Genomic DNA, 72,089 nt, shown 5'->3' on the forward strand with positions numbered 1-72,089 from the left:
GGGTGTGAAAGAAACAATGATCACAGGCAATTGAAGAGGCAGAAAAACTGTTGTTGATTTGGCTAAATGATAAGCAGTTAGCGGGTGACAGCATTTCAGAGGCAGTGATATGTGAAAAAGCAAAGATGCTAAATGCTGACCTGAAAGACACCTCTGGTATGAGTGCTGAAAGTGATTCATTGAAGGCCAGTAGGGGGTGGTTCAATATGTTTAAGAAAATAAGTTTTTATTTATAGATTAAACAGTACATTAGACATGAACTGTATATAAGAAAGGTTAAAACAGAATCATTTGTGGGTCTGGAACAGATTAATTTACATTATTTCTAATGGGAAAAAATGATTTGGTTTTCAAACAAATTGCTTCTCCAACAGCCTTCTGGAATGAATGAAGTTTGAGAACCGAGGTTCCACTGAATAGAAATTCCTGACTGTCGAAAATTTGTTATTGGAGAACTTGGTCAACGTGTGTCCAACTGCATTTGTACTTACAGGAAGACTAAGTGTGTATGTACTATAATGCTCAGACGGACTAGGCCTAATTCGCCTTCTCTAACTTACAGACAGACTTTGAAAACTTCTTCAGAAGCCCAGTTACTTGTGTGCCTTTGAACAAAGACTTGGCCTCCTCTTCTTAGAAGAGACAGCCTATGAAACTTATTTCTGTAATCAAGGATGCTGCAGAATATGAAGATTATTATTTTACAACATCCTCAGGATAGCTATTGGATTGGTTTCAGTCCTAAGAATGACTATGCTGCTTTCCTGAAAAACTGGTTTATTTTTACTTTACAGACATTAAATCCCATGACCTTTCATATTTTCCTCTTTTTGGTGGCTGCTAGGAAGCTCAGAGCCAAATGTCTGACCCACCTGTAGTCCCACCTTGAATCCTTGATGGCAGATATTTAGTGCACAATCCTACCTCTTGACCTACTTTCTAGACATTATTTCTCCTTGTCTCAAATTTTAAAATCTACATAAGAGTTATATAATCTTGGAATACCACCTAAATCATTGTAAGCTACCATAAATCCTTTTTTTTCTTTTAAGATTAAGGTCAAATAATTATGTTTGACCTTGGGCTCAGAGGTTCTGAAGCCTCTTTCGGGCAGAAACCATCTGGGTAGAGTGTGGTAGTGAGTATTTCGGTGCCACACCTTCTGGGAGCCAGCTGTCTCAGGAGCATCCTTGGTATGTTGTCCCCTTGCAGGGGTTTCTAAACTCACCTGCCCACCTTTTGGTTACAAACTACCCTGTGAATTTATTGATCTTTCTTTCTAACATTTTTGGCCCTGGAAACAGAATGTGAGGTAATTTTGTGTTCCTTCCCAAGACTTAGGAGTTAAATTCACTTCCTCATGGTAATGAAGTCCTAAAGAGAATTCCATTTCATCCTATACAATGTAATTCCATGTTAAAAATATTTTCAAGCTTTCACAAACCTGTAATTGCTGAGAGATTTGTAGTTAACAACAAATCTCAGGTATTTAGCCTTAGGCATTTACAATTCCAACAATAATGATAACACAGATAAAACAATTATTTCCTGAAATAAATGATCCCTACCAATGACTTTTAGAAAAAATAACCTGATGAGTGACTTTCCTTTCCATGACAGGGCGGGGGGCGGAGGGGAGGTGCGGGGAAAGGGTATAAGGTTGAGAGTCTGAAGAATCCAGCCAGATGTAAGGGTGGAAAAGCAGATAATCTAAATGAGCCATTCATTTCTCAGCTCGAAAACAGGGAACAAATTCCTCCAGGAGACTGGCGCCTCTTTCTTGTCACTTGCTACAGGGGGGATTTCTCTTCCAGACTCTTAAAGCTCACATCCAAGGCGTCCCTCTGCACAGGCCCTATTTTTCTGAAGTTTATCCATGACCCAGTAAGCGAGGCGAACATTTTCAATGTGATCTGCATCATGTTCTTTCTTGTGCAAGTTCAGATTTTGGTTGAAATGATAACCATAAATATTTAACATTGTAAAAGCTGTGGCTTCTAGCCCCAACTGTCCGATGGGAGACAATGTTGCATGCATTAATTTACAACCCATTTTCATTTCAAACTGGTCAATAATATTTCATAAGGTAGGAAAAGAGACGCATGATTTTGGTGGAGAGAGGAAAAGAGAGAGGGCAGCTTATAGACTTAAAGACCAAATTCTGAGAGGAAAGATAGTAATGGCTTTGTGTTTGGGTCTCTGTTTTTGTTTTTTTTCTTCTTAGCCTTGACATTTTCTTTTTTTCAAACTGAAGCAATTAACAATATTATTTTAAGAAGATGTGCAATGTCCCTCCCCACCTCTCACCCCCACTGCCTGTGCACGGGCAAACACACACACACACACACACACACACACACACACACACACACACACACAGCAGAGGTGTTGCTGCTCAAGAATAAAGTAAGGAGGACTCTGCCCAGCAAAGCTGGACACAATGTGTCTTTGCATTTGACCCGGTTGAGCAGAGGTGGTGAAAAATGACCCCCAGTTGGCATTTACATGATACCAAATGATCTATTTGAATGTCATTATATAAGGGATTGCTTTTCGAACTCGCACAGTCTAATTCTCATCAATTTCACCTTTAATTTAGAAGAGAAATGGTAACCACTGGGAGGGAAGGAAGAGAAGGAAAAACAACCCACAACAGAGCCGTGGGTCCTTATGTTCCAGAGCGGTTTTTCATTCGGCGTTTTCTGTAAATGTGTTTTTTTGTTTGTTTGTTTTTCATTTTTAATAAACCCCAAACTGACAAGTAAAGGGTTAAGTAGAAATGAATTCTTTTTTTTTAAAAGGTGGGACTGTAGAAAAATGGGTGACTAATAAAATATTCTAGTTCTAAAAGCCCTACAATGGGATCTGTTAAAATACATGAATTTAAATGTAGTCCCATGAAAGTAATTGTTGTAGATCTATATGCTGATGTGTGAGCCAACTTTTACTCTGGATAATTCAGTGGCTATTGATTTTTTATTTTATATATGTAATAACATGCTCCTAAGTTCAAAAGAATCAAAATACTGATGTTCAGCGATCTTCACCTTCAAAGGCCTTTCCCAGTGTAACTAATTAAAGCTGGGGCATTAGGGCCCAGTGCCCCATGAGGTCCAGGTACTGACAGCAGAGCTCAAGGCTGGCGGCCCAGAGCACACCGCCTTGTGGGATTGTCTCTTTTCCACTTTCTTTTGTCCTGAAATGAAAGGCTTGCTCAAGAGTAATGGCAGCAGAAACACCAAAGGAACAAAGCCATGCCATGTGCCCACAGTTGGGGCACATATGGACTCCAGGCTGGGCCTCCAGTCTGGACCACTGGTGTTTCTGACAGATTCTGGGGCCAAATCCCCTGAATCTCCAGTTTCCCTTCAAAGAACTGATAGTTAGGACTCATTTGATGGCAAGTGGCTAAAAAACTAATGAAGAAACGTGGAACCGAAGAGTCTAGTGATAAGGCTGATGCTAGGTCGAACTTCATCCAGTGGCCCAGATGATGTCTCCCAGGGCCTGGCCCCTCTCCTTCTCACTGGTTTGCCCGTGCTGCATTGGCTCCATCTTCAGCCTGCTTGCAGTGGCTTCCTTAGCAGCTGCGCTTTCTTGTCTTGGGGTAACCCACTTACTCTAGCCGTTGCCAATTTCACACCCTCACACCTCTCCTCAAGAAGGAGAGAGAGGGTCTTCTCTAGCCCCCACAAGTCCTGGCAGTTTTTCTCTGATTCCCATTCTTGGGGGGACAAAATATGCTGCTTGGCTTGAGCCAATCAGGGCCCACCCTGGGTCATTGCCACCCACATCAAAGGGGACTAAAGGGGAGGGTACATTCAGAAAGGGAAATCAAGGCACCAGTGAGAGTATGGATGTAAACAACAAATCCCTAGGACAGCTTGTCATTTCTTGTTTAGTTATGCCTTTTACTAGACATCTTGATTTTATTTTTTTTTTTTTTGCCACAAAGTCACCTGAGGAAGTCAACGGGTGATGTCAGTTCTGGTTGCAGGGTGAATGAAGACTCACGTGATCCTTTGATCTCCATCTCCAAGTCCTTGTTCTGTGTCTCCAGAAGTAGGCGCTGGCAGTGATGGCAGACACCTGGTCTGCAGGCTGCCACGTTCTCTTCTTGGTCCTACAGCAGACATCATCCATCAATCACAGGATTTTTTCCTGTGCGGTCCAGATGTGGCCTCAGAGACCTACTTAAAACAGCCCTCTGGACAGCCCCCATGAAAGTATTGGTGTTGACAAGTGAGATAAAATGTACTTGCCATCGCTAGAAAGGCTTGCACGCCAATGACCCAAACTACCAATGCATTTCACTCATACACTAAGAGCACTCACAAACACATACGCACACATCCATATACCTCAGTGTTTCTCGAAATGTGGTTTGCAGATCTCTTGCAGCAGAATCCCCTTGTGTTCTTATAAAAATGTGGATTCCAGAAACCTACTCTAGAGCTATAAAATCAGAATATTCTCAGAATCTCAATGTTAAATACTCAGTGGGCTAGTACACACAATAGAATGATAAGCATCTTTCCTACTAGGTCTCTGATATGTTGATTCACTTTTTGTGCATTCTTCCAGCAATTTATTGAGCTACTGTGTGTAGGCACTGGGCTAGTTTCTATGAATTAGACCAGAACGGTGCAAATACAGGGTTCTTAGACCCACCTAACCACTAGCACTATGATTACAGGCAAAGGGTTAGTGGTGTGCTTTGGAGCTGATTGATTCTGCCTTAGGGTTTTAGGAGTCTTGGGAGTTAGGCAAAGGAGTCCCTGACTATGATTATCCACAGTAGTGAACACAACTCACCTGAGACAAATAAACCCAGTTCATGTGCCTGGGTGCACACGCACATACATGCATGTGTACACATGCACATACACACCTAGGTTTTAATGAATACATTTTTGTGTAAAACAATAAGTCCCCAAAAGCAAATCTCTTTATCTTCCTCAATTACCTCAGAGGTCTTTTGAAATACAAATATTTTCATGGAGTGAAAGAAGGCTCCTGAGAACCCACCTAATAACCGTTTTCTCTGAAAACACTCTAAGACAAAAAGTCTTCTTCCTGAGGCTGGATCACATTTCTCTCCAAAAGAGGCATGGCTATTGTCAATCAGACACATTCATAAAGGCAACACACGCTTACTCTGTGCCCACCAAGTCCAGGGATTGTTCCAGACCCTCAGGGATGCCACCTTCCTGGGGCTTACATTCAACTGGGAGAGATACAGCTAGTCAGTGCATGGCTGGATCTTGAACTAGGACTTCATACTCCCAGTCCTTCCACAAACATCTCATGCTGCAAGCTAGCTTGTTCTCTGAGCCAATCTTCCCGCTTTCTGTCACTGCCACCCTGGAAGCACCAGCTCCCCTCCAGTCCTCATTGAAAACCACTGATCAGCCGGAACTCACTGAGCAGCATGCCGGGCTGTGGTGCTGGGGGTGATGAAGATGCCTGAGGCTCTCCCTCTGCCTTCCAAGGGGCTTCTGGTCTATGTCTTAGATGCCTATCTCTTTTTCTCTGATGTGGCCCCTGAATTCCCCATTACTGGTCTTGGTTTGAACCTCAGTTCAGGGCAATGCAAAATCAGACACATTCATAAAGGCAATACATATTTCCTGAGCACCATGACTGCACCATGGCCAGGAGAGAGAAGGCCCGTTTTGCCCACACTTAGGAGGGTAGGGAAGTGGTTGGGGACAGGATGCGGGTGCTTTCCACCCCCGCACTCCGAACAGAAGCATGCTGCTCATCTAATAAATGTGCTTCCAGGGCAAATCCAAAGCCACCTTCCTTTTGCTCCGGGGACAGCAGCTCAGCCAGAAAATACTTGGAATCGCTGGGGAAGAAAAGAGAAGGCTGTCTGGGAAGCGGGTGCTCAAATCCCACTCCTTTTATGACCCAGGAGAAGAAAAGAGGCCCATTGGAAACCCTTCCTGGGGCTTCCCAACCAGTTGAACACGAGGGACAGAGAGAAAAAGGGGAGAAATTCTAAATAAAAGCAAAGTCTTTGAAAAACTTCAAAGAAACATTTCTCCTATTCAGAAGTCAAGAGCACATCTGGCTGGCGGTGAAAAGAGAAGTGGTGTCATCTGGGCAGAAATGTTCTCTTCAAATATGTCCTTTAAGAAAAGCAAGAAAGGAGCGCAAGCCATCGCGAGAGAAATAATGCAGAGAGCGAAGGGAAGTTAAAGGGAAAAAGAAAAAAGGGGGGGGAAAACCCTCCTAAATCTTGTAATGTTTTAGGAGGGCTTATTAGAGCAAAAATTAAGTGTCATGCAGAGCTCTGCTCCAGTATTGATGGCCTTTATTCAAAGAGCCATCACCCTGTAAACTCACTTTAACAACTCCCTTCAGATGAAATATAAAAATTAAAGACATTTACAACACAGCTTAGTAGCAGATGTAGTCGTCCTGTTGGGGCTTAGATCAAATAGTGATGCAAACCCCAGCAGGATAACAGGTCTTATGAAAAAGTCCTTAACAACAGCCCCCAAAAATCTTGGAAATTTTACAAAACATGTTTCCCATTCTCTCCCAACCTCCAGGGTCCCCCTCTTCCCCCAGCCCCTCCCGTGATCTGCTAGACTCCTTTTCCATTGTCATCCTTGTCTGGAGTCCTTATGAGTCACTCTACACCTAGCAACTGGACCCCCAGAAAACCTGTTTGGGCTTCTGGTTATCTTCTCCATCTAGTCACCTTCCCCCATCATTACCTAGGGGAGCCCAGGGTGAGGGACGTGCTGAACAGTCTGGGCAAAGGACTACAATATACATATAACTCAAATGAGGATTGCAGTCTGACCCTCACCTTGGTCAGTTCTTCCCCATTTTTCTCTCCTCCTCTTCCAACTCTCATTTATCCACCCAGAGGAGCCTGAAAGGATGTTTGCAGTTTGCTTGGAAAGCTGGCTCACTCAACAGAGTGGGGAACATTTGCATCTGTGTGACAAATGCAGGTGAAGGGCTCAACCCCTCTCCACCCTTTCCAAAGATTTTCTTGAGGATTTACTCACCATCTTCATCCACCCCATCCTACCCCACCCATTTGCATTCTTTTTTTTTTTTTTTTTTTAAAGTGTGTTTATGCTCCTATCACATGCCAGGCACCAGGCAAAGTGCTGGAGGCACGGGCATGACTGTCCTGTTGGTTACGGTTGGCTTTGTCCTTGAGTTCACCTGCCCGTGGAATGGCTTCGGAAAGTGGAAACGTTTAGATCAGGGGTGGGCAAACTTTTTGACTTGAGGGCCACAATGGGTTCTTAAACTGGACCGGAGGGCCGGAACAAAAGCATGGATGGAGTGTTTGTGTGAACTAATATAAATTCAAAGTAAAGGAGCCGAGGGGAGAGCAAGAGAACCGGATAGAACAGCTGTATCCGGCCCGCGGGCCGTAGTTTGCCCAAGGCTGGTTTAGACAATGGAAGTGCAGAGGGGCATAAGTAAGCTCTAGCTGAGAATTTCTAGTTGTTAGGTCCAGTTTTTCTGTCACCCCAACTATTAAAAATGAAGCCAGTGACCTCTCTTGCCTCCACCACAATGTAGTGGAAAGGAGTCAAGTTTCCCCGGAGCCCAAGGTCTTGTCCCTGAACTCCTCTTTCCTAGCAGATGATCATTTGGTCAGTAATCTGGGAGTGGCAGTGTTAGATACTTGATCAAATCTTGGACCAGATAGAGGCCAAGAGGCTGGGGAAAAAAGGAAGGCTCTAAAGGGACTTCATGAACAAGGGAGCAAGTTCTGCCCCTGTGATGATCTCCCCTCTGGGGGCAGGTCAGGCCCTGCTTCATTGGGCCCAACCTGAGAAGAAAACCAAAATAAAATGTTATCACCGCAGCTGGCTACCCAAGGCCAGTGCAAACGTTGTCCCAGGAAGCCCTGAAAGCAGTACATGAGAGGCTTGCCTGGATGTCCCATGGAGCTTAAGGAGGTTGGAGACATTCCAGGGCTAAGTGGGGGCCTCCTAAGGTCATGCAGTCTAGAGTTTTCCAACACCCAAGCCAGCATTTACAGCTCGAGCTCATGCCCTCCCTGCCCTCTTCTCCTTTGCTTTACCCGAGAGATCTACAATGTGATTGGGTTGCAAATAGCGTGGGGCCATCCCATACCTCCCTGCAGGCTTGGCTGGGTTTGCTTTCACACTTGCTCTAATCTGAAAACAAACACTGGGAGTCAGTGCTAGGGTGGAAGGCCATGCTGGTGTGACCAGAGATCAGGGAAGATCCTCTCACTGGATCCCTGCACGAAATTGCTTCAAAAGTAATTTCCTCACTCACCCTCACACTTACATCCTCCTACTCACACCCAGCCTCACACATGTACACGCACCCATGCACACAGATACAGATGGCCACAATCCCAGGGGGTCACTTCACTGTGCTCTGGGCCATTTGGTCAGGGGAGGCAGCCTTTATCTCTACTAAATGCAAGGTCTAATCTGTGAAGAAAATGTGTGCTTATGTAAAGAATCAAAGAAGATAATAGTTACAGCCCATGTCACAGGCGTGGACTAATCTTCGATTAAATAATGATATTCAGATGACATTTCTTGGCAAGTGGCAGACCAGCTGGAAAAATAAGTCAAAATTTCCACAGAGAATAGACTGTTTTGCCACCGCAAGCTGGCCAAGTACAAACAGCAAAGGTTCTAAATTCACAGGAATAAAAGGTCCCAGCACTCTGGCTGGCAAAGGAATTCCCTTTTCTTTACTCACAGAACTGCACACACTAGTTTGCAGATGTGTGTAAAGTGCACATGAAAATTTCACATGTGCTGTGCACACTTGCCTGTTTTCTTTCTCCTGGGATATCTGACCTTTGAAACCTTCTAGTCCACCTTCTCATTTTTCAGATGAGGAAGCTGAAGTTGAGAGAGTCAGAGAGGTTGAGAGATTTGCCAAAGGTCACACAGCAAGCCAGGCGTCTTGACTCTCATTCCAGTGCTCTTTTGAGTCATTGCAACCTCTGCAGAGCTAGTTGGTGGAATCCAAAGTGCCCATCATGAAATGCATGCATGTGCACGAGAGCCAGAGTTAGTGGGGATGCTGTGTGAAACAGGGGTGTGTGTAACATGACACAATGGAGAAACATGCACTTTGGCTCCGGTCAGATCAGGTGTATTGTCAGTATCCCAACAGGAAAGCGATGGAGACCCTAACATGGGAACTATTTACAAAGAGGCGGCCAGGGTCCAGGGAAATCCACAAGAGATCTTACAGAAACCCGTGTGATCAACTGCAGAGAGCAGTTCTGGTCCCTAGACCTGAAGGAGGCTAGTGGAGGGAGAAGTGTTCAAAGCAGCGAGAGTAAACTTGATCTGGTGGGGGACTCAGCCAACCAGCACAGCCTGCAAGGAGGAAGCTGGGAATCAGTACTGTGACCTTGCCCTTCTCCATTTTCTCACCTCCAGCTGTGCCTCTCTGGGTGAAGCCAAGGGGAGCTGAAGGCATGGGGCCATGAAGGGGGCCACAGACTGCGCCTCCTCATGGAAGAGAGTGGGGATTGGGTGTAGAGGGACAAATAGGATATCCCCCACATCTGGGTTCAAATCTCTAGCAGCTTTGAGACTTGGGACACATTGCACCACTCTCTGCCTTTGGATTTCTCACCTGGGAGATGGTTGGGGTACCACCCACCTTGAGAAGTGCAACAACTCTTAGAGCTGCTGTATGTATAGCTCCAAGCTTAAGGCCCAGCACATTTGGTCCAATTTCTTTCTCTGAGCAACACGAGGCCCCTGGACAATTTGGCAATAGAAACCTTAAGCCGCACACTTTTGCAGACCTTTTGATCTGGCAGTTCTACTTCTAGGAATTAGTCTCAGGGAACTAATCCAGCAAATGCACAAAATTATAACGTTTTTGCCACACCACTACTTATAATGTGAAAACCGGGAGCAGCTTTCCTCCCTGTATCCAGCAGGATTCTTAGATGCGAACAACAGAAATGGACTGAGTGAGGTAAGCAGAAGAGCATTGACCTGAACAAACACAGATGCTTCACAGTTGCCAGAAGAGGCCAGGCTGCCTGGGTGGGTGAGAACGATTGGCCTCCTCCGCCTGCACACTTGAATTTGCGGCTGATAATTTGTGGGCGATGATGTATAAACTATGGCCCCCAGACACCCAGGGTGTTCCTACCAAATTGTGTGGGGCAAACCAGCTTGTCTCCTACCACTCCAAGTCGTGTTTTGTAGCCACAGACAGGCACACCCAGGGGGAGGGAGACATGATTTGCAGCAGCATTTGTGGAAAAGACTTGGTGCTCCACACCGAGCACAGGTTCTTTGACGAGCCCGTGGTCCACAAGATGTATCCTTAAGAGGTCACAGAGGCCCAGAGTGATCTCGGGGAAAGTGGACTCCATGCTGGTCCACTGCCTGGCAATGTTGATTTCTGCCCAGGTCTCCTTTACCAGGCCAGTGTGCCCAGCCAGGTGCTGTGAACCATGGCTGTTGACAGCTCACAGCTGCTGGGCTTCTCAGCTAAGCTGACTGATGGAGTGTCTTACTGGGCAAAGTATCTTCATCCCCTGACTCTGAGGATCCTGCAAAGACTAGACTTTGCCTGAGCCCACAGTTTTGTTCTGCTCTTTATCCTTCCCCAATTTTCTTTCCTCCCTCCCTTATCAGCTTTCTCTTAATAAATCAGGCGCACTTAATCCTTATCTCAAGCTCTATTCTAGGGAAATGGACTTATGCCACCTTCTGACTTACCTTTGTGCCTGGCCTTGAATTCTTTTTTTTTAAAGATATTTTTATTCATTTCAGAGAGGAAGGGAGAGGGAGAGAGAGGTAGAAACATCAATAATGAGAATCATTAATTGGCTGCCTCCTGCACGCAAAAGAAATGGCCCCATTTTCTTCTCCTGGGTCTGCCATTGAGCCCGCAAACTGGGCTTGTGCCCTTGACTGGAATTGAACCTGGGGCCTTTCAGTCCGCAGGTCGACACTCTATCCACTGATCCAAAGCAGCTAGGACTTGAATTCTTTTCTGCACGTGTGCCTGGGCCTTTGCCTCATTATTGTCCCAGCCTTTCCTCTGACTGTTGTTGCTGAGTCCAGTTCGATAGTGAAAGGGACAATGTGTAAAGCGCTGGGGGCAGCACTGGCGTTTAGTCAGGGCTGCCAGTTTATTTTGATCCTCTCATGGAAGGATCAGACTGGGGTTCCTCTCTCTCCTCTGAGCCACCCCCCCACCCCGCTCCCGCAGCACCCTGTGTCACCTCTGTTGTCACATGTCTTGCTCACACTACATAACTATTGCCTGTTTTTTTGTTGTTGTTACTGTGTTTGGTTTTTTTGTTGTTGTTGTTTGTCTTCTTCCCTGACAGAGGAGCTCTAGAGCAAGCTGGAACTCAGCTTGATGCCTCGAGAAATGAAGGTGATTGTCATTATTACTGATGGGCACACAGGTCATCTTTGTCAAGTGGATCTTCAGATGGACAGGTCTCCTTGGGCTCAGCAGTAACACCCTTTGGGGAGAGTTGATTTTTCCAACAGCAAGGCTGAGCAGCCCATAGATGAGCTTAGGTTGACAAAAGCATGAGCCACGGTGGTCATTACCTACAAGTCATCAAGTCTTGTTTAGAAAATGGGAGAGCAGAAGGGACCAGCATTTGTGAAGGGATAAGACATTTCCCATAGGCTAGATCAGTGGTCGGCAAACTGCGGCTCGCAAGCTGCGGTTTGCTGCTCTGTTGACTAATGAGTTTGCCGACCACTGACCTAGACTCTTGATTCCAATAATTACAGGATGTTGTTGTTCCTTGTGATTAAGCCCCTATCCCAGTGGTCAGCAAACTCATTAGTCAACAAAGCGGCAAACCGCGGCTCACGAGCCGCATGTGGCTCGCGAGTCGCAGTTTGCCGACCACTGGGCTAGATGATGTGCTAAGTGGTTGTTTTGCATAGTCTCACTTAATCCTCCCAATAACCCCATAAATGTAATGCCGTTATTATTCCCCTTTCCTATGTGGGAAAACCGAGGTGCAGCAAGATGAAGGAACTGCTCCAAGGTTCCCCAGATAGGAAATGGTGGAACTGTGGTTTCAACCCACCTGCCACTCAGAGGAAGGGCTGAGGGACTGTGAGGGACTGGAGGTGAAGGAAAATCTGAGAATGAATGCACTGTTCTGCCATTAGTGACTATGGGAAACCTAGTATGAGCTTACACTGTTGGCTACCTGACATACATTTTCTCTTATCCTCGGCTATTGCTAAAAATAGGTACTAATGTCAGAGAGACTCAGAGAGAATGAGAGGTTCAGAGGCAGAAGGGGTAGATCTGAGGTTCCAACATCATTGCCTGAATGTTCCCTGGTACCTGCTCTACCTCCCAGAGGCCTCGGAAGGATTTCTGTCTCGTGAATTCAAGAACGTTGCCCCACATCTGTCATCATCTTGGAAAGACAAGGAGCAGCGTGGGTGGGAGGAATGAGAACATGCCCTGTGTCTGTCCTGAAACTCATCCTTCTCATGGCTCCTTCATTTCCTGGTCATTTCCAGACTCTTCAAGAATGGGAACAGAGAGAGAGGGAGAAAAGAGTGAGTCAGCAGCTCAAGTCCTGTCCTTGCCTCCTCCCTCCCCCCGAGGGAGTGGATACCTCAGTTCCCAAACTCTCTGAGTCAGGGAGGTCGCCTCCAGGACATCTGCCTGTTTATCTGAACCATGCCAGCAAAGCAACAGCTGCTGAAATGAGCCCAGGAGGCATCACTTCCTGTGGCCTGGAGAACAGACCAGGTGGACTCTGGCACCCTCCCCTAACATGCCTGCCACCAGCCCAGGTGGCCTTAGGACAGGGAGGGCATTGGCTGCCCAGTACTTTTCCAGAGACTCAGCCTAGTGCCCAGGAGAGCTCCTGCCATCATCTTTTTGGGATGATGAGCTTCAGGGTTATCTAAGGGTGAGAGCCACCCTGGGTACAAACCTGACTCTGGAGACACAGACGAGGCGCTGGCCGGAGTGTCTGGAGTCTTGTGGTCTCTCTTGGATGTCCTCACTGATCTAGGCAAAAAAACAGACAAAGAAACCAAAAATCTTTTCCCCTTGATACTCTCCAGGCCTCAGTTTTCTCATCCGTAAAGAGGGAAATCTCCTTTGCCCCTCCCCTCGGCAGAATGAACTGGCCCCTTTCTGGTTGCCCAAAGCACATGATACATGACTTGATCAGGGCACTTAACCCATTGTGATCTGGTTGGTTAATTATATTGCTGACTCTCCCACTAGGGCAGGGGTGAGGAACCTTTTTTCTGCTATTTGGACATTTATAACATCATTTGCAAGCCATACAAAATTATCAAAATTAAAAATTAGCCTGCCATATTTGTCAAATATTTCATTAATTCACCCATAATGCCGTGGCAGGGCCAGACCAAAGGATTTCTCGGGCCTTATAGGACCAGTCTGCTGGACATTCCCCACCCCTGCTCTAGGGGATCAGCTCCTTAAGGGCAGGAGACAACTTTTCATTTTTTCTGGTGTTGCTTTCAGCCCTAACACTCCATCCATCTGTGTCTTAGATGCTTGAATTTTGGCTTCTATCATCTGACTGCATCCTGTGGACATATGTCAGCCATCTAAGTCACATAATCGTACAAGAAGAGTGACACCACTCTCTGGGGAGAGTTTAGGGTCTTTCCCGCATGGCATGGTGATCTAATTCCTGGTACTGGTCATTGGAGAATATGTGTGAACTGCTCTCCTTGGGGCCCTGTCTGAGGACCAGAAGGAGGTGAGAAAATTCTGAAATTCCTGGTCCTTCCCCCAGGCTTCAAGAATGGGAACAGAGAGACAGGGAGGAGCCAGAGCTGGTGGGGCAGGAGCCAGAGATGATGAGAACAGGCCTGCCAGCCTTCAGGAAGCACATCCCAGGTGGGCTCTGGATGGTTCTCTCAGCTCATTCCCTGTCACTCTCCCCTGGAGGGTGAGGAACCCCATAGAGAGTTACAGCCATGGGAACCAAGAAAAGGCTGGTATTATTGATCAAATGGAGTCCCTCCCAAATTTATACGTTGTAGCCCTAACTCCCAATGTGAGAGTATTTGGAAATAAGACCTTTAAGGAGGTAATTAAGGTTAAATGAGGTCACCAGAGTGGGGTTAATTCTGTACACTGGTGTCCTCATAAGACACGACACCAGAGATCTATCTTTCTTCACACAGCAGAGGAGAGGCCATGTGAGGACGCACTAGAAGGTGGCTGTCTGCAAGCCAGGAAGAGAGGCCTCACCAGAAACCAGCCTTCTGGCACGCTGAACTCAGACTGCTACGCTCTAGAGCTGTAAGAAAAGAAACTTCTCTTGTTATGGCAGCTCAAGCTGACTAAGACAGTTGGCATTAGGGTGGGGACAGATGTCACAGTGCATGGGCTAAGGAACAGGTTTAATGGAGAAAGGGAACTGATAAAGAGTCAGTGAGTGAAACTGTGGGTCCCATTCTCCCATTATGCCTGTCAGGGGGTGTTCCTGGGCTGGTGAGCCTGTTCACTCTCACATAGGGATTCTGTGCTTCCTGAGGACTTCCCTTCCAACAGGACAAGTAGGAGGAGAACCAGGTCCCTGGAGCAGCAATCAGACCACTTCAGTACCATGCAGGCTGGCGTCAGGGCAGCAGCTACCAGAGTTGTCTGGGGACACCAGCTCCCAGCACCTGGAGCCTTTGAGACCAATGTGGGCATGGATAGCTGAGCTCAGCCACAGCAACACCCTCCCCCTGGAGATTCAGGGCCTGTAGTGCCTGCAAGGTCATTGTCCAGGCAGCCTGCAGTGAGTGTGAGGATCATTCCAGACAGCCCAGGTATTTTTGTCTAGAGCAATCAGGGAAACAATATTCCCCCGGGATTGGTATGCTGGTGGAACAGGAAGTGAATCCAAGAGAAGGTCAGATTCAGGGCTCTCCTTCCCAGAACTGACTTTGGAGATTTTACAGTTTGTTCTTTTTAAGAGAGCAGCCTTTCTTCCACAGGGTGGACAGATGAGGGGCCAAGATGTCCAGGGAAGGACCCTGTGGAACTCAGGGGGCAGCTGAGCACCTCCAGGCCAATGAGACCTCGCCCCTCCCAATGCTCCTGAGCTGGCACAGCCTCCTCTGTGAGGGAAGAGAGTGCTGGTGGGGCAGGAAGTTATAGTGCTCCCCTGCTCCAGGGACTGTGCCCAAGCCTTCCAGTTGGGTGGCATGTGCCCCGGCTATTTTCCTCCCTGTCACTGGCTGCCTTTGTCAAAATGGATATGTCTGGTGAGTGAGAGCCTAGGATGTGAAACATGTTTGTCTGTACTTGGCTTTGCTTCTTCCCAAAGGCCTTGGCAGCTGAAAGGATTACCACCTACAGTGTGCACGCACCTGCTTGTATACATACATGCATGTGTGTATGCATGTACATGTGTATGTCTGTGCATGTGCTGGCTCTGGAGCCAAGAAGAATGGAGACAGAGTGGACCTGGCAGAGCAGGCTGCTTGGTAGGTCCCAAACCCCCACCTGTGGCCCCAGCTCAGGGCCATCTCAGAGCCGGAGCCCAGTGGCTGCAGGAAAGGCTCACGCCTGGGGCCCCAGATGGCACAGCTGCTTCTCTGCTGGTTGCAGCGCTATCTGGGCCCCATGTGAGGTGGCTGGGCCTGCGGTGCTGTGGGGCCTTGCCCGGGGCTCAGCATGCCTGCCTCCTCCTGCATAAACTTCTTCAGCATCTTCAGCTTCCCATCTCTCAAAGCCCAACTCAGAGAGGCCCCCTGATCAATCATCTCAGCTGCGGGTGAACTCTCTCTCTTTCCAATTCTTTCAAGAAGTTATACCACATCCTGGCACAGGCCACAGACAGTCCCCTGAGACTTATGGTTACTCCCCCGCTAAACTGGAGGATGCTTGAGGGCAGGGACATGGTCAGAGGAAGTTCTTGCTCCCCTTGGTCCTGACTCCCTGCGCTGTTCGGTAAACGATGGTGCTCTGCTGGCGACGCCCTCTCTGCCACGCCATCCTTTCCTCCAGAGCTCCCAGCAGGCCTGCTCCTCTGGTTGAGGTCACCACGGCGCTGTCTCCATGGTGCTTCTCTGGAGCCCAAACATGAGCAGCCAGGCTCTGACCTGCCCCCTCTGGCTGCCTTGTAAGGTCCGATTCCACGTGGAGCTAACGGACAAAGCAATGATTAAAACATTAAGTCTGTACAGTTTCATCACTGCCTGTCCTTCCTCTGCCCTGGGAAATGCCTCAGCTTGGGTAGATTTCATCATCACTTTCCAGTACTAGGAACTTCAAAATGTGTACTAAAAAGTCCAGTCTAGTGTAATCTCACAGCTTCACTTTCTCACCCAGCTGAAGGCCTCTCCCTGTTCCCAGCTCACCCCAACTCAGGGGAACGGGCTGTGGTTGGGGTTTTCACTGGGTCTCCTTTGCTCTCCTTCTCTAATCACTGCAGCTCTGGCTCCTCGGGGTTGGATCAGGGGGAGAGGTGTGACAAAGAGCAGGGAAGGTCTTTCTTGCCTGGTCTGTTGTCATCTGGCACTGGGGACCCCAATTGTGGTACCCATACAAACACTGGCTCATTTTCTTGTGATGAGCATTTGTGGGTTCTCCTTGGGGTCCCCTGCTATGCATAGGAGAAGCAATCTCTAGCTGACAGCTTATGACCTGCCCCTCTCAACCTCTGCATTCTGTGGGCCACCTCCACCCTCCTTCAGCCTGGGTGCTTTGGCCCTGGAAGGAAGCCTGCATGGCTGGAGACCTTTTGGAGACAAAATCCAATGCGTTGCCTTCTGTAGATCCACTGGTCCACAGAAAACGGCCTGCCTTCCATGGAACACAGCTTGTCCTCATTGTCACCTTCTCATGCTGTCCTTATCCAGCCCTTCACCTCCAGACTTCTCAGACAAGCTTCAGGCGTGAGCCCGGTGTCCCCGCCCCAGTGTTTCCTGTCGGGCTCTCTCGAGGCTCCCTTCCTGAGACGCTCCAGTTATTGGAGTCACCAGGGCTCACAATTCTGTAGCTCCACAAGCATCTGGCCAGAAGGGCGAGGTCACTCTCTCCTCTCAGGCAACATGTGTGTTGTATATGCGCGGTGCTCTCCAGGTCCCCTGGTCTGCCTGGAGCTGGGGAGCCCTCTCCCTGCCCCAGGAGTGAGCAGATCAGAGAGACATGCTGACGCATCCAAGGGCGTTTTCCCTCAGTCTATACTGATCACCACCCCTCCCCCGCTTCTGTGTCCAGAGGAGTAGGTGAACTAAGAGGGTGGTTTTCAGACTTCTTTGTTTGACTACCTCCTGAAAAATTATGAGCATTTTAAAGCATTTTAAGTGCTTTTAATACGAAGCATTTCAGATTGACATGTCAAATTTTTCATTGCAAGTTTAAGTAGTTATGAGGGGTGTAATTTCTGATGTCTTGAAAATGGTCTATGTGCTTTAAACAGTTTTCATCAAAACCCTGAAGCTGGAGATTTGGGTCACTCAATTTATGAAAAACAGCCACCATACAATGTAATTTGGCAAATCAGGACTTTGTGTAAAAAAGAAAGAAAGGAAGGAAGGAAGGAAGGAAGGAAGGAAGGAAGGAAGGAAGGAAGGGAAAGAAAGATATTATGCTTTATTTTTTTAAGTCAAATATATAAGTTAGTATATTCTGGAAACATCTACTTTCTTATCTCAAGAAAGGTAGGTAGGTGGGTGGGGGAGGTGCAGTTTTGGGCAGCTTGCCACTTGTGCAAACGACCCCTGGCTGTGTCTGCACTGGACTCTCTCGGTGCACTGCTGCATCTCTCTTGATGCCTGCGGACTCTACACCCAGGAGATGCACCACAGCCAGATTCTGGCTGGGCCCTGCTTGGTTCTGTGGGAAAACTGGAAACCACCAGTGTCTGCTCAGACACATTGGTTTCAGGAAAGAATGCCTAACGCAGAGGGGCGGACAGTGATGTCCCCAAAGCTGTCTGCCTGCGCATTCTTGGGCACGTCTCCATGGGTCCCCAGGGGCAAACTCACTATGTCTTTTGCGGTCACCCCTTAGAGAGTTCTGCATAGATGGTCTGTCACCCCGCTAGTACAGAGGGGCACTAACACCCTCTGTCTCAGACTTGAGGTCTCTTCTGAGATGGAAATGACAGGCGAATCTCCTGTGAACCCCCTGCTCGGCTCAGGAAGGGCTTGGCCCACGGCAGGCTCCCAGAAAGGGTCTGTGACCGATGTCTGATGCTGGTGGTGAGTCACCCCCACAGCCCTGCTGCCACTGTCCCTGCCTCTGCCCCTCCCTGTGTGGGAAGGGGTGTGATGGGGAATTCTGGGCTGAGCAGCCACTTCCGTGTGGTCAGGGCTTTGGTGTGGGTGGTGGTGGGAGACACAGCTGGCCTGCAGGGGCTGGGGGACGCCTCTGGGGATGAAGCCTGGGCCAGGACAGGGTGTGTCAGCCAAGTGGAATCCCCATGGCCCCATTTTCAAAGCCATTTGCAAGGCTGAGCTATTCCTTTGTCTATGGCCGAGGACCCCCCACTTGCGGCCGCAGCCTGGGAAAATGTGTGCAGTCAGGGCCACTGTGGCCTCTGGGAGCTGCAGAAGTGGGACAGGCAGCTGTTCTGCATTGAGCCTCCAAGGAATCAGCCTGTCTGGCCCATCACCAACCTCATGCTGGAGTTGGCCTCTGCCTGGGTGGTGCGATCGGAGGACACAAAGATGTACTTGATCCAAATACCTCCCACACTAGCCTGTCATGTTGCCTGATGGCCTTAGAGAAGGGGGTGGGCTGAGGGGATGATCATAGAGACCATTAGAGAGAGACACAGAGAGAAACAGAGACAGTGAGACACATAGAAAGAGAGGGCTGGGCAGACTTGGGGCTGGCAGATATCTCTCCTTCATTCTTCCCATACTTGCTATGTGACCCTGGGTAAGTCTGCTAACCTCTGTAATTGCCAAATTACATTGTACGGACTCCCCTCCTTAATTCTTCCCATACTTATATATGACCCTGGGTAAGCCCACTAACCTCTCCCAGCCTCAATTTTTCTCTCTGTAAAATGGAGATAGAATTCAGGGCTGAGGGGACCAGCTGGGATGAAGAATGTGGAAGTATCTGGCACACGGCAAGTGGCCAGGAAAGTCTTGTTTCTCAGGCAGAGAAGCACAGCATGTCTCCCTGACCTCTTTGGCTGAGCACTGAGCCTTTGACCCCCTGACCACAGTCTCCTATGCCTGTGGTGTCCCTCTCCCCATAGGCTGCTGGGAACTGGTGAGGTTTGCTGGCTTGGGGTCTTGGGTGGAGAGAACAGAGGTGGAAGGTTCAGGGAGCTGGGTTGTGGAACTAGAGGAGAACTAGAGGGCTGGTCTGAGACCTCAGATGCTGAGGTCCCAGGTGCCCGGACCAGGTGCAAACCCACACCTGGCCTAACACCTTCACTGTCAAACTTCAGTGGAGCACTTATTACCATGCAGGTTCCAGGGCCCCGCTCTGAAGAGCAGATTTGGGAGGACAGGCTATGTGGGCCTGGGACAAGGAGGCAGTCGAGGTCACTTTGAAGCAGATCCTGTCTCAAACCCCTCAGCCCCATGACACTCTCCTCAAGCTGGTCCTGCTGGAGGCCTGGGAAGGGGCAGCTTGAACACAGCAAGGCTCTCTTCCAAAAACTCCACTCTCAGACGATGCATCTTATAATGCCCTGCCCTCTTCTCATGCCCAAAGGGGCATGAGGGTTCTGGGGACGCAAGACCTGACAGGAATGAGTGAGGGGAAATTGTGGACTAAGTGCTGGAAGGGGAGCAAGAGAAGTGGGATTTAGACAATTCTTGTTGTCATGGGAATATCCAGGACTCACTTGAGCTTGGGCTCAATGTTGCATTTCTCCCTCCTGCAAGGTGGTGGGGATAGATCACTGCTTGCTCCTGTCTGTGGTGCTGGCCCCGGCCCAGCTTTCTGACCACACAGAGTTCCTGGTCAGGGAACAGTCACCCAAAAGATAAGCTGTCACAGACTCAGCCTCATCGACTTCCCTGTGCTTGGAGGCATCCTGAGGACCAGAGTGCCTAGCCAACAGCAGCTGACGATGGGCATCAGCACAGCCGATGGCTCCATTTCTCTTCTCTTCTTCCAGGGTGAAGGCAAATACCTCCTCCAGGAAGCCTTCCCTGGTTACTCTGTCCTCTAATGCCCCCTTGTGCTTCAGTTTACCAACCAGGTCATTCTGCCTTGTGTCATGCTTTTGTCCCCCTAAATACCGCCCCCCCCCCCGCCCCCGTCCTGGGCCAGGATGGAGACCAGGTAGTGATGTGAAAATTAAGAGCTTGGCTTTGAGGTCTGAGGGATGTAGAGTCAAATCCAATTCTGCTAATGGGTAACCCTGAGGAAATCATTTAACCTCACCGAGCCTCAGTTTCCCCGTCTGTACAAGTGGAAGTAATGTTAACTCTTGCCACATATGATTTGTTGAGAGGATTATATGAGAGATAGAGAGATGACACGTGTAATGCATCAGGGCTCTACACCTAAACACATAGAAAATGCTTAGAGCTCCATAAGCCTGACTTCCTGTCATTAATGATTCACTCTCCCCGCCCCTCCAAGGTTGCATGTCTGCCATCTGCCAGGTGCTGAGCCAGGTGCTGGGGACAGCAGGGTGAAGAAGAGACCTCCCTGTCATAGGAAAAGTTATGTGACAAGTGTTGGGAGGAAGGTGCTGGTCCTAACACATTAGGGAGAAAGGTGATGAGAGAGGGGCACCCTTTCCTACCTGCCCTGTCGGAGCATGAAAATCAACCCCTGGAATGTTGATTAAAAGCTGTTCCTGGCCCAGGAAGGGGTGTCATGGGACCCCATGAAGTGTCAGGTGAGGGTCCAGGAAGTTCCTAGACCACAGCAGAACCTACTGAGGTGGGTCCCAGAAGACCCCCCACGTGCAAGGAGCCAGGGTCTCAGCACAGTGGCCGTGACTATGGAGATTTAGACAATTAGACAGAGAGACAGAGACCATCCATGGATCTTAGAAGAATGGCAGTGACGGGACAGGTGGAGTCTCAGGTGACACTTGGGGAACTGGGCTGGGCACCTCTGGCCCTATGGGCCGAGACCAGCTCTACGGGAAGCAGGCAGCAGCCACAGACATGCCAGGCAGTGGGAGAAGCGGTGCCCTCACCATCCCCAGAGCATGTCTTATTATTAAAACTCATACATCACACACTGAAGCAAATACCTGGCGTGGGGGAATTGGAATCCTTCAGCGTGGACTAGATCCATCACCTTCTAAATCAGGTACATCAGCCCGTGAATCAAACACATACCTCTGGATTCAATGGGCTCCCAGTCGGATTAGATGCATCACCTATTGAATCAAATGCCCCTCTGATTGAATCAGAAACTGCAGTTCACCTAGTAAATCATCTAAATATTACCCACATTACAAGTTTGGAATGGCTGTCTCACCAATACGTTTTAACAGACGACATGTTAAAGCCGCTATAACATTTAAACAATTACCTGCAGAAATGAGCGCCATACATCACCCGGGCTGGCCGATCAACATTTCGAGCGGGAGAAACCGCCACCCAGATGCATGGGCTTTCCATTTCCTTCTCTCCCGACCACCCTCCTTCCCCACGGGGTCCTTTCTCCTGCACACACATGCTGAGGTGAGGCAGGCGGGAGCGGTGGGGGCCCCGATTACCGCTGGGGGGTGAGGTAGGGGCGAGGCCGGCCTGAAACCTAACGCAGGGGACCAGATGTGGGCCCTTCCTGTGGCAGACGTATTTTGCTTAACCTATACAGTGCTTAAAAAACAGGGAATATGCCCTAACCGGTTTGGCTCTGTGGATAGAGCGTCGGCCTGCGGACTGAAGGGTCCCAGGTTCGATTCCGGTCAAAGGTATGTACCTCAGTTGAGGGCCCATCCCCAGTGGGAGGTGTGCAGGAGGCAGCTGATTGATGTTTCTAACTCTCTATCCCTCTCCCTTCCTCTCTGTAAAAAATCAATAAAATATATTTTTTAAAAAATAACAACAAAAAAACAGGGAATGTTTCAAAAATCAAAAATCCACATTCAAATCCAGGATTTTTGGTTTCTCTCAACAAAGTGAGATTTGGCAATAATAGGCCCACATGCCCACTAACAGCTAAGCCAAGTAATAGTAACTATTGCCAGGTGTGGCCCAGGCACTCTTCTGTACTATGTCATCTGATGCTTACAGCAACTCTAATATAGGGTACAACTATTATTATTTCCAGTTGGGGAAACCCAGGGCACAGAGAGGGCAAACAACTTGCCCAAATCACACAGCCGGGGCAAGTGGTGGAGGCAGGTCTGACTAACCCGAGATATGTGGGTGGATCTCCGGGGGGGTGGCGATGGGGAACCTGCCCCTGCCAGGTGGCCTTCTAACCTCATTACATCCACATGCCATTGTCAGCCAGCATCCTCTCCCCACCAGGGCCTATCAGAGAGGGCCTCCGCTCCAGACCTGAATAGTGTCTACAAAATTGTTAATGCGACTACAGAGCTGCACGGGCAGGACTGGAAGAGACGTTCATTATGCTATTTTAGAGTTACACCTCATTTACTATGTTATGCTGACTACAGTGCCCTATCAATCAATATGTAATTTTTAAAATAAATCCCGTAATTGCATTGCAAATTACATAATTATGCTGTATTGTATTTGTGCGCATGTGTCAAAAGTGTTAATTTCTTAAAAGTAAATGCAAAAATACAGCAGTTTTTGAAACTCTGCTTTGGCCTTTCTTATTTATTAATGTATCAGAAGCTCCGTGCTGGGCAGGTAGCAGTCAAGGTTTCCACCCAAGGGCCTTCGGGCTGAACCAGGCCGGCTCCTTTTGTCAGCAGCTGTCTGTGCCCCTGCCCCCGTCCTTCCTCAGCCTTTGGACTATAACCAAGCCAAGTCACATAGAGGTGCAGCTCTGCATCGCACGGTCTTTGCATGCCACCTGGCTCATGGAAAAGCTTAGTAAAGATGACAGGTGTGTTTTCAAAGGAGGACCTGGGGAAGGCCAGGCTCAGGGTCTGCATAAGCTCAGGAGTGTCTGGAGGCTCTGTGGGCAGGGCCACCCATGCTATCAACAGGGAGGCCACACTTCAGGATGGGGTAGGATGCAGCATCTGGACTGTGAACACAGCCCGAGGCTTCTCTTGATCCATCGGAAGCCAAGGAAAAGGCTCAGGAATTCTTAGAGGGCAGCTGGGAGCATTCTTACCGGGAGCCGCACAGCCCTGCCCTTCCTTCCTACTCACCTTGCAGTTAGCAGATTTACCAGCCCAGACGCTCAGAACACAACCTTCCAAGGTGAACAGGATACGTAGCACCTGCCTGGGTGCTGCTGGTAAGAGCAGGCACACCGCAGCCCCTATTTATTAGTTGGAGATCCCAAACCTAGAAACTTCCTTGAGAGTGCGGGACAGCTCTTTGAAATGTTTATTTTGCTTTATTTTCCACGTGGCACCCCTCCTGGTCAAAGGAGACTGAAAAACTCACAGTGCCATCTTTCCAAACCAGTCCATTTCCCCCTCCTACCACTTTGCCTACATTTCCTTGGGTTTGGGAGCAGTGTATGTCCTCTTCTACATTTTTCCTGGGTGTGACAGCGTGGGTCTGTGAAGGCTCAGCTGTCCCCACGTGTTCAGAGGAATGGCTCGGCCTGGGCTGGAGGCAGAGAATGAGAAGATGCCTCAGGTCTCAGGATGGAGATCCCACACGTTGGGTGTCTTGCATGGAGAGGTTGTCGGCACCACAGAGGTCTGGCTGTCCCTGTGGGCTGCCTTGAGAGGTGGCCTGGCTTCCACCAGGCGACTGCTCAAACCTGACATTGGGTTTCGGTTGGTATCTGGTCCTCAGCCCAGTGCTGCTCCCTCCAGGGTCCCCAAGGAGGCCTTTGAAGAGGGCTGCTCCAGAAACCTGCAAAAGCCTCCCAGACGTGGCCACCAGTGGATGGCAGACATGGCAGCGGGACAGAGACAAGGGGAGAAGTGACAGTCAGGACAGACAGCTTTTCAGGGTCCCAGCACTGGGCTGAAGGCTGGGGGTGGACAGGAGACACCGGACATGCCACTGGCCACCATCCGTGAGGAAGAAAGAGACGCAGGGAGCACCCGGATCATCATCCTGATGCTTTCACTATTGGAGTCAGGCATGTCTTAGGCGCTTTCTTTCCATGCGTTATCTTATGGTATTGTGTTTATTTCTACTTTTATGTATGAGAGAACTAAAGGACAACAGTTTAAATAACTCATCCCCATGGTGCAGAGTAGCTAAGGCTCAGAGTCATTCACTTGCCCAGAAAAGGTTCAGAGGTAGCAGGGGGCTGAGTTGGGGTTTACATCCAAGCATGTCTGATTCCCCAGTCTGTGCCTTCAAGACCCAGGAAATGAGAGTGAGGTTGTGTGGTGGGTCCTCAGTGAGCCACCGACATGGCCCTGAGAATGTAGGAAGCCTGTGCCCAACGTCTGGGAGGGTTGGGTCCTCGTCCAGGAAGAGACTGTGCTGCTCCCACAGCCCTCACTCCACCCCAAACACACCTGTCTGTACCTGGAACAAGGGACTCGTGCCTGTGGGGGACTGACATGACTCTGGTTGGCTTCTGGACCAACAGGGTGACTCTGGCATCTTTCCAAGTCCCCTTCTAGCCAGCCCCCTGCAAGGCTGTGGCTGGTGCCGCTGGAGCTGGGACTGGGGTCTGCCAGAAGCCCTGCTAGCACCACAGAGCCCCTGCCCTTCCTCCCGCCGCCCTCTCTACAATTAGCAGCCTCACCAGCCCAGACCTCAGCTGACAGCCTGAACTTTTCTATCCAAAGTAGCTTTCGATGTTGCGGTCCCTGGGGATCCTCAAAGGTCACAGGAAGAGAGATGCTTCTGTGAGCTCCCTCTTACTGGACTGGAAGGTGCCTGGCTTAACATCGCCCAGCTGTATTCAAGGAGCCTCCCTCTTTGAGACCACATGTGGATGATTGGAGGGACATTAAACGGCCGCCAGGTTTATCTGAAATACCCCACTTGGCACTGCCATAGGTTAAGTAGTTTCCTTAACTTTCATTGGCTGCAAGATCTTTTGTTCAAATGATATCTTATGTAGAAGCCCAGCTGGAAAAATAGATGAGTAGAATATCTCTGTCTGAAGCAGGATAGAAGTTGGGGCACCAGGGGCCTTATCTGCTGGGCTCCCCTCACGCCAGCAGCAGGAACCAAAGTTCCTCATTGGGGTTTCTCAGCCCAGTTTGAAAACTACTGATCATTCAGGTCCTTTGATTTACCAGAAAGGAAACTGGAGTTCAGAGAGGTTTTGTGACTTGTCTGCTATTTCAACAGAACGTTTAGAGCTGGCTGGATTATCACGGGGTTGTATACTCAAGTTCGTTTTGTAGCGGGTGGTAGTCTAGTTGGAATTCGTTGTACTCTTTCCTTGTATGTGCTCATTACCAACCATTGAAAACATAGCTGCAGTCCCAGCACACAGCGGCTTTAAGCTTATTAAAAGGTTACTAAGTGCCTTATGCCATGTATGAGGCACTGTGCAGTGGCCATGGTGGGGGGAAGTCCAGTGGTTGCCCCTGGGGGACCAGGGAGGAGACCCCAAGCAGGTCATTTCAGTGTCTGTGGGGTGCCACATGCTCACATGACAGCCACTCAGTCCTGCCTGACCTGAGGGGGCCATAGAGGATGGGCAGGACTCAGCCAGCGAGGTCAAGAGGCAAAGGCCTGCGAAGGCCAAGCATGTGTGTGCTGGAGCGGACCAACGTCACTGCAGAAGAGGGAATGCGACGTGGGGGAGGCAGGAAGGGTGCGGGGCCTTGGGTGATGTATTAAGGAGCTTGGGCTTCATCCCCAGCCAAAAGGATGACAAGTTTTTAAAAGAAGCATACAACGTTTAGGAAGGGGCATTCTGGTTACTGTGCGATGGCAGATTTGGGGCGTGGGGGCGGGGGAGGGAGGCATGTGATCGTCAACCCAAATCAGACATTATTACAGTGGTCTAGATGAGCCTGGGACACAGCTGTCTGGATAGAAATTCCAGAAATACTTGTGAGATATTTAGAGAGGTGAGCAATTGGATTTCCAGAAGGGGTGCTGCGGGAGAGGGGGACTGGGAATATTTGTTGGTGACTTAGAAGGGCCTGGCAAGACCAGGACGTGGCTAGGCCTGTGCTTGTGAGAGAGGAGGTCTGGAACACGGGCAAGTCGGGGAGTGTGTGGTTGAGGACGGGTGCCACCAGGAGTGGCTCGTGTGGCTGTGCATCACCAGGCAACAGTACACCCCCTGCCCACCACCTCCTGCTGGCTCCCCCGTGGAGGCTCTCAAGCTTAGGCAACCTTTCTTCCTCCAATGGCGGGAACCAGCGGGAAGCTCTGTGCTCATCATCTCGGAATCTCCTAAGAGATGCTCTTTGTGGTCCCAGATGGTGCCGGCATGTGTGTCTCCCGGAGCAAGCAGAGCAAAGGCGAGCCCAGGCCCCGAAGCCAGCTGCAGTGCAGGAGGCAGCCCAGCCGCCCAGCCAAGAAACTGCTAACTCAGGTCACTTCGCCCCCGACCAACCTCTCAAAGCAAGGGGTTAAACATTTCCTTAAAAACCCTACAGTGCCTTGGAAATCCGCTGAATGGCCTTTCTGTACAGCTCCTAATGTCCCGGGTGCACTACCTGGCGTTCTGACGAGATATAAACGGCGGATTTTATGGGCGGCAGCATGGGCCAGTGGGCTAAGGACAGGCCGGGGAGCCAGCAAGGACGCAGCCCCGGTGCCTTGTGACCGCTTGACTCAAGGTGTGACCTTGGGCTGGTTGCTTAACCTGTTTACACCTTAGTTTCCTTGGCTGAAAAATGGGAGTCCTGGTACCACTGGGCCTCACAGGGGGGCCGTGAGCGGGAGCTAATTGATGGCTGAAGTGCACCCTGGGTGTCTCCGATGCTAGTAAACGGCTAAGTAATTACGCGGCGCCGAGCAGCACTGGCAGCCCACACGCAGGGCACCGCTCCCAGGCCGGCGGGGCCGGGTAGCGGGCCGAGAATGCCTGGCTCAGCTAAACGCCAGCCGTTCACCTCGCCAAGCACCTCCCGGGTGAGCCCCTCTGCAAGGTCATTCTTCATCTGGAGGTCTTGCTCCTCGGGGCTCTGACATCGCTCTCACTCAGACCTGCTTTTAACCTTATTTTCTGCAAGACGTGGCTTTTTCTTTCATTGACAGCCTGGTGAACAAAAGGTCATTTGAGCGGCCACTCTACGCCAGGCACTCTGCTGGGTGCCTTCTGTGCTGGCTGTCCTGACCACTTTCCCACGGGTACAACTTAGGGGGCTCTATCGCTCCACTTCACAGATGTGGCCACTGAGGCTCCGGAAACGGAGGCTTTCTTTAAGGCAGGCTTCCAGGGAAGCCTCTCTGTCACGGTGCCCCTGGGAGGGCTGAGCCTGCACAGTCCTGAGAGCTAGGAGGAGGATTCAAAGCTCAGGCCTCCCTTTCCATCACTCGGTGCTGCCTTCCCTGTTAGCTCTTCACTGCATGTGGGCCCTGGAGGTGATGGGTGGGGTATAAACAGCACTCTGCTGGGTGCAGGGAACCTGGATAATTTTTCCTGTCTCTGCCACAACCCTCCTGTGAGGCGTGGCCTCGCTGAATCCATTCTATCCCACTGACATCCCTTTTGTCTGTCCGATGCTCGGACTCTGGCCCATGGCTGTGTATTATGGTAATAGATGCCTACCCGCTGTGTGTCCTAATGCCATGGTCGCCAACCTTTCAGACCTCACGGACCACCAGTTGGCAATCACTGTCCTAATGTACAAACGCTATCAGTAGATCTGCTATGCTCAGTGCAGTGACTGAATGTATTCCCCCAAAATTCCTATGCTGAAGTCTTAACCCCCAATGTGATAGTATTTGCAGGTGGGGCCTTTGCATAGTAATTAGGTCAATGAGGGTGTGGCCTCAAGGAAGGGCTTAGGGCCCTTATAAAAGGGATCCTGGAGGGCTCTCTCGCCCCTCCTCCATGGGAGGACACATCGAGAGATGGCTGTTTATGAACCAGGGGACGGGCCCTCACCAGACACTGAACGTGCTGGTGCTTTGATCTGGGACCTCCCACCCTCCAGAACTATGAGGATTAAATTCTGTTGCTTAGAAGTCACCCAGTCCAGTGGTCGGCAAACTCATTAGTCAACAGAGCCAAATATCAACAGTACAACGATCGAAATTTCTTTTGAGAGCCAAATTTTTTAAACTTAAACTTCTTCTAACACCACTTCTTCAAAATAGACTCACCCGGGCCGTGGTATTTTGTGGAAGAGCCACACTCAAGGGGCCAAAGAGCCGCATGTGGCTCGCGAGCCACAATTTGCTGACCACTGACCCAATCCATGGTGTTCCCTTATAGCAGCTCAAACAGACTAAGACCAGCTAGGGCAAATAGTCCCTGTGGTCAGCGACTGTGCTGTACCCCCAATTCTCTGTAACAAGATGCACACCTAGATGTGCGGGCCCTGTGTGAGGAGCTAGTGTGTGCCCTGCCCTGGGGAGCAGGGTCCAGGGGACAAGACAGACACAGGAGTGGGGGGTTTGGGTAAAGTGGCCTAGGCTCTGACACAGTGGCCTTCCATTCCCTTGGCCCGACTTGTCAGTGGGCAAGAGGTGCCGACCTGGGATCCAGGGGGCTTCTCCTTGAGAAACCAAGTGATTCCCACCAGCCAACCTGGGCAGCAGGTGGGAGGTGGAGAGAGAGTTGAGCCTGCCTTGAACTCTGGCCTCGTACCACCTTGTAGGGGGTTTGACTCTGGCTCTGGGGCTGCCTCATCAGGTGCATGGGATCCTTGAGCAAGTCAGTGCCCCCGCTCCTGGGACAGAACAATGACACCAAGTGCCCCCGCTGCCCCAGAAGGGCCTGGATGGGTCCCCCGAAATCCTGAGCCACACCATCACCAATGTCAGCTAACAAAGTGATGGCGACACTGTTTAATTCTGTGCTCCCAATGCTGGTGACGAAGCTGTGGAAGGTTTTAGATGTCTGGATGTCACACTGTCCCTGATGAGTGTCCCTAGAATAACAGCACTGAGACCCCAAGTGCCTGCACTCCCCATCTCCAGAGAGTCCTTTTCATCCTTTCCAAGTATCCCATCTTTCCCCCTTCCCAGTCTGAATAAAGGGTTTACAGAAATGGCATAATCCTTGCGACCAGCGGGGCCTGGGCAGGGCCTGCCTCCCCCTCCTCTCCTCTGCCTCACACCGCAAGGCCCTGCTGCATTTCAGGCCATGTTTCTCGGCCCTGTGCCTGAGCTCCCGGAGAAGGGCTGTAAGGAATGTGAGACTCCTTTAAATCCTGCCTTCCTGGACATTTCCAACGAAATGGGATCAACCATCACTTCCTATTAGCACAGCGTGGCCTTTCCGCGGCGACGGGCGGCCTCGGGCGGCTCTGTGGATCACTTAGAGCCATAAAACCTGCTCTGCGGGCTCCCCTGCAGCTTGAGGCTCCGGGGAGCCGCGGGAGAAGGGCGGGCGACGGAGCACAGAAAGCTCTGAATCTTCTGCGAAATGCCTTCTCTGGGCAGGCCTCCTCGCCCTGCTCTGCCCTACCTCATTCACCGGCTCCCGGAACGCTCCAGTGACAAGGACACGGGGGCACAGCAGGTCGGCTGAGGGGATGCCTCCTTTGTTGTCTGTGCCAGGAGTGGCTCTCAGATCTCATTCAATCCTGCCATCAATCTAAGATACATCTAAATGTGTGACCTAGATAAGTTAAGTGACTTGCTCAAGGTCATGGACTGGGCAGAACTGGGATTGGAGGTCACGATCTTTGCCCTTCTGCAAGGTGCCTTGGAGAAGCTGCCTCCATTCTGCCTGCCCCGGACGACCCACAGGTTGAGAACCACTAGCAGGGTTGCCTAAGACCATCAGAAAACACAGATATTTACATTACGATTCATAACAGTAGCAAGATTACAGTTATGAAGTAGCAACGAAAATAATTTTATGGTTGGGGGTCACCACAACATGAGGAACTGTATTAAAGGGTCGGGGCATTAGGAAGGTTGAGAACCACTGCTCCAGAGCAACTCAGGTCAGAGCCAGCTACGCCCACTCTTTCCAGAAGGCCCATCAGGAGCCAACACCAGTGTCAGCGACGCTGTCTCTAGGGTCTACCCCCACACTCAGCGGTTAAGAGGCAGCACGCAGGCTTTACCCCTCGCCTCCAGGTGAGTGGGGCACCGCTCCCCTTCTCCCTCCTGAGGAAACCAGGGTTGACATTCCCGTCTCAGGAAGCTCATATGGCCCCCTGCACGGACCATGCAGTGTGGGTGGCAGGGCTGAAGTTGTACAAAAGTGAAACAAAAGTACCAAAATTCTTGATATCAAACTGCCACGGACCTGAATGAAAGCAAGCAGGTGGGGACTGGATGGGAGCTCAGTCTCCTCTCGGGCCCAGACACGCCCCCTCATTAATGTTTCACAGGGTGGTCGCTGGCTGGGCCCCTTCTGCAGGAGTGCACTGAGGAGAGCAGCGTTCCCAGCTTGGCCTGCATCCCGTCCTTCCCACAATGATCCTTTCCGCCTTCATTCTTTTGGTACAAGTTTCTGCCAAAGAAATGCAGATTTAGGGCAAATAATTAGGGCTGGGTTTAGATGGGGGGGAATTCTCAGAATGGCGTTATGTTCATCTTGAAAAAAACTTAAAGAAACATCAAGTCATCTTCGGGTTTTTGTGGGATCACACACACGCACAAACGCACACACGCACACACGCAGAAGGCTGTTTAGTTCTGGTCTTCTGCATCTGTGAGCTGTTACTATAGCGCACGGCCGAGGTGCTGGGCTAACCTTGAGGCTGTTCTTTCCTCCCAGTCCTGGGCAGCCTCCCTTGGACCTCTTCCTTCCTGTTTTGCTTTCTCCTGCAAGCACTGCCCCCTTTTTCCTCTCTGTCTCCCTTGTCCTCAAGCTCTCCTTTCCCAACCCGACAAAAAATAGCTCTGCACCAACACTCTAAGTTATTCAGATCACAGGGACAGTGACTGGTACAGCTTAGTGTGTTCCCTTCCGGGAGCGTTTGTGTTCTCAGGGACAAATGGCTGTGAACGTGTAGGATCTCTTGACTCAGAGAGTTGATGAAGAGCACTGGGTGGGGCGTGGATGGCGTGGCTCAGTGATTGAGCGTCGGCCTATGAACTGGGAGGTCACAATTGGATTCCCAGTCAGGGCATATGCCATAGGCCTGTGTTGCAGGCTCAATTCCCAGTGTGGGGCATGCAGGAAGCAGCTAATCAATGATTCTCATCATCATCGCTCTCTCTCTCTCTCTCTCCCTCTCTCTCTCTCTCTCCCTCCCTCTCCATTCCTCTCTGAAATCAATAAAAATGTATATATATATTTAAAAAGAGCACTGAGTGAGGCAGACAGGGTCCCTGGGACCCTCAAAAGCACCCCACATGGAAGGCTGCTAACCACTTACCCCAAAGGCTGCTCTGAGCATAAAGTCTTATCAGATGCTCCTTGCTCTCTGAGATCTCTCCTTAAGTCTATGTAGGTGCTTGGTGGGTAGAAGTCTTTAGCATCGGTTCCTTCTTCACATTCCAAAGAACAACTTCACCCCCGAAAGAGGCCTACTGAGAACAGGCCTGGGTCTGGCTGTGGTTAGCTGTGTTTGTGGGGAGCAGGCACACTGACCTGGCAGAGAGCTGCCTGGCATGGCAGCTGCTGCCCAGGAGGTACCGGGGCTGGGCTGGGGACCTTGGCTGATAAACAATGCTCTGGCAGCAGCACAAAGGGCAGGGGGGAGGCGAGAGCCAGACGCTGAGAGAAGCTGACAGAAGGAGCATGCCTTTGCCCTTTCCGCTCTTAAGTGACTGGCGCCTGGAATTTGAAAGCCCCCAGATGTGGCATGGCCTGACCTTTGGCATCTGGGTTATGGCAACCGCTGAAATGACTGGAGACGCTGCTCAGACTGAGAAATGCTATAGCGTGGACAAAGCGTTTCTCACACAATCTCCTTGGCTCCTCCAGGGTGGTGTGGGCAAAATCACTCCGCTTTCAGAGTAGCAAGCTTTTCTTCCGTGAGGATGAGAGTCATTGCCATGACGTGTGGAGGTGATAGGACCAGAACGAGGAACCAGGTCTTCTAGCTTGCAAAGGCCTGTTCCACAAATTTTTTCCAGAGGTGTGGGAAGTATGCAGACATTTTCTCAACTGCTTCTACTTAACCTCACTGCTAGCCAACAGCTGCTCCTCAGCCCCTTCCTGAAACTTGTTGACTGATGCTCAAGGCACAGAAAACGGCCCTGGCTAGTATCTCCTCTCCAGTATGCTCTTTCCCAGCACACCAGAAGGACCAGCCCTGAGCAGCATTCTCCAGAATATTCCTCCCCAAAGTGCCCTTCCCCCATCTACCCTTCCCCACTCTGCACTCTGCTCCCACTAGGTGCATGTGTGCTTGCCAAGAGTCAGTGGGTCTTTGTTCCCAAGCCTGTGTCCTGCTTACTTTGCGAGTCTTTGAAAAAAAAAAAAAGCCTTATTGCAATTAAGTAATTCAATGAAATGTTATGCAAACAGATGGTGTAGTGAGAGTGGAAAGAAAAGGAATCGTTATTCCTATGCAAATGAAGTTAAATACGTTAAGAGATCAAATGACAATGGGTTGTTAGAAAGCACTGCTAATGAGTTAGATGAGGGTAAGCTCACATTAAAGATGGGGGGAAACTAAACACATCTAGAATGATTCTTCAGAGTACTTGGCAAGTGTCATTTCTCCACCACTTTAAAGAAACGGAAACTGCAAATGGTGGATGATGCATTATTGGGTGTGGTTTACTCAGGAAAGATGGCTGGATACGCCCATCCAGGGACCTGTACTCAAAGGAAAGGCCTTGGACCTACATCAAAGAACGGTGAATAGATGTACATTTATATGCTTAAGTTAAAAATAAAATGTTGAAGGTGTGTATAATTTTCTCTTATTTCCCTTTTCAACCAACTTTTTCCATTAACTGACCAAAACTTGTCCATAGCGTCAGATAAAAGGGACCCTCCTCTAATAGCTAACAGTTATTGAGCAATTATTTGGTGCCAGACACTATCCTAAGTGCCTTTTATGCAGCATCTCTTTTAACCCTCACAGTCTACCCACGAGTGGGATACCAACATTATCCTGCAGTGGCACACAAGCCAGTTTTTGCAGGTCCTAGTTGCTCCAGCCTCCCATCCCTCTTCCTTTCTTTGGCCAGCCAGTAGCCATTACTGAATGACATCTCTGTAAACCAGCACTCTGCCTCCTCATAGCCTCATGTGAAAGGAGCCAGAGTTCTCTGGCTCCCTGCGAAGACTGACCTACCCCTGGTGGGTGGCTCAGTAGGGAAGGGAGTATAATGGCTTCAAAATAGGTCAACTCGGGCTCCAGGTTTCCTCATGGATGTGAAGCGGACAGGTGACCATGCATGAACAGGTGTGGGAGCTGTGAACACAGAAAGCTGGTGGTAAGTGCTCGAGAAAACTGAGTCCAGCACGAGGCCCTGGGGTGACGTGGGAGATAGGTCAGGGGGACTTTTAGGAGCAAAACACTGGAGAAGCCCACCGGAGGCACTCAGGTGAAAGGGGGCGGGGTGGGGAAGGGGAGGGTGGAAAGTGTTCCTGCCAGCATGCAGGGCAGGAGACAGAGCTTCCTGATTTAAACCAGAGTCTATAAATGGGCATAACGGTCACAGTAGCAGCAAGAGCCACCATCGGAAAGAGCAAAGAAGAGCGCCCCTTCTGGTTGGTCGCATCATGGAATCTGTGACATTTGCAACTCCCGTGTTTGCAGTAGAAATGTTTTTGGTGGACTTGGTTGGTATGAAGCAGAAATCTGATGTCCCTGAAGCTCAGTAAGATAAGGCCTAGCAGGATGAGGCAGAAAGGGGAGTGTAAGGAGCCACAGATTGGGAGATGATATTTGCTATACACGTACCTGAAAAAAGACTGATATGTAAAGAACTCCAACTGCACAATAATAATAAGACAAATAGCCCAAGTAAAAATGGGCAAAAGATTTGAACAGTCACTTTAAGAAGACTTATGAATGGCCAATAAATTCAACTTCGTCAGCCACCAGGAAAAGGCAAATTCAAACTACTGTAAGATACCACCACAGTCACTGAGGCAGCTACAATGAAAAAGACTGGCCTCACCAAGTGTCGGTGAGCAGTTTTGTACAAAGGGCAGGCAGTATAAGCAGTCTGTATGGGCAGGGAGTGAGGGGTGGGTGCATCGTCTACAGAGAATTTAGAAACAATAACAAAACCATGCAAAGTCGTCTGCTTTTTATTATCACCATGCATCAGCAATTCTAAACACTGTCAGTGATAAGATATTCCTCTCCAGCCCGGGAAACCCTCCCCTGGCCACCTCCCTTGAGACCCCCATCTTGGCCAAAATGTGGAGCCACAGTGAGAGTGGGGATGTCATGTGGCACAACCACCTTGGAGCACTGCCTGGCAGTTTCTTTTAAAATTAAAAGTTGCACTTCTACATATTTACCCAGGAGAAATGAAAACACATGATGTGACTGTCTCTAGCAGCTTTCTTTATAATAACCCCCAAATGGAAACCATGCAAATGTTCATCAGCAGGGTTAATGGAAAAACAATATGTGGTGAATCCATACAACACAATGCTACTCGGCAACTGAAAACGAACAAAGTGCCAATACACACAACAAAACAATGAATCTTAAAAACATTATGCTGAGCAAAAGAAGCCAGACATGAAAGAATACACACTGTTTGATTTAATTTATTTGAAGACCAAGAACAGGCAAATCTAATCTATAGTGACAGAAAGCAGAACAGTGGTTGCCTGGGGCCGGGGCTGAGGTAGGTATGGACTTAGAAAGGGGTACTTTCTGGTGTGGGTAATGTTCATTACCTTGATTGTCTTGGCTACATGAGTGAACATATTTGTCCAAATTCATCAAAATTGCTTACCTAAAATGTGTGCATTTTGTTGAGCGTAAATTGTGCTTGAATCAGGTTGACATAAAACAAAAATTTAAAACAAAGGGAAAAAACCCATAGAATCAGGACCAGAACAGATATTGATTAATTTGAGGATGTGTCGCAGATTCTATGTGGTCATTCCTGAGTGGGACTCCATAGGCATTCCAGACACATTCCTGTAGACCACACTGCAACGTCCAATCTGGGTGTATTGCCATTAGCCATTATGGAAAGCTGTGCATAGTTTAATCTGTAGAAGTTTTTATTTCTTCCCTCTAAAGTGTTTTTATGCTTCTGTCAAGTTCCAATCATTTTAATTTCTTCAGATGTAGGCACAAACTGCAATTTGAATTAGAATGATCATCGTCGTGACAGCTATCATTTATTGAACATTGACTGGGACTAGATACTATTTTAAAAAATATTTATTTTTATTGATTTCAGAGAGGAAGGGAGAGGGAGAGAGAGAGAGAAAAAAAAAAAAAAAACAACAACATCAATGATGAGAGAGAATCATTGACCGACTGCCTCCTGCACTCCCCACACTGGGGGTCCAGCCCCAAACCAGTGCATGTGCCGTGAATCTAACCGTGACCTCCTGGTTCATAGGTCAATGCTCAACCAGTGAGCCACACCGGCTGGGCAGTCCAGATGCTATTTTATGTAATCTTCACATAACCCTGACCCTGTGAGGTATTATCCCCATTTTTCAGATCAGGAGGACCAAACATTCAAAGAGATACAGACTCTTATCAAGGGTGCTCTCAGCTAGTCAGATCAAGACTGCTCTGTTTGATTTGGACTCTGTGTCTGTCATTACACTCCCGGACCTCCAACACTGGCCTAGCTGACCCAATATTGCCAGCACATTCTGGTAAACCAGACCACATGGTGGCCCAGAAGGGGGCGCTATACATCCTGCCACTGGGGAACACACACCTACATTCCTTAGGCTGCCAATCTCTTCGGGGAGAGTTTCCCTTCCGGGATGAACCTTCTTTGCCATGGGCTTTCCTGAAGTCACGGTGGTGCCTGGCAAACAGGTTCATGGTTGATGAGTTCTTGTAATTCCATTTATGGGCTGCAACCACAGACAGAGTTGAATTGCCTTGTCCTCCTGGGCCTTGACCTTCCACTCCTGCCCAGAGCATTTCCCCCTCTCCATCCTCCCTTAGGATTCTGTGAAGTTTATTCTTTTGATCTGTGACCGTGACCGCATATATCTCTGGGTGTATTCTAACAGGAACCTGCGTTCCTTCCACTGCAGGGCTGGCTAAGGAAGTTATGCAGGGCTCAGGGGAATCCTGGAGGAATTTGCTCCAGTCTGCTGGGGTCTGTATCCTGACACACAAGTGCATAAGTGTGGCCAGGCCTGTTTGACAATCAAACCCAGGCATGAACAAAAGGGGTGGGGGCATGGGGGCCAGTATGGATTCTAAGCAGGGCCAGGCTCCTGTCTGGAGGCCTGGGGGGAGACTGGATGGGAGAAGGGGGCCCCAGCCCAGGAGGGGGTGCATCTGCAGAAGAAGAGAGGAGAAGATAATGGAATCCAATAGAGCTCCCAGAAATGTGTCATCCTGCTGCTGCCGAAACCCTTTGAATACGTTAAATCCTTAAGCAGAGTAGCCTAAGACTGCAATGACTACGTGGAGACATGTTAGTCCGGGTAAATCCTTGCAGGTTTCAAAGATCTGAAGGGCCCCGCACTTCTCTGTGCAGCGGCTGCCCTCTGCCCTCTCCTGCGTGATGTCATTATTGAAGTTTCGCTCTCACCACGCATGGCATAAGTTGACATTGACAGTTGTAGCACTTGCACACCTCCTCTGGAGGATTATTAGCTTTGAAGCTATTTGGCCTTGAGCAGTGAATTCTTTTTTGAGCTCACACTGGCTTATAATATCTGAGAAGGCCTGCTCCACTCCGGCCCCAGCTCAAATTAGGAGAGAAGGCCGCTTTCCAACTTGGAACGGATGCCAGCAGGAACAGAATGGGGAATATTATCCATCTCTGGTGGGCAACGAAGTGAGTGCTCTCGAGTCCTCCCCCCGGAGGCCTTCACGCCGAGTTTCCATTTTAACATCAGAGTTGGAGCCGCAGCCTGGGCTGTCTCTGCCTGTAATCGCCCGCCGCGCAGCCTCGCAGCTGGACGCGGGAAGGATCGAGGAGTACATGGTCCTCTGGCCTCTAATCTGTTTGTTATTAGGCGGTTGGAAACCCCTCCGTGGGGCTGGAAGCTGATGTCAGAAGAGCATAATTCAAGTATATGTTTAAAAAAAATAGAAGGGGGAGGGGGAAAGCTCCCTTCTGTGATAATTTGCATGTGGTGAATGCTAGTGTCTGGGGGGATTAATTATCTGAACAAAGCTGGGGAAGGGGCTGCCAGTGCATTGGCAAAAATCGTGACCTGAAGAGCATCTGCCCTGCTCTTAACTTCCTCTAGGAATTTAAGCAAATGTCTTGCAAAACTTATTCCAGGGAAAAGGGAAGCCCCCACCCGCAGCCCCGGCCTCAACCTTGGGCTTATTCATGAAGAAAAAGTGTGTTGATCACCCTCCACAAACTACGCCACTGTATACAAGGAAGCTTGGAAAATGAGCGTTGTGGTCTCAATTTCACTAAACCACTTTCTCTGGTAAATGATGGGTCTGCGGAGAGATGCTGGAGAGCTTTCTCATGAAGAAAATAAGAATCCAAGTTTTCAGGTTGCTGATTTAGGGAGAAGAAACGTTTCTTGAGATTATCACTTATTTATCTACATGTTCTTATTTGTCTCACTGTTATCACTTATTTATCTGTCTGTGCGAAGGTCAGTCTTCCCCAACACTATTTATGTCCATAATTTATGGGCCGCATCTCTCCTGATGCAACTGGTTTTCGGGATGTACCAGCCTTGGAGCTTGAAGAAACCCAAGGAGACACCTTCAGGTTCTAGTTGGCCTGAGTTTCTTGGTTTCCTGGAATAAACTCAGCACCACTGTGAAATGGCAAAGCTGAAAAAGTAGACATGCCCATGAGGAGATGCTAACCAATGGGAAAGTACAACATTGGTGAGAAGGTGGTGGTGATGGCGGGGGTCGGGGGAGACCGCTGGAGAACAGCTGGAGGGAAAGGGTAAGTTATAGAAGGAAAGCACACCAAAACAAACCCAATCCATTTCTCTTTGCGATGGTTTAGTTGAAAACAAAACAAAATAAAACAAAACACCTACTGGATTTATTTCTCTGGTGCTCAGGAAAGTAAACCGTGTATTTCCTTAAGTCTAAGAGATGCTCCCCCACCTCCCCTCACCATTTCTGAGATTCGGACGTCTTACAGCTGCCACATCCACTAAATGTATCAGAACCACCAAAATCCCAAAAGGTGGTATTAACACAATGGCCTGACTTACAACCAGTGCGCTTGCAACAGGGAAATATGGTAGGAAGGACAGTATTGAATCTTTAAAAAATGCCAGGGAGCCCTGTAACCATTTGCTCTTGGAGAGAAAGCCTGCACACAGCTATCTATAAGTATGCACATAGATGAATTGGCTCTCTGCTGACGTGAGAGTCTATGAACCAGCAGGGTCCACAGTATCCGGACCATGAACCAGTGGAGCCTATGCTGACATTCCCGTTTTTAACTTACTTAAGCAATTGATGGGTGCTCACCTCATCAAGGCTTACTTATTTTGGCAAAATGATAAATTGCACTCATATTTTTTTCCTGCCCCAAGGCAAATTGGTGAGCTTTAAAAAAACATAAAACTCTTTTGGGTCTGTTAATAATTTCCAAAGAAAAGAGCAGCCAATGGTTGAATAAATAAACCATTCTTGATGACAATTTAAGAACCACAGTAACAAATGTGTTCATATGTGTGCTTGTGTGTGTATGTGAACACACAACAGTGCAATCAACTTCTAATTAATCCTATTAATTTGAGAAGTACTATACTGGCTGATTCTGTTCGAGTGTGTGCATTTCTCTATACACATATAATATTTTTCAGAGAAGAGTAAAAAAAAAAATTAGCTAATGTCCAGGGTTAAATTATGCTTTGTTAACAAAAGGTAAGTAATTCCTAAGAATAATTTAGTAATTTACAACTGTAATTTCAAAGGTGGAATGGGCTGCTTTAGGAGGTAGTGAGTTCCTGGTCACTAGAAGTATTTGAGTAGCAAGTGTTGAAGGACCTCTTGATGGAAATGTTTTATCCATTGTAGAGAATTGGAAGTGGTGAATTTTTAAGTCCCTTCTAATAGGAGAATCTGTGATTCTATGACATAGAATCAGCAATAACGTCTTAAATGAGAGCATAGTGAAGGCAAGGTTACATCTTTAGCACAGTTCATAGGACATACAACCAATGTGGATGGAAGCATGAATAAGTTGGATTAGATGATTTCTGATACCCTCCCAGCACAAAGATAGAAGTTGACGAATTAATTGCATTAGTCAGGCCTCTCCATGTACTGGGCATGACCTTCGGATTTATTATGAGAAATTGTGGAGCCTGAGAAGTGCCCTCTACAATCTGGAAACTCACTGGGTGGTGTAATTCAGTTGGAGTCAGGAGGCCTGAGAACAAAGATTGCCAATATTGTAATCCCAGTCCAAGGGTAGGAAAGACCCATATCCCAACAAAAGCAGACAGGCAGGAAGGAGGAGAAGGGGTGAATTCCTTCAACTTTCCTTTTCTTCAGGCCCTCAACAGATTGGAGGATACCCACATTGGGGAGGGCTATCTACTTTTTGGAGTCCATCAGTTCAAATGCTAATCGCATCTGAAAACACTCTCACAGACATACCCAGAAATAATATTTAAACTGGACACCCTATGGCACAGTCAAATTGACATGTAAATTAACCATCACATTAATGAGTGTCAGCCTATGACTATAATGTATGTGGGATGCATGCCTTTCTTCCTCAGGGCTGTATTTCCAACCAATGGAGCTCTTCCCTTTTGTAGTCCATGCTCTTTAAATCTATGAATTTTTGGTGGCACTTCTGATGGGAATAAGTTATATGCACAGTTACTTCACTGTTTACTTGCCTGTCCTTCAGCATTGAGTTGCCCTTGAATGGAATTTTTGACCACCTCGACCACACAGTGTTATACGCTCCTAAGGAAAGTTCTCCCAGTTCCAGCCAATACTGGTTCATCCTGAGCACTGGCTTCTTGCTATGCACCTCTTACACTTTCTCACTGACAGGTGGACCCCACTCCACACTCTTGTGTGGCTGGCTTGGCTCTGTCTGCTAGACATCACCCAAACAGTATGCATCTCTGTCTTAACAAAGAATGAATTTTACTTGCTGGCTGAAATTTGGTGGCATGGGGGTGAAAGGTTATAGAACCGTTGTTCTAAATGTCTCTATGTTGTTGAACATCTGATGTTCAGCAATAATACAGACCAGGTCATACTTTAATCTAGAGGGCTCAAGTCTGCTGGGAACCTTTAGTTGATGCTTCTGAAGCTCTGTGTGCTTTGAAAGAAGTCAGGCTTTTCTGTGTACAAGGCGTGATTTTCAGAAGCTTTGCTGAAAATCAACAGGGCTGACAGAGGCAGGGCAGCGTGTCTTCTCAGTATGGGCAACCTCATAAAACAGCCCATGACAATAAAGTCGGCAGTCAGTAACAAGCATCTTGGAGATGACACAACATGTGCAAACATTTTCCTGACTCTGTCTCCCAGATTCAGCTTTGCTCTTGAACTTCAGCTTTTAGGCATCTTGAAAGGGTCCTGGGCTCTACCTGGATTGCATATACATGTGCATACAGCCACATAAGCAAAGCCCTGCACAGCTCAAGGGTGGAGGGAGCAGTGATGTTGATGTGAATGGAGCCCGGCTCACTAATTGTTGCTAGCTGCCTCTTATCACAAATCTTAGCCTTTCTTTCCTGTGCAAACCTGAGTCTGTGTAGTTTGCTTCAACACATCATGGGTTCATTTGAGACTTTTTAAGGGAGAAGGACTCCTGTGATTTTTCATTCCACATCTCCCACTTCCTCCCAACAGTTGGCAACACTCTTCTTCTCCCCCGCTCGCAAAGAATGCTGACCTCCACTTTTACAGAGAGCACAGTGGGGTTCAGCAAGTCTCCCAGCAGCTTTGATTTTAATTCAAGTGATGCGAATATCGAGGACTTCTCAAGAGGATATCTTGCAAACTTCAAATTGCTATTGCCTTTCTGGGACATTAAAGAAAGTTTCTCGTGCCCCTAGGCTTCCCGGAGGACACTTCCAAACACCAAATTTGCTTTGACTTGAAGGAAGATGACATGTATGGTAAGGAGCAGCGAGGAATAAAGATGTAGCAGGGTTGAAAATTCACTCACACTCCACTCAGAAGTGCAATATCAAATAGTTTCTGTCCTTCCTAAAGCTGGTGTGATCTTCTTTTGACACCCCCTACTCGCCAATTAACAATATCTGAGTCTCTTCCAATTTAAATGTCCTCATTTAAATTAAATATTTTATTTATTAGAAATTCAGTTTCTTTCTGGGGCTGATTTAAAATTTCCTTGTCAGACATCTTGTCCTCTGTAGGTAAGAGCTCATTCTCCATCCCAAGGTGGTTTCAGGGTGATTAAAGAGGATTCCGTGTTATTTAGTGGGAGAGAAAAAAAGGGGGGGGGGCTATGTGAGATCCTGTTATGGCCCCTTTATCCTCATCATGGCTTTCATCTTCCCACCTTCACATCCCTATACCTTGGAATCCCATACCTGTCATGCCAAGAGCCCTACAGACCTAGAGAGCTGCCTTAGACCCCCAGGCTGGGTACCATTAGCTTCCACTATTGTCCCCTTGCCTTACATGACTTTGGAAGTGACCATACAGGTGACTTCTTGAGGCTTGTAGCCTCCCCAGAGAATCCCCATGGAAGTGTGACAAGAAGTGAGTCTCTATTCTCCTGATGTTGTCAGCCTTCCCCTCAGTTTATCTATGATGCCCCCCTGTTCCAGGACTTAGGACCTGAGAGGAAGGTTCAGGACCCACCTGCCTTCTCTTGTCCGCCTGTCCCTTTGCCTTCTTCGTCCAGCCCCTCAGGCGAAAGCAGACAGCTTGCCACTCCTCTGAGTCCCATCTTGATGGCATAGAGTAAATCTCTGGGATCTATTCCACCAGGTATGGCTCTTGATACACTAATGGAGCTAAAGGAATTTAGAAAATCCCTTTCCTTCTCAACAATGCCAGGCTTTGAAGACGATTTTCCTGCTTAAGAGGTCAAGAAAGTCAGCTTTGAGATTCAAACTGATCAATGGTCTCTTTGTTCTAGGCAGTATCCCTGGGGCCAGAAGCCTCATGCCTCCGCCTTGGAGGTGGAAGACTGCAGAGGAAGGTGATTTAAGAGGAAACCAAAAAGTTAGAAGTGTAATATTTGCAAAATATTATCCCTGTTACAGAAATATGATTCTGAGTTTCCAAGAAGCACAGTTAAACACTCCCTTTTAGGAAATGTCCATTTATATGATTTTCCTGTTTGAAGCATCCATAATTTTCAACTTCCTTCCTAAAACACTTTCCCCAGAGTCCTATGTACTTTGAAAGACTGTCTTTGAAGAATTTTATTCCACATTCTTTCTCTATATTTCTGGTTAACAAACAACACTGAAGTAGCAATAAATGTTACCTCTACCAGTTGCTCTTTCTCTACTACCCTAGAGTCTTCCCTCACTCAGCAGCACTCCCTTCCGTTTCTAGGAAACTACTAAGTCACAAGGGCTTTGTACAGAACAGAATTACAATCCTTGTGACTGGAAGTAGGATGGTTTGATAGTAACATGCTGGGTGGTTGCTGTGATAATTACGAAGAAATAACTGGCAACTTGGTTTTTATTGGGGGCATAAACTCTAGTTCTTTGTATGTTGTCTCCACAGCAATGACCATGACCCCTAATAAAACGAGCATGGCACAGAGAGGAGTAAGTTTTCTTCACGTTTGTCAAAGCATGTCAGTGTTCTTCCATGAAGTGTGGTACAATTCTCCTAATGCAATTAAGCAGCACCTTCTTTTACCATGAAAATGCACTTAGAAGTGTCAGTCTGGCTTGTGGTCACCAGGCTGGGAAGAACTTGAAACCTGTCCTGATTATGTGTTTTGCAACAAAACCCCAAAGTTCACATGAACTTTTCAGCTGGTGAGTATGGCTGGGGGTTTGTCATGGATTCACTTGGATTTTTGGACAGAAGATTTTGATTCCATGTGCTTAGTAAGGGGCTTGTCATTTCTCCCCAACCTTCTGGGCAGCACTCTCATTCCTATGCTTTGGATGTGACAGGAGGCCACTTCTTCACAAACCTCTGGGAATTGGATGAACTCTTCATGACAGGCTTGAAGTAGAGAGCAGCTGGTCTCCACTGATCAACAAGTCACCAGCCCTGCTAATTGGTTCCTCCCACGACTGGTTCAACCTGGGAGGCAATGACAGTTTTACCCTTCGTTGGGCATGTGTGTGTGATGAAAGTCACAATTCCTTCTATGAGTATAGATATATAATGGTTACTCAGCATGTTCATTTAATTCTCATAGGTACCTAGTAAGAGAGGTAATGGTGGTCAACACAGCCCTTCAAACCAATGTACATGCAGTGGTTTTGGAAATGGACTTGTCTTGGGGATGTGATACAGTGTAGCAGCTAATGATGCCAGATTTAGAACATTCCTTCTTAGGCCATTTACATTTGTGGGGTCCAGTGCAAAATGAAAACATTATTCATTTTGACCCTTGTTCAAAAAGCAGGAAAAAAAAATGCCATTAAAAATGGTTCAGTGGTTGAGCATCGATCTACGAACCAGGAGGTCATGGTTTGATTCCCTGTCTAGGCACATGCCTGGGTTGTGGGCTCGATCCCCAGTGTGGGGCATGCAGGAGGCAGCCGATTGGTGATTCTCTGTCATCATTTATGTTTCTGTCTCTCTCCCTCTCCCTTTCCTCTGAAATCAATAAAAATATAGATATTTTAAAAAGTACTAAAATATAAAGCTTTTTCTTTCCTCTATGGTTTCTCTTTTGACTCATCATGATGTTTTTTAATTTTCTATTTAATGTCATTCTACATAAGGAGAAATTAAAATATTAAATTATTAGAACACCTTTTACCATTCAACTTTACGTTGTGGAATGCCAGTTTTAAACGCAACCATAAGAGTACTTAACTCATACAATTAATCAAGTACTTAACTCCACAATTCATATTTTGTAGCTCACACATGTATTTATTATTACTAGAATAGTGAAGACATTGCACAAAACTAACTCATCTGTTTTATTTCACTTCCTGATATGAACACATTCTAACAATGCTCCCTACCTTTGGCTAACTGCTGAGTAAGGAAGGACTAAAAAGAAATATTAATTTTATCTAAGTAATATTATAGAACACTTCATCCAACAACGCAATACACATTCTTATTAAGCTCACATGGAACATTCACCAAGAGAGACCATATTCTGGGTTACAAGACACACATTAACAAATATAAAAGAATAGAAATCATACAAAGTGTGTTTTCAGACCATAATGGAATTGAACTAGAAATAAATAATAGATAGCTGGCACGTTCTAAAATGTTTGGAAATTAAACAATACACTATTCACACATGGGTCAAGGAAGCTGTCTCAAATAAAAAAAAAAGAATTTTAAACTAAATAAAAATGAAAATGCAACTTAAAGTTTGTAAGATTCAGCAAAAGCAGTACTTAGAGGGCAATTGATAGCATTGAAGGCATCTATGTATAAAGAAAGATTTAATATCTCTCAGGGACTCTGGTTTACTTATCTAATTGATATCCCTGTTTCCAAAATATTGGGAAATCTGGATTCCTTTCTAGGTAACACAGTGATAGAAGAAGCCCCACCCCACAACAAGGCTGGGAATACCTAGAAATTTGAGCTGCGGTTCAGCCATGGTACAGTAAAGCACCTCAGTCAAAGAAGGTGGTTTGCGTCTTCAAAAGTGCATTGGTACCTTAGGCAGGGGGACATTGAGAGCACTGTCTAAAGCAGATTTTCAGGCCCATATCACAGAGCTGTAACAGAGACCTCAAAAGTTCTTGAGGGTGGGTTAGGAAACAACTCAGGGACAGTGGACTCACAACCCATCTCCCCATCATCTAGCCCAGCAGATCTGGCCATCCCTCCAGGGAGGGCCCTTTTTATTTTTCCAACATAACTTCCAACTTCACCCATTCAACATACCACGTATTTTCACTTAGTGAAATTTTCTGTTTATTCCACCTCTTACCCAGAGCCCCTTTACTGCTTGGTGATCTCCTTTTGGACTCCGATTACCCTTTGAAAGCCTGCTGTGCCCAAGGATTTACATCCCCAAGATCTACTCTGTCCTCAACTGCAGCTTCCCCTTGAACATAATGTGTTCTTACTCTCATGAAACCAGAGATATACTTACTTGTATGAAACCAGAAATACTTGGCAGCAGCTCTACCTCTATATCTCCCCCAAAGAATCCACATTTACCAAAAAGCATGAGAGAGCAGAGCAGCCTGTACCAATGAACAGAAAGCGTGACAAAGAGAGAGACGAGGGCATGGCACACTCGTGCACCAATGGCAAACATGTCTAAATTCTTCAGTAATTCTTTTTCTGCCAGATCCCATTTAGGCTATTCAGCCCCTATTAGCCTATTTAGCCCCTAGATTCTCAAACCTAGTCCTCTTCACACAGTGTCTACCCCTGCTGTTCCCTTTCTTCTTTGCCAAATTCCTTCTCTCCTCACAACATTTTTTAATTCTTTATTTTACACAGCAATTGTGCTAGCCCACAACACACAGGACAAACTTATCTTGATTAGGAAGTGGGCTTCTCGTTAGCATAACTTCTAATGTGCACGACTGTGATTATATTTAGCAATACTTTGTTGTTGTTGTTGTTGTTGTTTTAAATCACACTGATGGTTACTTCTTCTATGAAAAGCTAATGGTTTTACTTTTTACACGAACATTCCTACTGGTATCTTTTGAAATAATTATCTTTTGTTGATGTTGTATATGTATTCATTTCCTCTCCCCATGCCAGCTAATCCTTGAATAGTTACAACCACTACAGCTTCCCTTTTTAGCTTATACACTGCTGAAATGAAGCCGTGTCGTTTCCTTACCTTTCTTGCCTGCATTCCCTTTCTGAGTCTGAGGAATCAGGCTTGACCTCAGTCCTCCATCCTCTCCCTCCCACTGAGGATGTTCACCAGCAATGACAGCTCCATTCTTTGTGTGTCTTCTCCTGCATCCACAGCTTCACCACTGTCTCCATCCAAAAGCAAGGTGCACTCTTAGCCCCCCCCCCACCCCCGGCCCCTTTATCCTCCCTTGACTGCTGGAGGTGTCTTTTCAGAAAAATCCCTCCACTTATCTTTTACTTCTGGTATCACTTTCTTATAGCAAGACTGGTCCCGATTGTCCCTAAGGTCCTAGGACTCAGAGCCGTAAAAACATCCTTTAAGATCTAAACAAGATAAACTACACCAAAATTTTTCTAGGTGAGAAGACATTATGAAAATGGCACATTGAATATGTTCTTCAAAAATGGCCTTGCCATCAAAAGGAAAGGCTGAGAACCTGAGACAGATTCAAGAAAAATAAAGACACATGGCAACTCAATGAAGTATGTGCTTCTAGACTGAATCCTGTAATGGAGGTTTTCAAGAAAGCCACAAAGGACTACTCAATAAATTGACAAAAATAGACTATGAATGGGACATTAATTAAAAGTTTTATGCCAAATGTTAAATTATTGATGGGAATAACTGTATTGTATGTAAGAGAATCTTTTAAAGAAATATACAATATTGAAGGAGAACATGCACAATACATGAACTCAAGTATGCAGGAGTGCATACATATTTTTCATATATGTGTGTGTGTGTGTGTGTTCATATGTAGGAAGAAAGGGGAGGGAAGGCAGGAGACAGAAACAGAGACAGACCAGAGAGGAGAAAAGTCACAAATGCGCCAAAATATTAGTAGGTAAATCTGGATAAAGGGTTTATGGTTTTACCAGGCATGCAGCTCTTCGAAACGTTTACTTTTCAAATAAATACATTTTTAAAATGGACCATTGATTGTTTTCCTGAATTTTACCTGACCTTTGAGATTTCTAGCTTTGATTTCTGTAGCTCCCACCTACCACCACCATACCCAGACCCCAGAAGTGTGCAATGCCAACTTTAAAACAATGATCTGATTCTGTCCCAGGCAAGAAACCTGGCACCCACTGCACATATGCAGCGTGCTAACTTCTCAAAAGGATTTTACAAATTACTGGAGAACTTGCAACCCATCTCCCCATGATCCAGCCCAGCAGATCTGTCCATCCCTACAGGGCCCTTTAGATTTCTCCAGCATAACTTCCACCTTCACCCATTCACCATACCATATATTTTCACTTAGTGAAATTCCCCCCACCAAAGAATAAGAGAATAAAAGATTTTTAAAAATTATACAGAAAATAGAACAGAAACAATACAAGAACAAAAATTCAAGATGTTTACCGGATGGAACCCCTCATTTCTTGTCTGGTGCCGCCAGGTCGTTCGTCTTCTGGGCTTTGTCCTGTGGTGGGTTTGCCAGCAGTTCCCCTGCTCTGCTAGTCACTTACCCCTCCTCACCTGGATTCCCATCTCCCGGAAATGTGTTGACATCTTTTGTCTTATCCTTTCCCCTATTTGTTCTTTGCAAGTGCTTAGTCTTTTTAAATCTTTTACTTGTTGAACTTTAAATATAGTTCACATACCATACTCATTTAAAGTGTATAATTTTATGATTTTAATATATTCACAGATATGTGCATCCCTAGTGAATTTTTAAACATTTTCATGACTTCAAAAAGAATCCTTATAATCTCTAGTTATCATCTCTCTCCTCCCCTTTCTTCTCCCACCCCCAGCCCTAAGCAATCACTAATATATTTTCTATTTCTCTAGTTCTCTCTGTTTGGGACATTACATATGAATGGAATCACATGGGATCATTTGTGACTAGCTTTATTCACATAATGCTTTCAGGATTCATCCATGTTATAGCATGTATTAATATTTTATTGCCAAAAGATATTACATTGCATGGATATACCACATTTTATTTACCATTCATCAGTTGATGGACAGGTGGGCTGTTTCCACCTTTTGAGTATTATGGATACTGGATACTACTGCTGTGAGCATTTGTTTACAAGTTTGGTGTGGACATGTGTTTTCATTTCTCATGAGTGTATACTTAGAGGTGGAGTTGCTGGGTCATATGGAAACTCTCTGTTTGACATTTTGAGGAAGGGCCAGACTATTTGTCAGAGTGGCTGCACCATTTTTCATTCCCGCCGGCTATGTGTGAGGGTTCCACTTTCCCCACATTCTCAGTGAGACTTACCTGACTTTGTGATTCTAGCCTTTTTTTGTGTGTGTCTGTTGCTATCTCATGGTGCTTGTGATTTGCATTTTTTCTGATGTCTAGTGATATCGAGCATCTTTTCATCTAATATTTTACTTTTAATAGCATTTTGGAAAGAAAGGTAAGTGTGTCTGATCTGCATTTAAGTCATTTTCATGAATAACAGGAAAAATTCTTCTAAATATTTGAAAACACATATAGCAATGCCAATTCTGTAGTTTTCTACTTCTATACATTTAGCATGTTAGTATAGTTATGTGATTAAGGAACAGCGATACTGTGCACTGGATTTACTCTGTAAGATTACTTCTTGTATGGAGTTGAGAAAAGAATTCACTCAACTGACTCCTCAGCACTGACTAAAAGGCAGATCAGAACTGATTGCCAAAGCCTCTAAAGCTCCATGCTGTTTACATCTGTGGTGCATAAGTGCGTTCCACACGTGATGAATATCCAAGAAAAAGGGGAGCTTGGACATGGGCACATAGCATATGTCTGAGAGATGGATGACAAGATGTTTCAATGGGCTTTTCCACTTTATTGTAAAAATGGGATGTATTACACATGCCAAATGATAATTGTGAAAGTTGGGTGAGGGTACATGGAAAGATATAATGTTCTATCTGCTCTTATGCATGTGTAAGCATTTATTAACAAGCTTAAAAAAATAAAAGACATTGGGTACCTCATAAGGAGAGGGAGGGAGGCAAAGGATACCTGGCAAGGTGGCACCAGTCCATCAAGATGGGAATTTAGCTCTCTCACAATAAGGGAGTGTCATTCCCTTGAGGTTGGGAAGAAAACCTCTTTCCACAGAAAATAAGAAGGAAAAAGGAAAGGAGAATGTGAAAGGTTTTTTTTTAAGTGTTTTGTTGAAAAGTCCCCATCTCATGGCTTCTTGATCCTCTGTGAACAGTGGTCCAGCACATCTGTTGATCAAGTGGAGATGGCCTCAGTTTGAGGAAAGTGAGATTTGCCATGGATTTGAGGGGCTTTGGGGAGAGAATAGACAAAGGAAACATGGAACTAAGCTCTATTTGTTTCATTCACATGTTATTAAGCATGAGAGCATTATTTGTGGAATGAATGAATGATTTCCAGGTAGTTCCTTGGAACTAATAGACTCAATTGTGAGATCTAATCCAGTAGTGATCAGTTACTTATAGGAAGACATTTCTGGAAAAACACAGAGTTGAAATTTTGCCAGACAGGAAGGATTAAAGGGGACTGGAAGGGGCCCGTTGTAGAGGAGCTTTTTAAATGTTAGTCACTAGATAGCCCAGTGGTCGGCAAACTCATTCAGTCAACAGAGCCAAATGTCAACAGTACAATGATTGAAATTTCCTTTGAGAGCTGAAAACCGACTTCTGCACATGGGCCACGAAGTTTCAATCACATTGTATGTGCATGCCTGCACGTGGTATTTTGTGGAAGAGTCACACTCAAGAGGCCAAAGAGCCGCATGTGGCTCGCGAGCCGTGGTTTGCCGACCACTGAGATAGACCATCAAGTCTACCTTAGTAAGGGAGAAAGCCAAGAGCTTTGTGGATTGACAGGGAGTGAGTGGAAAAATGAATGACCTGGAATTGAAAAATTAACAATGGGCATCTATGCTGAAAGGACAGGGGATGAGGCCAAAGGGTAAAAGGTCAGACTATAATATTCCAGGGGCAGAGGTGTTCCTGGTAATAAGGTCTACAGTGTGGCAGTGACTGCACTGGAGTAGAAGTAAAGGACACTAAGATGAGATGATGTAGGAACTGGGAGGCTGGGTTATTGGCTGCTTGTCCATGTGGATGTTAGAGCCCTCCGCTGCCTGCTCACCTCTTCATGTTCCCTGTCTTGGGCTCCATTCCACCTTTAGTTCCTTTTTGGTCTGCATTTTTCTGTGATCTCTAGCTTCAGACATTGTAAGGCCAATGTCATAACTCCAGACAAGAAGATACTAGTGTGGTAGTGAGAGGGACTCTGTTATTTTTTTTGTTGTTTTGCTTTTTCTCTTTATACCCAGGATTCATAAGGCTTACTGGGAAAGCTACCAGAAGTGCTCATGAGGATGTTCATTCCATTTTTGTGTTTCAGTCTATACAAGTGGATTTGCCTTTACTCCAGACTATTATAGAAAGGGTGAGTATGTGTGCAGATTTGCCTCCCCCCACCCCCACCCCCAAAAAAACATTCCATGGAAGTCCATGGTGAGTCCTCAGATATCTGTAAACCTGGTGCATAGTCTAGAACGCACCTCTGGTTCATGAGCTGAAGGTGTTCTGGGGAGATTATAGCTCCACTAACACCAGGCCTTTTAGGTGCGAGGCATCAGTGTGTCGTGTGGTGCTCTGACCAGCCTCGGCAGGTGGAGCTTAGATCACTTAGAGGAAGCTGGGAGCAAGAGAGTTCCCAATGAGGGGCTGATGAGGCATAAACCTTGGTTTCACCAGCAAGGTTATTCTTTCCCCTCTTCATTTGTTCTTACTTTCTCACTCGCTTTAAGGTATCTTTTCCTTACTTTCAGCTTTATTTTACCTGGGAGGTAAGTGGCTGCCTGGTTAACATTGTTACCACTGATAGCTGAGTGGTGCTTTTGCTCAGCAAAAAGTAAATATAAAATAAAAACCATCAATCCCTCAGCCTGAAGAAATGCCCAGAGATGGGAACCCCTTCCCCAAGGTGACTTTCAGTAGGCATACTTCAGCATCAAGATTAAAGTATGCTTTTCCAACATGTTAACATGACCCATAAAAAAGATTTTTGAGCAGTCTATGCTGTTCCTAGTCCCTACCCCAACCAGCCGAACATTCACTGCAGCAATATCCCCCCAAACACTCCCATTTGGGGTTCACACACCTGTGGGATCCTCTGATCACTGATTATAAATAATGATTAAGCCACTGTCTCTTTTTCACTGATATTTTCTGAAAAAAATATACCCACTCTGGCCTGTTTTGCTCAGTGGTGAGAGCATTGGCCTATGGACTGAAGGGTCTTGGGTTTGATTCCTAGTATGTACCTCGGTTGCAAGCTCCCCATTCCTGGTAGGGGCACATGTAGGAGGCAACCAATCAATGTGTTTCTCTCACATCAATGTTTCTCTCTCTTACTTTCTCCAGCCCTCCACCCTCCCTTCCAGCCTCTCCAGAAATTAATGGAGAAATATCCTCAGGTCTCGTGTGGGTATTAATTTTATATATATATATATATATCCTTGATCTTTTTCAGATGTGGAAGGCCTGTGTTCCCTACTGCCTTAAAGGACATAAAGCATTCCCTGAAGGGGAAGGTGTGGGCTGCTATTCATGTCCCTTAGGCTAAGCTATAAGGTAGGAGACAGAGCCCATCTCCTCAAACTTCATCAGGGAGGAAGTGGGCTTTGAGGGAGGGCACATGATATCTCTTTCTCAATAAGAGCTCCAGGGAATGGTCACTTTTGTGGTTTTTTTGTGTTTTATTTTTTTTTTATTTTTATTTTTTTTTGGTGTGTGTGTGTTTTTAAAAAAATATATTTTTATTTCAGAGAGGAAAGGAGAGGGAGAGAAATAGAAACTTTTATGATAAGAGAGACTCATTGATCGGCTGCCTCCTGCATGCCCTCCTACTGGGGATCGAGCCTGCAACCAGGCCATGTGCCCTTGACCGGAATCAAACCTGGGACCTTTAAGTCCACAGGCTGATGTTCTATCCACTAAGCCAAACAAGCAAGGGCAGGAAATGGTCACTTTTGGAAGCCAAAGGAAGCAATCAGTAGGAGCTGAACTTCCTCCTTTCTTTCCCTAAGCACAAGCCCTGAGAAACCCTAACCCATGCCCCCAACTCAGGACACAGAGAAGACATCACTATTATTACAGAAACATTTATTAGGCTAGTCAATATTCCCCATGAGGAAGGAATTATTTGGGGGCGGGAAATGTTTCCCCCTAGAAATTCTGGAGAAGCATTGTATGTCTAAATCGTGGAGGCTGATTTCTGAAGGCGGTGCCTCCAGCAGTGGTGAGAACAGCAGGAGGCCCCTTGGCAGCTTGAGGCCTGCAGATGGGGCTTAGATGGGGCACAGTCCCCCTGAGGGGCACAAATTGGGGGTGCTTCTGACATATTTGCTGGTCCTTTAATGTCACAACTTTTGGGGGGTGTTTGTCCTCGTTTCTGGTATGTCTACTACAGGTAGAGCCCTGGCCAGCCAAGATAGCTGCCTGGCGGCCGGACATGGCATTTGTCACGTCAAAGGAGGGAGTTCTGCGGTGGAAAGGACGCCCCTGGACTGGCTCTGCCTGGGTCTGCACTGCTCCCTTCTGCACAGGTTTCCCAGACTGTGCTGCAGAGGGAAGGGGCTCTTGAGGGCAGGTGGTAACTCCTGCATGCCGATGCCCCAGTTTCTCTTTTGAGAACTTCCCAGTGTCTGACATGACATGCGCTGTCCCAGTAAAGGCAGCTGTGCTTTTAACTGGGCCTCTGCTCTGCGCAGATGATAGGGGGATGCCCTTTTCCTGGGGGGATTCTGGCATTTTCCATTTTATTCCAGGCTGAAGCCGTTGAAAAAAGCTCTTCATTTTACTTAGGAAATGGCTACCTTCCTTGCCCACAAGTGAGGAGGCAGGGAGAGGTGGTGGAGCCTGTCCCTTCTGAGATAGGGTCTGGGGAGACTTGCTCCCAAACATCTCTAAAGCTGTGTCCTGAGAAGGAAATCTCTTCCCTCCAGGTTGGGAAATTCTCACTCGTGCGTCTCCTCCACCAAGCTCTACTGATTTGGAGCCTGTAGGCTTTGGGGGAGGGCACACAATATCTTTCTTTACAGCTAGTGGGACATTCTGATCCTGGCAGGACCTTAATGCATGCCTTGGAGACCAAGGTTCCTGCTGCTTCTCCATCCTGACTGCGCTGTCCTCTGAATGGACTTGCAGCACCTGGGGCACTCCTGCATCCGCACTGGACACACACTTAGCAGGAGTTGGGGAGGCTTTGTAAGTCAAGCTGTCTGAGTCATGGGACATGTCCGTGGGGTGGCCTTGGGCCTGACTATACTTCTTCTCTAACTTCAACTTTAACTCAGCCATTACTTGTGTTTTAAGTTCTGATAAGTCAGAAGCTTGAACTGATAATTTAGATGGTGGGTTTTCAGTGGTCACAGTAGTGTCTCTGTTTGTCTTTTGGGAGACTCCTGGCTTGCTGGTTGTCAAGAAGCCTCTAGTTTCGGGTTGAAGAACATTGAGCCCCTCAGCCCTGACTATCTCCCTGGACACGCTAGATATGAAAGCAGCTTCTGATTTCTCCCTATTTGCGCCCTGTCGTATTTCTGCTCTGTCATTACAATTCACACTGTTATTCTTTGACTCCTGTCCGGTCCCTGCTCTCCTTGCAGGCATCTTTGGGGGTTGAATGTTGGCTATCAGAGAATGTATCTGACGTTTTTTGTCACTGATGGTGTTTGTGACAGGTAGTTTGGTTTTCAAAATTTTCTGGATTTCCTCTGAGAGTATGCGTTGGATATCAGCAGGTGAATGTCCTTTCTTGCTCATCAGTGAGGTGGCAGGGAGAGGAAAATTCAGGTCGTCAGCTGAACTTTCTGTTTCCACTTTGTCCTGGTGAAGGGATTCAGAGCTTCCTCTCAGGAGCATGAAGGCCCCAGATTTGGTGTTTACCTCAGAAATCAGTTTGGTCGAGGAAGAAGAGTTGGGATTGATCGAAGAATGGGATGAAGTATCTTTCGATTTGAAGCACTCTTTGGATTCAAGGACTTTGGTGGGAAGGCCTGACAACATCCTCATCTGAAACTTGGAAATGTGGAGTTTCTGCATCTGCGGTGCACCACACTCAAGCAAGGGAAGCTCCTGGGATGTGTCCAGTTGGTAGTCCCCACCCACCGATGATGGCAAACTTCTTTGCTCTAATTCGGTGTGGGATTTTACAGGATTCTGCTTGATAGAGTGCTGTGAACTGTGCACAGTCCCAGGAAGCTGACCCTCACTGATTTTCTCAAACGTTTTTCTCAAATGTACTTTCCAGACATTTTCTAGTTGTCTCTGAGTTACACTATGCTCAGGAAACATTATGTTTTCTCTTGACAGGCTCATCACCTCAGAGCCACTTTCCACATTCCTATCTGAAGATGTCTTTGAATCACTCAACAGATGAACTTTTGGATCATTCTCTTGGCTGTGTCCCTCATCCTTCCCTTTGTCCTCTAGTTGAAACCTTTCTGAGCTCCTCTCATAGAAGCTTCCTGGTTGGCTCAATCCAACATTTGGATTTTCACTACTCTGGTCCTTATCCACAGAGACCCAGGAGAGGCCAGAACTGCTCTTTGACTCAGGTATGCCTGAGCAATTGTTCAGAGGCCTCATCAGTGGCAGAGACCCATGGATCCCGCAGGGCTGGCCCTTGTGGTGTTGGATGAGCCTCTCTCTAAAGTGACCCTCAAATTTCTCTCGAAATTCACTGCTGAGAGGAAACTCTACAGGATCGATGGAGATTGCAACATGGGCCTTAGAACTTTGAACCACAGAGGTTAAACCCCACAAACTTTCCTGTTCCTTCTGCAACACATTGCATTCCAGGTGTTCAGTTTCAGATGAGGTGAGACATTCTGATTCATTCTTGGGTCTGTGGAAATACACTTCACAGACCTTATTCTGGGTAATGGGACTGGATGGTAGGATTGGGAGTGGGGATTTAAGGTGGGCCTGGGGTTGGATCTGAGTGAGATGTAAGTGCTGGGATTGAGGCAGGGTTTGAGGCAAGGGTTGAGGTTGGACCTCAGGCAAGGGTTGAGGTTGGACCTCAGGCAAGGATGGAGGTAGGAAATAAGGAAGGCCTGGGGATTCTTGGCCTGTGAAGGCATTTGAGATGCTATTGAAGAAGATTGAATAGTCACCGGAGACATGGACAGCAGAGGACAAGGACTCGCTGTGCAGAGATGGAAGACCCCAGAAAAGCTGGGTAAGTTTTTGCTTTAAATGGTCCTCCCAGGTGTTAGGATATAAGTACTGCTGAGCCGAGTCATGCTCATCAGGGCTGAGAAATAAGAGGTGTCTAGGATCTATAAATTTGGCTGCAGGGTCTGCCCCAAAAGAGGTTTTTGTAGAATGGAGGGCCAGAAACCCTTGATGGAAATCATATTGTGTCAAGGTTGAAGAGAACAAGTCTTTGGGTTGGGGTGAGGAATGGTGCACTGGAGGCAGAGTTTGACCCAGTGGTGAAGGTGACAGAAAATCACCCAAGGGGGTCATTGAGTTATAGGAGAGAACAGAGGGAGGTTGTGGGGAAGGCTCAGGCAGAGGAGTTGTTATTAGGTCTCCTGCAGGGACTGTTGAGAAGGCAGATGACTGAATGAATGATGGCTCAGTCACCGGAGCTGTCACAGGAGCTGTGGAAGCCACAGGGGCCACAGAGGGAGTAGACTTTTCCAGGGCCTCTGAGAACAGCATCTGATTAATTTCAGCAGCTGCATTATTACACATCTCACAGGAGGGGTCTGGACATAAAAGTTGGCGAAAGCGGGTGATATCATAATTCTGTCCCAGGGGGCTGCAGGAGACAGGAGGTAAAAAGATGTAGCCAGTACCAGAACAAGGAAAAGAGGACCTACTGGCCTGGTGAGGGTGGGGCACCTGAAGCCTGCTGCTCCTTCACATTGCTCCACATCCATGATGTCACAATGCACTCATCCCAAGGCATTCACTCTCATTCCCATTCCTATGGCAACCCCTCCCATGACTAGGGAAGGCTCCACTGAATCCATGGGCATGCATAGAACATGTTAAAGAGAGCTCAGGAAAAAGGGGGAAAGACTAATCACCTTTTCAGGAAAGAAATCAGCTCCCTTTCCTCCTCCTTGCTGTGATAATATCTTGAACCTGGGAACCAGGAGAGTGAGTTACATGTAATGAAGGTAGACACATAGGCATTACACATGAGGCCCTTTATGGGACACCATTGGGATATTAGACTCTGAAAGACCCAAGAATTAGTAGATGAGGTCAAATGGTCAATGATAATATTAATAAGGTCCCCATATGTATGTTGCTTCATTTATAAAATAATCGCATTTGATACTCAAAACCACTCTGTGAAGCAGAGGGGTCAATGGTTACAACAAAGAGGAATCTGATCATCCTGAAGCCAAAGCACTTTCTCAAAGTCAGGAGACAGAACTTCTGACTCTCAACATCTATTGTGCAATACTCATGGCCCAGGTCCACCACTGCTTCTTACCCAGGGACAGCAGAGCAGGGAATCTGAGCAGTATCTGTCTTTCCATGAGCCTCTCCTCTGAGGGCTCTGTTTCCTGACAGGGGCTATATCTACCAACTGACAGAGATCATGGACCTGGAACCTCATGGAAAGGAGAGAGAAAGGATTACCCTTGGGGAGCTCAGGTGGAAAAGGCAGAAACTTACCTTCCCATGTCCCACCTTTCCTTCTCCTCCTGGCTCTGCTCTGATGCTGAGAACAAAAAGGAAAGAATGGGTGATTGGGACTCATTTCTCTCCTCCTCTCCCTAGGAAACTTAGGCATATACTATCTAAGAATAATGTCTCTCTGAGCCAACCAAATACATTTTAACAGAACATTGTGTTTCTTTTACCATTTTTTAAAGCTTTAAAATGTTTTTAATTTTTCCTTTTTGAAAAACTCAAAGAAGGACTTTGTTTATGGGGTCCACACTTGGTTTTCTCAGAGGTCCTCTGCTCAAGGTCGGCATATAATCCAAGACCTACAGTCCATCTCTGTCCCCTCAGATAGGACCCAGTTACTTGATGGTGGTCAGGCTGCAGCCTCTGCTCTCTCCAAGGCTCTCAGAGGCTCAGCACTGCTCTGCTTATCAGCCCAACACAAAGGCTTGGTTAAGTGATGCCTGTCAGGGCAGCATGACTCAGATGAAGTGCTGGTTAACTCTGATGTCCTACAGAGACTCCCAAGTCTCTAAATAACTCAATCTAGAACTAGGGAATCACTGTGTTTGGAGCCAGAAACCTGTCACCACACCCAGATGGTCTGTGAGCTTCATATGGAAGCCTGAGTCCTCCCTGAACCCCTAGCCCTGCCTGGTCTCTTCCCCTAGAAGAGTGATGTTCTGTTCTCTCCTTAGACGTCCCAACTTCGGTGTCTCTCTGACTCAACCAAACTCATTTAGAAATGTGGGAATTGAAATGGCAACAACAATAAAGAACTCTGTTTGGGCTCCACTGAACTCTCACTCAGGGTTCCTTACCTTTTGTATCTGTTCATTTTCCCGGAAGTTTGGAATTCCCAAGAAGAAAATGAAGAAGAGGAGGAACAACCACAACACCAAGATGGAAATTTGGTTGAGGTTATTATATAGAAATTCTGAGCCGAAGCTCAGATAAAACTCTAATAGGCTATTCAGAAATAGACTGGGTCCCATTTTCCAAATCGCAAAGCTGCTTGAAGCAACTGAACTCTGACAGCTCAGACTCTTGACTTTATAGCTAAGCCTGCATCACAGAGCGTTGTGGAGTCACAAAGGGTTTCTGAGAGTGGGGGCAGGTACACCTTCAAGAGGGTGAGTCCACAGCCCCTCCCCACAACCAGTCCAGCACATTCCCTCCAACCTCTTTTGGGCCTCTAGGTCCTTCTGCCCTACTCTCCTATCCTGTTTTCCAATCTGCCTTTTAACATTTCATATATTTACCTTAATGAATGCTCTGCTTGTTTCACCTGTAACCCAGATATTAGCTGGATCCCCTTTAATGTTTGGAGACCTTGACTTTGGTCTCACCAGGTCCACTACCTTGCAAGTCTGAAATACTCCCTGGAAATTTTGCTTGTGCCCAGACATTTACACTGAGGATCGTATATGTCCTCAAATCCAACTTACACAAACCCAGGTACAGAGCTTAAAGTTCTTTTAGACTTACTTGTAGAAGGTAAATAGCAAATTTTAGTTTTTTCAGTAAGTTATAAATGAATAATAAAGTTAAAAATATTATCCCTCCTAGGAATACATCTCACATATTTTGCATATATCCAACCACTACGTTCTGTTATAAAGCTCTCCACAGGACATTTCAGGCTGCCACGGAGGTGACCGAGTTGCTGTGTGGCAGAGTGACAACCCCATGCAACCCCACAACTTCTCAGTTGAGGTACATCCCCACACAAGTCTGGTCCCAGATATCAGACTGCACTTGGTTATATTGTCTACAAGGAGGAGTGTTTTCCAGAATCTCTACTAGAATAACGTGCTGCTATTTGAGGAGGCTCATTAGCTGTAAGTCATTAGTTTAGGATTCACAAGTTTTCAGTTTCCTAGGGACAATCCTCAGTGCTCTCTCACTCCCATCCCTTTTACTATTCCTGGGCTGAGCCACATGCGTGCAGCTGTTTTCAGGGTCCCCAAAAGGCAACTGGTTCAAATGAAAAGCATGTAGCCTCTCAGGGCAGTGAGCACCCCCACTTACTTACTGGTAGACAGAGCAACCTTGTACTCATGGTGAGTCTCACTGAACTCTCACCATCATGGATCCACATAAATTCTGTGCTATGGGGCTTCCCAAGTGCTGTTTGTGAAGGGAAGGGCAGGTACTCACATTGTGAACATGCCCTCTGCTGATGCCCTCTGCTCATTGTCTCCTCGGACTTCACTTACAAAGCCAAGTTTTAAGGTAAAATTGTTAGGAATCTCAAAATGGTGACAATGGAGCATTAAACCCAGCACTGAGTGCTCCTAAGAGTGTCCCCTGAGTGACAGCACAAGGTGTCATCCTGTGACCTGCTCTGCAGCTTCCTTACTCGCCTCGGTTCACACCCTGGTCTTATCACATTTGACTGTGTGAACTTGAGGTTCCTCTTGGAACCTCAGCTTTCTCATTGGTAAGATAGGAGTGCACATAATGCTTATTTTCAGCATTGGTGTAAAGCATTTGTTGAGTGTCTATCATAGTACTGACCAATAGAAATATAATGTGAGTCAAGAAAGCCAGTGTCATATGTACTTTTACATTTTTCACTAGTCTTTTCCCTTGTCTTTGCTCAAAAGTAACCAACATGCAAAATCCTTCCCTAAACATCTGTCTCTCATCAGGAACATTCTAAGGTGGCCCCCATGATCTCCACCCCTGGGTGTACTGTCCTGAGCAGGTGAAACCCGTGATTCAATGGGATCCAATACCCATGATTATGTTACTAATACTTGACTCTGAATGGAGATTACCCTGGGTGGGCCTAACCTAATCAGAATAGCCCTTAGAAGAGAAAGAAGCAGTTTTAGACATTTTCCTTCTGCCTCCACAAGTTCTACAGCTGCAGGAACTGAATTATGCCAACAAACATGCGTTTGGAAGAGAACCCCAAGCCTTGGGTTCGACCCAGCCCTGGCTGATCCTTTGACTACAACCTTGTCTTAAGCAGAGATTTAAGCAGAGAACCATAGGCCTTGATTCCTGACCTTGAATAACGGGATATGATACACGTGTGTTGCCTTAAGCCACTAAGTTTGTGGTGATGTGCTATGCAGCAATAGACAACTGATATGTCTAAAATACACTCTCTACCAGCATTCTCTGTTCCTCTTTCCTGTATTATTTTCCCTCAGAGCATTTTGCTACCTGAAGTTATATTATGCAGTTATTTCCTTGTTTAGTCTGACTGTCCCACTGGATTATAATCTCCACAAGGGAAGGGACTCGGGCTTGTTTACTACCGAATTCCCAGCTCCTTACAGCAGTGCTTGGCACACAACAGGCACTCAGGCCATATTTGTTGAATTAACTCATAAACAAACATGTGTGTGTTCCGTGTTTATGTAATTTAAAAACAATTCTTATAGGTGTACTTCAGTTCAAGCAAACTTGGCATTTATGTATTAAAAAAGAGTTTAGTGTTGGTTTTCATTTTTTTAAAAAATATATATATAAAATATGAAACAATTTACCAAAAAATTCTAATTTGTCTCTGACTAATAAAATTACTTTAAAAATATATTTCAGTGATGGCAGTGCCAAGAACAATGTAATGGGTTACTTAAAGTTGTTATAATGGTGAATAGCTTTGTGAATTAAAAGTTATATCCAAATGAAAATGGACAAAATAAACGTGCTAATACCCAGTGTTCTCCCCTAGGTGTTCATTTGTGATGCTCAGTGATACACTGGGACACTCATTTTCGTTTATTTTTATGAGGAGCAATAGAACAGTTAAAACTACAAACAAGACAAAGAAGAAAGGTTTGCTGCTCTAAGAAGGTGTTTTCCATTGCGGTACAGCCAAGAGTGCTGTCTGTTAGGGAGGAGTCTCTTGGTATCATTGCTGTTGGCCTGGGGTGAGGACTCACAGGTGGGTGCCTTCTACTGGCCACACAGCTATGTCCCCTTCACCTCCTGCAGTGTCCCAGCAGCAGTGCCGTGACAGCACAGATTTGTCTGGAAATCCTGAGACATTTCTCACACCAGAGGTGAAGTTTACAGTTCGACTCCCAGTCCAGACACAGCCCAGGTTGCGGGCTTGATCCCTGGTAGGGGTGGTGTAGGAGGCAGCCAATCAATATTTATTTTCCTCTTAATGTTTTTCTCTCTCTCGCTCTCTCTCTCTTACCCTCTTTTTTCCTCTCCTTCAAAAATCAATTAAAGAATCTTTAAAGCATGGATTTTGAGATGTTGGCTTCATTCATGTCTTACTTCCTGGGCTACCTTGTTTAGCCTGCAACCATGAGGTGTTTGTCATACCTCCAATAGGGGGAGCATAGGGTCAGGTGGTGGGAGGCAGCCCTGGGGTGGAGAAGAGCATCTGTGGGAGCCCTGACTAGGAACACTCATTCCTGTTTCCATACATGAAATGAAATGATTTCTTTACCTGTTGTCTCCTGTATGCACACCCAAACCAGAGATTGAACCCACAACCTAGGTGTGCCCTGACTAGGAATCTAACCCACAAGCTTTTGGTGTATGGGAGGACACTCTAATCCAGGGGTGGGCAAACTTTTTGACTCGAGGGCCACAATGGGTTCTTAAACTGGACCGGAGGGCCGGAACAAAAGCATGGATGGAGTGTTTGTGTGAACTAATATAAATTCAAAGTAAAGGAGCGGAGGGGAGAGCAAGAGAACTGGATAGAACAGCCGGATCCAGCCAGCGGGCCGTAGTTTGCCCACGGCTGCAATCAAATGAGCCACCTGGCTAGAGCACAGCCTCTTCTTTTTAGCAATGTCACTTTGTCTAAAAAATCTAAGTGGCAGCCTTCTTAACTAGAAGACCGAGAATAATCACAGCCTCTGCCCACTAGGGTTGCTGTGAAGACTGAATGTGAAACTCACAGATGAAACCGAGCTGGCACCCACCTAAATGTTATTATTGCTTGTGTTTCCTGAGTCGCCATGTCTAATTCTTCTCAGGACTTCTATGGCCAGGGAAACGAAGGGCTAGATGGCGACAGTACAGAAATTGGGCTTGATAAGAGACTTGGAGTTCAGGTCTCAGTCTGATCAAGATGGTCCACAGAGTGAGGGGAACTTACATCTAACCTGGAGTGAAGGTAATCCTGAGGGCAGCTGATAATGGGCTGAGGGACCAATCCTGCCCTCAGCTACCCAGCAGTCACCCATGGCTTCCTTGCTTGGCAGCTGAGAATGCCACAGAGGTGGACAGAGGTCACACCTGAGTATTGCTGCTCCATCTGTGGGCTGTTACCTGGGATCGTGGGAACTGGCCTTCTAATTTTTGTAAATTGCACTTAGGGCAGCGTCAGCCAAGCGTGTGACCTCCACCCACTCTGCGTTTGGTGCCTTGTACAAGTTGAGGGCAGCAGATCCCCCACAGCTCCTGCGGCCCTCTGCTCAGGGGGCTTTAAAACACTATTGCTCTCAGCAAGCCCTGATCTTCAGTAATAATGAGACAGCTTTGAAACTGCCATTCTGAAACCCTAAACCCAGCCCAGACCTGTGTGTTAGGCCAAGCACATGGGAGAGGTTGGCCAAGGTTCTAAAACTCTGGACTGGGTTTGGAGGGCACTTCCTCAGCTTGGGTTCCTTTAGGGCCTGAGTCTGTTTCAGCAGATGGCAGTCTGGATGGTAAATGAAGAGACCGATTTTCTGAGCTTCAGCAGAAAACGTTGAGGTTGTGGTGAAAATGATTGAACCTCAGTCTCACCTCTGGAGACTGAGTCTGCCCCTTTCTTCCCAACCTCATTCCCAGAAGGCTCCTATATTTCTTTCACCCACTGCCCCACCCTTTCAAGAGACAGGAAGTCAGTGAACAGAGCTACCTTGAGCAGATTGGCTTTTCAATAATTTGGACATGGAAACCACAGAGGGGGGGGGGGGGATGGTTTTCGTTTTAATATGTTTTTTAATGTTAGGCTTATGACAACACAGGTCAGTACTCTAGAAGATGGTATTAGGATCTCCCTTCTTACTTGGAACCAACTATGATAAATCACGCCTGGGCTGCCGCTGCTGGCTGGATCCCGGGAAGACCCTGTCAACTGTTAGCTTCTGCATCCAAGCAGGCGGGTAAAGGGCTTGGTATGGTCTGATAAGCAAAATCCCTAGAAAAGAATGCCTGGGGCCCACTTTACACCACGTCCCGTGTGTGTGTGTGTGTGTGTGTGTGTGTGTGTGTGTGTGTGTGTAGTGACAGTCAGGAAATTGAAAAGAGGTTAGTGGAAGGCCATTTTCAGGTGTGTGGGCAGGGGCTATGGGGCATTAAAAAGAGGTGCTGAAGGAGCACCTAGGCTAATAACAGCTGAAAACCAGGAGGGCTGAAGGGAACAGGGGAGGAGCCAGGACTCAGCTGGGGAGCAGGCTGTGGCCCATACGGAGCTGTGGTCTTTGGTAGAGGAAGCAGCAGCCTGTGTCTCTGTGGCTTCACTCTCTCACATCCTGGTCCCCTCCTGGTGCCTCCTCAGGGCTGGGCCTGGTGGAAAGCCAGAGGGCAGGGAGCATGTGTGTGGACAGCCTGTAAAGTTCCCTTCCCCTGATGAAAGAGTCACCAATCAGTTCTGCGTCGTGGTCACCTGGAGAGGCGTGGTCATGAGTGTGGATTCCCAGGCTGCCCTGGGACGTTCCAATCAGGAGGCGGGAGGTGAGCCCAGAAAAGCTGTGCCTTTACAAAGCTCATGGGTGGTTCTTTTGTTCAGCCAGGGTGGAGAGTCCTTTCTCACCTCATAGCAACACTTGTGAATGAGAATTATCACCTGATCCCACTTTAAAAAATAAATAAATATGTTTTTATTTATTTCAGAGAGAGGAAGGAAGAGGGTGAGAGAGAGAATCATCAATGATGACAGAGAAGCATCGATCGGCTGCCTCCTGCATGCCTCCTACTGGGGATCGAGCCTACAACCCGGGCATGTGCCCTGACCAGGAATTGAACCATGACCTCCGGGTTCATGGGTCAATATTCAACCACTGAGCCATGCTGGCCGGGCTGGGTCTCACTTCTGGTTGTACATTGAACCTTGACATCATGTTCAAAGCTGGCAATGAAGTTCATTAATATACTTATTCCATAAACGTGCTGAACACCTACTGTGTGCCAGCACTTGGTTAGGTATGGGGAGTCCATTGGGTAATAAAGATCCCCCTTCTCTGAATAGGCTTCACGAAGTCTCTCCTGCATCCGAAGGAAATTCTGCATCCTTCTTTGGCAAGTTGGGAACATTTCTGGGAGATCACCTATTATTTCTAGAAGAGGGCCCTGAGCCTCTTGCTGAATCTCTCTGTGCTTCAATTTCCTATTTGAAATACAGGCATAATAATGGTGCTTTCTTCCAGGGTGATTATGAGGATGGAGAAAAATAATATATGTAAACTTTAGTCCAGAGATTTGAACATCATAAGCATTCAGTACCACTGTTACAGTAACTAATTTTATCATTATTATTTCATAGTAGGTCTTTGTCAACCATCTCCCTCATCCCTTGACTCCAACACAACAAATAAATGAGACAGTGCCAGCTCTAGGTCACCACTTTCACTACTTTCAATCATATTCTTCAAATGGGATCCTCGTTGCATCTAGGATGTGATGGGGTTGGATACCTGCATGGTGTCCTATTCATATGTTTAGTCGAGGCATTTTTACATAATTTTTAAGACAGGAAGTAGGTTTGTAGGGATTCAGGGAAGGTGGAAATGGCTGAGGATCATGCTTTTAAGAGTTGGAAAACAGGACTAATGGGGGAAATGAAAGGAACTGCAATGATGAACTTGGAGAAGAGAGAGCTGAGGGGGTAAGGGAACCATTATCTGAGACGAAAAGACATTAGAGAGAGAATGGCAGCTGATGCTTCTTTGGAAAAGAGAGAACAAACAGAAAGTGTAGAGTGTGGCAAGAGGGATTTCAGTATTTCAGTTCTGCCTTGAGGATCATTTCCCGAAAGAGGTGGATATTAGCTCCAGAACGGCTATAAAGCCCTTCACTGGTTTAAAAATACAAAGCATTTGCATGATGACTCTGGATCTCCTGCCGGGACCATATTTGAATAGGCAAGGGGTCAGCATCGGTGGGGTGGAAAGGCAGGTCTGGGTCCCACCCCCAGCTCAGACACTGAAAACCTGTGTGATGTCTGGTGGCCTCAGAGGCTTCCAGTCTCCTCTGTAAGAGAAGCTTTGGGACTGGGCCTGACACACCAGACCCTCTGTGTAGGCCCCAAGACCCACCTGACGTTCCCAGTCTCTGTGGACGCCCCATGTGGTGAACACCTTGCCGGCTGGCACACCTTCTGAAATGCTGAATTCCTCTTTGAAGATGAAGAGTCTTTGTTGACTGGTCAGTTGAAAATTCATCATCCCCGCATATGGAAATTGTGTGTGGCTCTCGACAGTTTTTTGGCTTGAAAATGATTTCACTCTGCAGGATTTCCCAGGGTTTTCTACCTTTGGAGACGTAAAGAAGTACAGCAAGATGCCACTGGTAAAGAGGACCCACTAGGTACCGTCACCAAGTGTCGTCCATGGGCCAGTGCTTCACTGGAGCTGCAGGGCTATCTCTCCTCCTCTCCCCCTGATGCCTCTTGGGGTCAGCACCCACAGGATGGATGGCAGGAGATAGTCGTTCTTCCAGCAAAGTGCTGGGGCAGAGTGCTGTGCGCATCTAGAGTAGAAGGCCCGTTATCTCAGAAGTTCTACACTGGGAGCCCTGCCCATCCCCCTCCTCCTGGCTTGCCTAGGGTTCTACATGCCTAAATCACCCAGGAGGAAACTGAACTTGGCCAAGCTGAAGGAGTAACATGCAGGGCAGTCCTGGGGCAGGGACGAAAAAGGGAGCAAATGCCTGGAAGGCTGAGAGAGAGGTGAAGATGAGGTGAGATGTCCAAATGGAAGAGGCTATCATCATGGATGTGGCTTCGTGGGCTCTCTAAGAGTTGAGAATTAAGAGTCCCAAATAAAGAAAAACTGGGGGAAGCAAAACTCATCTCTGTGTGTGAACAAATGCTCCTGAATGCTTATTCCCTATGTGGGTCTGGAGCAGTTGGAATGTCCTATTGAACCCCGATTAAAATATTTTGTTAAAACATGACCAGGAGTTACCAAATTTTTTCTGTAAAGAGCCAGATAGTAGATATTTCAGGCCTGAGAACCTGTCCCAACTACAGCCATTGTAAGTGAAAGCAGCCAGGCACCTACTTAGCATAGATATGGAGAAGCAGGAACAAATGGGCGAGGCTGAGCTCCAATAAAACTTCATTTATAAAAGCGGGCAGCTGGCTGGCTTTGGCAGGCCACAGATTGCCACCCTCATCCTAGACCAGGGCTTCTCAAGCCTTAATATGCATAGAGATCTCTGGGGGATCTTGTTAAAATGGAGATGCTGACTCAATAGGTCTGGGCTGAAGCCGAGATGCTACATTTTGAACACACTCCCAGGTGCTGCTGGTCCACAGGCCACACTCTGAGAAGCCAGAGTCTAGAAGTCTCACAGGCCAGTGGCTTCAGAAGCAGAAGTGAAGGTCCTTGGGTGCCCTAGTGGGTGTGGCTGCACATCCGAGGGCTGAGAGCTGGGGCCCCTGGGCCCTGTGGGGGGCATGCCTGTCTGGAGGATGCATCTGCCTACAGTCCTGCTATTTTGTGCTCTCTGGGAATGCCATCTGGGTGCCCAGACCGAATGGATTCATCAAGAGGAACTAGAAGTATGGTTTTTATTGGGAAAAAAGGACTCCTGATTTCTAAAGTTGTTTTAATCTCCTGTTTTTTACAATTTTTAAAGTTTGGCTCAGAGGTTTTTAAAACCCTGTGTGTGCCAAATCAAATACACATGTGGAATGGTTCTTGCTCACAGTCTACCATTTTGCAACCCTGGTTCTTGACCAGGGTTCTTGACCCTTGACCAGATACCATGAATGCACTGAGCCTCCTTTGCATGATAGAAGTGTGGGACTGAGCTCATACCCAGAGCATGTCCCAAGCTCAGGACCTCAAAGGAAGGTGTGCTCTTGATTTTATGAAAGAGGCTGATGAGCTTTGTGAAGACAGGCGATAGGACTGCAATTCACGCTTGTGGCATTGTAGGTAGTAAAAGGCTCACCCTCAGGCAGGTGAACTATATTCATGCAGCCCCTTTGGACAGATTAATAACACAAAGCCCCCTTTTGCAGGGCAGAAACTCCACACCTGTAGGGGATGACCTGCTAAGCAACTTTCCCGAAGTCCCTGGGCTAGTCATGAAGAAGCTGGTACTGGAGCCCAGGCCTTGCAGATCCCAAATCCCACGCCCCCTCCACCACCCTCTGCCTCCACTTTTGATGGATATTTGCAAGTGAAAAAGTTCAACTTCTCCTCTCCCCCAAGTCCAGACATAAGCTGCATTCATAAGACACAGGCACAGCCATTGTGATATTTTTATCTGAAATATTTACAAGTGGAGAGGATTAAAGCAAGTGATAGACTATTGAAGGTTAATGCCACCTTTTAATATGGAAAAACTACTCTCTCCACAAGAAATATACTTGTGGGATAATCTTGAGATATGTGTGTGCGTGCTCAAAATGTCAGCCAGAGTTTCATTAATTTCAGCCTCCCCCTAGAACACTATGTTATGGTTCTGAGGCTGCCTGGTCCTGTGATGACACAGGCGGGACCAGTGGTGCCCGGTCCTCGGGGGTAAATTTATGGTCTGATGTGTGAGGAATCCATCATGCAATTTGGCCCATGCCCCCGGTTTCTTAATCAGAGATGGGAGATGCAAGACGAATGTGGCCTCCGTGGCTTTGGGTGCTGTGTCTCGGCTTCAAGCTTTGATGCATCTGGACAAACATTCCCACCAGGCAGGCCAATTAAGACGGTGGCGTAACACCCAGCCGCTCAGCACACAGAGCAGCGCTTTGCCCTCAGCTGCTCCCAGGCTGTTACTTAACAATTCTCTGGGCTACGGGATCGTGCCATAGTTCTCAGGCAAGCAGAGGGCCGTGTGAAGGTGGCTAAGACATAGCCTCGTTTACTCCAGCCAAGTTGTGAAGATCACGCTCACAAATGAACCACAGCCAGTTTCTAAAGATTATGGGTCCGGCAGTTCCATCAGGGGCGTCTGCTTTAGGAGCCACTTCCGGGGCTCATCTCCTCCCAGAGTAGCACAGAGATTAGGAGGCAGCTTCTAGAGGCTGCTGGCCTTGGACTGCGCCCCCAGCTCCTCCAATTTCAAGCTAGCCCGGGGGACCGACACCGGCTTTACTTGCTTCATCTGTAACACGGGGCCGATATTCCTCCCACTGGCAGCGTTGCTGGGGAGGTGAGAGATACTGTGTTGAGAGTACCTGGGGTAGTATTTGGCACTTGGTAAGCCGCTGCGGGGCTGTAGCCTATGTTTGCAGGTTTTCCTTTCTGTGGTTCGGCCTCTGTGTGGCGTCCTGGGTGAAGCACCAACTTTAGAGCAAAAGGACCAGGGTTTGAGTGTCTGCTCTGCCCCTTACCAGTGTGCAATTGGGGGAAAGTCTTAATCTTGCAGAGATTTTCCTCCTCGGTAAAAATGGACATAACATTAGAGCTTGCCTTGGAGGGCTGTGGTTAAGATTGAACGGCTGGTTGTATATAAAATGCTTATATTGCAGTGCCTGGCATATACTAAGCGCTCAATAAATGTTTGTAATAAATTTTAACAAGGATCTGCACTTGGGAATTTGTGGAGGTTTGAGCTACATGTGGAAGGGTATGGTTATACTTCCTCCTCCAAAATATATCAAAGAAATCCAGAAAGTCTAATGATTTCAGGAAGCTTTGTCTTTAAGCTCTGAGATCATGCCAAATGCAGACTGACTTGCACTTATTGGGAAGATGACTTTCTAGGGTGCAAAAGGTGTGAAATTAATCTTCTGAAGCCCAGTTCTTTCTGAAATAAACACATTTGCCCAGTGTTGGGGAAATGCATAAACTCAAACTAGAATTACCATTTATCGAGCAACTCTAATGTGTGGAGCATAGAGCTGGGGGAATGAACCCTGAGTCCATGACCCTACAAAGCTACTTCTCTCGTCCATGTCTAAAGCAGGAGGAGCTGAAAGCTCAGAGAGATTGTGTAACCAGGGTCTCAGAGCTCAGAAGGGATCGAGCTGGAACTTGACTGGTCTCACTCCAGACATTGTGCAAAACAAGTGTTCATGTGTGTTTGTAGCCAAGGAAACAGGCTCAGAGAGGTTGTGGAACTGCCCTGGGCCCACACAGCTGGGGGCACAGATGAGGCTCACACCTCTTAATCATGCCTGTCCGGTTCTGCGCTCAGAACCTGGAGCCTCCCCCGCAGCACTAGACATAACCCCCTGTGAACATATCTGGGGGCGCAAAGGAGAGCAAAGTGTATTCAAGAGTCCCTTAAAGAAGTTACATTTTCCCATTATTGCTGTCTTGCTGGCTACACGTGTCATCTTGAGAGGAGACCCAGAGACCGACGTGCAGGCTGCGTTGTTGCCCCAAAGACACCACCAGGGCAGGTTTCCCTGGGATGCCAAGACAGCTAGCCGGGGTCTGCGAGTACACATTTCTCACTATAAAGCAAACAAGCCGACTGGCAGAGCACTGTGGGGAAAATGACATCACTGCAGAATTTTAGGGCTAATCATTTAGCTGGATTAGCCCCAAAGTGCTGTGTCTAAACTCAGCATCCCTGCCTCTTTATGTACTCCAGATGAAACACATTAGCAGAAATATGGCAAGGGACACTCACAATACTCGGTTCTACACTCTCAGCAGTTTTTGCAAATCTGCAATTAGTCTAAAGGGCCTGGGTAAATTAGGCCTCTTGATAAATGAGGCACCTAGACAGGTCTCAGATTTATTGGAGCCGCTGCCCCGCTGTCCAGGGCCCTTGTCAGCTCTGTGCAGAGTGGGGACTGTGCCGGGGGAAAGAGAACCAATTCAGGTCTGGAATTGCCTCCAAATCTTTGAAAAGACCGTGCTTGAGGCTCCTGCCTCTTTGGCCTTAAAAGTCTCTGCCAGGAATGTAGTAGGTGAAGCAGGAAGCTTTTGCCAGAAAGTTCGTGCGGGAGCAGAAGAGGCCCATTCTCTTGGAGGGTTGAGGGGAGGCAGTGTTATGTCCCATTCTGGGCCACCCAGCCTCCTTCTGATCCCTGGAATTGGCAATGGGTGCTGATGGGGATGCCCGCCTCTCCTTCTGGGGCTCCCACTCCGGGTTCTGGTTCTTAATCCTTTACTTCCCCAAATGCTGTTTCCCATGCTTCACATAGTAGACTGCATGGGCCTTTTGACCATACAGGGAGGTTAAACATATTCCAGGAAAGACCCATCCCCAAAGTGGTGAGTATGTGGGCAATGCCTTAAAACACACATCCAGGGGCCAGCAGGCTGCCAGTGGCTGTGGCTCAGCTAAAGGGGACATATGGGGAGGGGACGGCTGGGCCTATTATCCTGATTTATGTCTCGGAATCATGGGAAGCGGTTCACAGCCATATTGGGGTGACACCTGCTAACTTTGCTGCTGTTGCTGCCGAGGCTGCGGGTGCTGAAGTCAGCTGAACCGGGCCCAGCAGATGTGCAGATGTTTTGGGGTGGCAAGAGTTATTGTTTGTTAAGTCTCTCTGATTTATTTATTTTTACAACATTTTCCTTCCTGGTTACTAGAGTAATCCATGTTTTGGGGTGGTGGGTACATAGTCTGAATGTCTTAATTTAAAAAGTAGTAAAGCCATACTGGCTCATGTAGATAATCTAGAATGGAGGGTGTGTGTGTGGGGTGTAGGGGTGTCCCTCTCTCTGTCTCTCCCTTACAATCTCAGGATCCCAGCCACTCTCTCCTCTCAGGGAGCTGGCAGGGTACTCTGTGGCCCTCTTGCCCGTTAGCTCCATTCCCTAGTCGAGGGCTTTGTCACTCACTTCCTAGCAGTCCGGGCACAGGGTGGACAGGCTAGTGAGGAGTCAGGAGCACCCCAGGGTGTGAGCTTTCCAGACCCCATTCAGGAAGCGCCTCCCGCAAAGTGCCGCTACAGCCGGCTGGATTTCGGTCTCTGGTCCGCACATCACTTGGGCAATTGCCCTGCCAGCCCACATTGATTCCCAGGAGATTACATTACCTCCCATCACAAAAGAAATTGCGCTCCTTTCTCGGCGTGTCGGGGCAAAACGAATAGCAAACGTTTTCCTGCGGGCAGCTCAGCTCTCCCATCAGGTACCCCCGACACCCTCCAACCTTTCCTCCCGCCTCAGGGACAGTTCCCAGGCTGAGGAGAGCATCAGATCCCACTTGGTGTCCGCAGGGTACCCAGTGACACTGCCAGGAGGTCCTTCTGCCTCTCTGACCTTCTAAACTTACGTATGAAAGTTAAGGGTTTAGATGGGGAAAGAGCGGGTGACACCAGATGTGTTTGGAATTCAGAATGTGCTTTCTCATATGTTAAAAAAAGATCCTTTGAATATCATCAAAGGGATTGAACAATTTTTGTTCCTTTTAAAAGTTGCTTTAAGTACTAATTGGAGTCTCTGGTCTCTAGCTTGTGGGTACATGCGTGTGTGCGTGCGTGTGTGTGTGTGTGTGTGTGTGTGTGTGTGTGTGTGTGTATGGTATACAAGGGCCTCTCTTACTCTGTTAGGTTGGTGCCAGGCCCACCTTCCGAAACCCTGGTGTGAGGGAAAGCCTTGCTCATGTGGGCAGCTTTGGCACAGAATCCTGGCATTGTGGATGTCGAGAGGCGTCAGCACTTTTTAAACAACAAACTAGCAGCAGAAGGCGGGCGCCAATCTCCGAAGTGGGCTTTGTGGGAGAGGTGAGGTCTGTGTCTGGCTGCAAAGGCTGGGGGCAGAAAAGGCACAAGGCACTTGGAAATTAGACAGCATCTGCTCACTTCGGGCACCGGGTTAGCCACATCAACATACCTCTCCACCCATGGAGTGCGGGTTTCTGTGTATCCATGTGAGAGCAATGAAAAGATAAGAGAGAATATTTTAGTTGATAAGTTAACCAATTTATTGAGCAACTATCATGTGCCAGGAACTGGGGAAGTGCCCTATCATCTATCTAGCTTTCCATTTATCATGTAAATTTAACCCTCCAAACAATGTATCATCCCTGTGTTGTTTTTTAAAATTTTCTTTATTGTTGAAAGTATTATAGATGTCTCCCTTTTCCCCTCATTGACCCCCTCCATCCTGCTCCTATCCCCCTGCCCCCAGGTCTTTACCACACTATTGTCTATGTCCATGGGTTATGCATATATGCATATAAATTATTTGGTTAATCTCTTCCTGGCCCCCCCTTTCCCCTTTCTTTTGAAATTCATCAGTCTGTTCCATGCATCTATGCCTCTGGATCTATTTTGTTCATCAGAGTTTATTTTGCTCATTAGATTCCACATATAAGTGAGATCATGTGATACTTGTCTTTCTCTCACTAGCT

General features: G+C 47.3%; 1 protein-coding gene across 1 annotated transcript; it reads right to left on the reverse strand.

Annotated features, from left to right (window-relative positions):
- Positions 1–13,636: 13,636 nt before the first annotated feature.
- Positions 13,637–56,704, reverse strand: LOC308248314 (spermatogenesis-associated protein 31D4-like; the record flags this gene model as incomplete). Its single annotated transcript, XM_080668293.1, has 3 exons — positions 13,637–13,724; positions 54,055–55,311; positions 56,697–56,704. The coding sequence occupies 3 exons, from the start codon at positions 56,702–56,704 to the stop codon at positions 13,637–13,639; spliced, it is 1,353 nt and encodes a 450-aa protein (XP_080524419.1).
- Positions 56,705–72,089: the final 15,385 nt, after the last annotated feature.

This window comes from Plecotus auritus (genome assembly GCF_963455305.1).
Source record: "Plecotus auritus genome assembly, chromosome: 5".
NCBI lineage: Eukaryota > Metazoa > Chordata > Mammalia > Chiroptera > Vespertilionidae > Plecotus > Plecotus auritus.